Below are 72089 nucleotides of genomic sequence, written 5' to 3'. Positions count from 1 at the left end.
TGTATGTTTTCTTTTTGATAATATGGCGTAATTCTGGAATTATGGAACTGCAGAATATAAATGTCATAATTTAAAGAATCAATCGATACATAATTTTTTTGTATTTACAACTAGTGTTTCTGTGGACAGATGAACAGTGAACGATAAATCAAACAAAACCAATTTTTTTCGTAGTTATAAGATTTGCAAGTAGGGACTTAATTACCTACTCGCATCATTATAAACCAAATATTTTATTTCAAATAAAAATTAAAAACGTCTCTATCCATATAACAATTCTTTTTTAAAACTTTCTTCACGAAAGTAGGTACCATAATGTTGGAACAAAAGGCGAATGAAAAAGTCCAAATAAACACGTCGATTTTACACTTTTACAATAATCGGAAACGGACCGTATAAACATAATAACAGATCAACGAAATGGAAAACGGACGAGTTAGTTCATAAATGGTACAAATTGGAAATGCATATATCTACCAGAAAATCTAGTATTTGTCAAATATTAATTTGTGAGCACATTGTGCATTTTGCTAACAACATATGTAAATGCGCTTGAAACTAAGGTTCCCAGAAAAGAAGTTGAATTCGAACATTGTCCTTGCACATAATATGTAGGTACCTACTTAACACTAAACTTAATATCCACGCTTTAGAAAGGACAAACTTAAATGAATCCTATTAATGGTGCAGCTTTTTGTAGCGGTCCACACAGAAATAATGTGTCTTTCATTTCGAGTTAATTGAATCTTACTTAGAGATTCCTTTGTAAGCCCCCCTGATTGCATATCCTTGTAATAATATATCCTCTGCCCCCGTACTGGCTGTAGGTAGGGTAGTCCTCACACCTTCCCGGGGAGGCGATTCCAGCGCCCTCCCAACGACGGGAAATCAGTGAAATAGCGCTAAAGCGGGCTTTAATTAAATGTCTGGACTCCTATGTGTTCTGTAAATCTATACGGGAGGGGTGGCTCATTGCCCATTGACGGAGGCAGGCTTTTCCGGCTTGAAAGATGAAATTAAAGTACGAACTGGACGTATTATTTTCTAATGTAATTTTTTAATGTCAAAACTTATTCATTATGTTACCGCGGGATTATGCAGCAACAATTTAAATGCAAATATTTGAAATACGGACAAATTTAAAGAGCCATGAGTACTCGAGTGCAATTGCATCTTCTGTAAAGGAGTGAGTTTTTACAACCTGTTCCAAATGTAAACATAGCTTAAGCAATCAAAATTTATATTAAAAAAGGCATCGTAAAATTGAAAACTATCTGGCAAAATAGGGCTGGCTTCAAAGTAGTAATTATTGTGATACCGTGCAATTTCGTGGCGATGTTGAAAGTTGATCTCCGTGGAGTGAAGGATTTGATTTGATTTGGCGGAAGTCCCATAAATAATCCTTTCTCGAGAGAGTCGGGAGCCTTGCCCTCTTCTAACTCTGTGAAATTCTAATCCGGACGCTGGAGTCTTCCGATTTCTAATATTCAAGATGAAGTCTCCAGTTCGAAAATTAATGTCAAAATTAACGAGCGGATTCATCGATCTATTTGTATTATATTATCTTTAGGTTAACAAAGAACGCCATGTTGCTTTGTTTCGAAGTGACAGTTTGTAGGTTGGCAGGTTTCGCAACCGCAGTGACTCAAAAATCCAGGGCTGGCAATGCTGGAAGTGCCACACACCGAAATCATTTATATAATATATGTTAAAGGATCCACACACCTTGTTACAAATTCTTTATGTATCACAAAGGTACTGATTGAACTAATTATTTGAGGAATTTAGGGGCGACTTTTGAATCTGGGGGTGACTTTGATCGTCGCGGATATCTGCAATAATTATCGCTAACACTTATTATTTGATGTACTAGTTCGTGAAAGAGGATAAACCACCACACAACTCTTTTTGTTGCATATTCATTGCTTCAATTACATTAATTCATTATCTTCAAGACACTCTTATGTTATTCTTAGAACCAGTTGTTCCGCAGAATATGAAAAATTCATTAAATTTCAAAGATAATTTTCATGTTATGTGAATGTTCTATTCACGTTAAAGTGTTATATCATTATAAGGCAATTGCTTTCAAGAACTGAAATAATAACAGAACTGGAATAGAACTTTCACAGAACTTGAAAATTAAATTCTAAATTTGATGATTTGTTCAAATTCTGTGAAACCCTCCGTAGTCTTTATATGACTCGACTCAAGTATTTGCTATTTGGCTATTAAATGTATGAAAGGTTGCATCAATGTGTAATAAAGGTTACATCACACGCAATAATAAAGATGAATTCATGAAAATAACGTAATTTTGGGAATATTGGCAATTTTTAATTTAAAACAGGTCGCTAATAACTTTACTAATAATACGGTTGGTTGTGTATTTTCAATAGAAATCCTTTGAAAGCGTAAAAATAGTATATTTTACAGCACGCCCCTGGTAAAGTTCTGCAATAATACAGAAGAATGAAATCTGTGCACATGAAAGCTTGTATTGGAGTGCAGGAATTCTTAATATATCTACCAAAGACTTCCAATTATACAAACTTCTGCCGGTGCTATGAAGGTGTAGGTACTAGGTACGGGTGTCATATAGCTACCGGGGTACGGTATTAGTGACGGTAGGCACTGGCAGTATTCAGTAGGTAGAGGCAGTAGCCAGTAGGCAGTAGGCAGTATAAGCACTAAAGCACTAAGCAGGCAGAGACAGAGGGTACGTGACACCCCGTCTCACTCCACCGGAGGACTGAAGGCTCGCATTAACACGGAGATCGTTTTACAGTGCACTTCAACGTTTAAGGAAACTATTTCATTGAAATATAATAGAATGAAGAATTTTCAGAAAATGTTTCAGATTACAATGTAAATAAAAACTCTCTCTCATAAAAAACTCAGTTTCATAAGAAAAACTCAGTTTCATAAAAAAAACTGTTTCATAAAATAAAATACTACGACGACCTCCGTCGTTAAGTGGTTACGATCCTGGGCTCCGAATCCACAAGTAAATTTGGTTTGATTATTTTGTGATACTTTTTCTTCGCGTAGCAAATAACATTTCAGTATCTCAGTATCGCTTGACTAACATTCAAATATCGGAATGTTGCTTGCAATATAGTCGTGTATGGGACCAGATCTGAACAACTTGATAATTCGCCACCTTCCTCTTCTCCATCTCTTTTGCATCCCTACTGCCTCACAACATACCGTGATTGGGGATGCTTTTGTCTCACTGGCTCCAGATGGAACAGTTGGGACTCTTGACGCTAAGCATTAAAAAAAGAAAAAAAATCTAAGTAAATAAATGACAAAACCCAGTAACATTAACATTTGTGAATATTTTTCTTCAAAACAGTATGTTTGGGGTATCCGTATATCACAGAAGTTTATAACTTAATAAATGTTTATTTTCTGGCTCCCCCTTCTATCAGAGGTTGGCTATCATTGGGACAATCTTAACCCTGCAGGCCACAGCTCGGAACAAATCTGAGGAACTGCACTCGCACCAGTCCCCAGTAGATTTCGAAGTAATGAAGAGAAGCGTCTTTCGGCCTTTTAGGTGAATACTGTACAAGAGTCCCAACTGCTCTCAACCGTCTGGAGTCAGTGCAACTATGGCATTCTCAAATGGAGTATGTTTTGAGGCTGAAGGAAGTGGAAAGGAAAAGGACGGTGGGGAAGTACCTGGCTATTCAGATATGGTCGTCAAACACAGCTAATGCCATTTCAATCAACGTTTCAATTCATAATGGTTGTCTTTCACCAGGGCGATAATTGAAGTATCTTCTACTATGAAATGTGTCGCAAATATATTATTTTGGAATTAATTAACTGTCAAATAAAATTGCGCACCCTGGGATTTGCACTTAAACCTCCGGATTGCTAGTCAAGAGCTTTACCCCTCAACAACGGAGGCCTTCGTATTCTTCCCAAGGATTTTCAATTTGATAATCTAATAATACAACCAACACTTTGGTGTTGTCTACTATGTAATGATCTGACCTTTCTACTTCAAACTTTTCCTTAAGGCTTTGGTTATATATATATCCGGGGTAGGAAGGTCCTCCCTGCCGTCTTTTCTTTATTACACACCCCTTCAAGTGTGTACATCCTAGTTTGTCTACGTGACGTACGACCTTGAACGTACTCATTTCACGTGACGGTTCAGTATAAAAAGGCTTCACCGAACGTTGTGTTGGGTTTTTGTTTCTCGGTTTAGAAACCTAGTTATTTATGTTTTGTGTGGTATCCCTTGGTTCTTTTGAGATAGAGTGAGTTGAATCCATTACCGCTGTTTTTCAAAACCATTTCATAAACCTTATCTTCTAAGTCGCCTGCTCACCCCCCCCTAGCTACTCGATTCTACCTATCGTAGGGTAATGTGAATTAATAAAGTGTTAGATTTTATATATGTGATATACATACGATAAATTTATGGTGTTAGTTGTCGGCGCCATCCATGTATATATTTTGGGAGGGGAAGGAGAGGAAAGGAAATGAATTTTTTTTCAAGTTAAGATTGGCTCCTCCGCTTACCAAACAAAACTGATGGATGATAATTTGAGCAAGGCGATCGATATCTGCGTGTCTGGATATCACAACCGGCCGGGTCTCCCCTTGTTCCAAATCGGCAACCTTCACGCCAGAATAAAGAAAACCAGGTCTCTTCACCAATTTCAGAATTGCCCCAATCTCAAACACCTCCAGGATAAACTACTTTACTGAGTGTAGAAGGGGAAAACCATAACATCCCTTTATCACGAATCTAGTCGCGAAAGTGTGACACGTAAGGTCCTAAGTTACGAGCCACCTCTAGAAAACATTGTAACTCCCACGTCGTCGGGGATTTACATCCCTTTCTAGGTCAATACATATATAACACACGACGATCTTGTCGACATTTTGCCCGCTTATTAACGATAGGTTGTGTGCCTACCCATTCAGCCAATTATCATGTGAGATATATGTAAGGTCTACTCGATATGCCAAATTTGGGATGAGGACTGTCTGTATTTTAATATTTGGTTCCAGTATTTATTTTATGAGGTTACTAGCATCCTCGTGTATTAGGTATGGGTAACTCCTACTGAATACCTATCCTCTCAGGTAAGGTATAAACGGATAATTGGTTTGATGTTTTGCATTTAATTTAAAGAGGCTGCCTACCTCTCGAAAGATACCTGTTGAGAAAAGTTGTTCGGTTGGTAGTTTTATTTCGGAGATTACCATCTCCCTCTTTCGACTTTAGATTTGTTTTCGTGCATCCCAATTCGTAACTTAGAAAGTCAAACAATAGATGAAAAGTATTAAATTAGAAAAGTCAAATAACAGAAGAAAAGTTTTCATTTTGTTCCGTCTGGTTGCATCCGAACGCTTTCAATTTGGGACGGCATACGCTAGCAAAACTTCCCCTTTGACTGACTGTACTCCGCGCCTCTCGGCCTATATATGAAAAGTCATTGGCCTGTCTCTCACTCACAGCTGATTGACAATCCGTCTAGGGTATTCCTTTTAATGATAACATTATTTGGGCGGCAGGTGTCGTAAACTTAGTTGTATCCGTCTTTTAAAGGGGGTCCTCTGGAATTTAATAAATAATATAAAAAACTCACCCAGTTAGGCACCTCTCATTCTCAGCGTGAAGCTTACCTGGTTACACTATATAGCTAAATCACTTTAATTTTCGACCTCCTCCCTACGCTTATAAAAGGGTAATTAAATATTCCTGTAAATAAAATTGTACCTCCCTAATCTGTTAGGATTCGAACCCACAGTTAATAATCTATTTGATTCTCTGGGTTTCGGTCTCCGTGGATAGAATGCCATCTCGCCAAATCAATAACTTAGCCCGATTAAACACTTCCTGCCTTTAAGTACATTCACTCTATTTTAAAACGCAATCAATATTTTTATTATTTTCATGTTTTTAAGACAAGCAATCTAGTCCGAACTGTATACGAAATCACGTTTAAATCAACACAACTTTATAACACAATCGCGATTGCACAACACCTGGCGCCCCTGAGGTGGGTTTTTACAAAACGGCGCTCTACAAATTATCCAATTATTATTATTGTCATTATTATTAATTGTTTTCCCACTGAGTCGAATCACTTTCACTTCACACAAACACCGGATCAATAATCTTTCACTTTAATTCAATATTCCGCAATACTATTAACACCAACTGAATCCACTAATTCACTGCAATTTCACACAACACTTCTCATTTGTATAGATTTCATGGAGTTGTCAACGCACTCAAGTTCCAAACCTGACTGTCCTCCGGTCTCTCCTTTCCCGTGGGAATCTGTTTACTCAAGGCCTGTCTGTCAATAAATCTTCCGTCGTTGTTTAAACAAAAAATTTTTAGAGCACGTTATTTTATTATTTATCGTTTATTTTTGTGGATGTCCAAAACATCACAACTATTTATAGATAGCACAATCTAAAACGCAAGGTTTGATATTGTGATACTGCACAAGTGTTCCATTTACCTGGATCCAGCGAAACCATGAATGTTGACCTGCAGGAAGCGTACGGAGGGGGACTTGTAATTTAGAATTTACCTAAATTTAAGGCATTTCTGCATCAAAGAAGTGCAAGAAAAGAACTAGTGTAGATTAAATGTTTCAATAAAATAAATGGTTTTAAAATAGTTCATTCGTTCCCGCATGGAATAAAATGATCCAGTTAAAAAAGTGAGCGCATATGAACTTCCTGATAAAACATAAGTCATTCAGAATACACTGAGAACACGTGTTATTTTCCTAATGGATATCACGAAGGAATGCTACAGTATAAGTATGTCAGTATCAATATCAGTATTTGTATGAACACGTGTTCCGCCGTCCTCGTAAAACAGTTAATTTTGACTGATACTTTAGGAACTCCTTCAATTCATTCGTCAACAGGAATACAAATAATTTGTCCATATTTTTAATAAATTAACAGTATTCCATGTGAGTTATTTTTTTTCCGTTCGTGCAGTGTTAAGTTAAGCTGTTTTTATACTAGGCAAATCTAGTAATCTATCCTTTCAATCTACTATAGCTACATAATACAATAAATATACATTTGTACTCGTACTCGCATAAAAGAAATGTTATATTTTAGCCGATGGTTACATAAATTAATTATTTATCTTATCACCAAGTGTTGGCCCACAGAAATAATCACAATCAATATTCAAATAAACGCGAAGTAAGGAAGATTGACAATTTGATTTTGACATTCAAATAAAAATAAATATTATCCACGCAGTTTTACATGTGATTTGCTTATCTATAAATAACCTACATAATTAAAATGAAGCATTTAGTAATCTTCCATTTAGATAACTTGATAAATGGAGTAAATTTATTGCAAATCGATCAGATAATATGCAATGATAAAAAGATATCTGGATCAAATTTATCGCAATGAAAATAGCCGATAAAATGTAATTTTCGGAATTCACATGCATTTTGTCAGAATTTGAAGCCAGTGACGAATGTAATATGATTAATTTCATGAATAAATTGAGTTTATGTAACAAGCCGTGTGCAATGTGAATGTTTGATTGAAAACATTGGAAAATAAAAGCACCTTTTTTTTCTTACGGTATTTAAAGATTTTTAAAATAAATTTTCATTTTCGGTGAATTCATAACAATTAACCTTTAAGAAATACTAGCACAGACCCGTGAAAAATCACGGAATATTATAATTTTGTGATGCTGAAAATATTTATAAAATATATATTTACCTAAGGACCATGCTTTTCAAAAAGAAGAAATTAAAATTTCAAATGTTAGTAAACTTGAAAATCTTTTCAGTGACGTTATAAAAATACTAAACAAGTTATATTCATACTAATTGAAAAAAAATGTAGCACCGCTTATGAAAAGGATAGCCATTCAAAGAATATGTATGTAAGAAGGTAATAGCTATATTAAGAATTACTTCGTTCAGTGAAACTACGTTCGTTGTCGCAGTAACGTATTTTCAATCTATTTTTATACAAAAGAAATTCACATATCGGATAATTTATTATTGATAGAAAAAATTGTATCTACTTTATCGCTTGTCTGAAAATAAAATAAAATTTTCAATTTTGAATATTAATTTTACGCACTACGCAGGAATACAATTTCAAATAGCGCACCCGTTCACCGACAACCGAAATTAGCAAGATTAAGCATTATTTTAGTTACATACAGTTTTTTACGGTTGGCTAACATCAATAAGATTTTAAAATGAAATGTGAAATCTATTCTCACCCTGTCTCGCAATATCTATGTTCAATGTTATTGAAATTTGCACGCAACGTAAACAGGACACTATCAGCTATAAGCTATCTAGGTGTAATGTACATTGTAGAGTACAGTAAAGGAAATGTGCCTAATTCAATGCCCCTTCCAGTAATAGCGTCTTCATCCCTCCAGCCCAGCTCAGGGGCTTAGCTCCGGCCCTTATCAGCACCGAGCAGCCACCGGCCGCGGGGGCAGATCCGCATTGGGCTAGGACTATCTATATCCGGCCCAATGCTATTGGCCTATACCAAGTAGCTGGGATCTCGCATAATAGCGTTACATCTCAAAGAATGGCATCGGGCAATGCAGAATAGTATTTGATCTTGCAGAGCAGGATCGGGTCAAACAGAAATGTAATAGATAATACAAAATGACATCAGGTAATTGTAAAAACTTTGGCGTTTGAAAATCTGGTGAAAATCTTCAGAATAGCTTTTGTTCTAATACAAAAATTCTGGGGCGACAGTAACCATATTCGACGACCTCAGATGTTAGCAATCCGGAAGCAGCGTGTTCAATCCCGGCGTGCGCAATTATTTTGATTGATTTGTGTTATTTCACAATTTAATCATTTCAAAAAGAATAACATATATTTGCGTCGCGTTCCAGAGTGGAAGAGACTCTCAGTATCGACCACCATTCAGAATTTAAACGTTGCTTCAAATTGTTTTAGCTTTGTTTGTTCCACATTGTTTGGTCAACCAGATCTGAATAGCTAGGTACTTCCCCATCTCCTTGCCCTCCCCACTGCTTTTGACCTCACAATATTCCTCAGTTGGGAATGCCATAGTCTCACTGGCCCCAGGAGGTTGGGAGCAATTGCGACTCTTGTGCAGTATTCACTTTTTTTTTTTTTTAATTTAAATTTTATTAATGACTATTAAAATAGATAGGTACCTAGTGTAGTATGTTCACAGTCCCCCTCACTAAGGATTCCTAAGGGTTCCAAAGCGGTCTGAAGGTTGTTGTTGTTGTGTTAGTATCATGATGTCCTCATCTTCATGTTTGTTGATTTCCACATCTTAGTGTGTGCAGACCTCATTATCACCTTTGCTTATTTTCCTTATATTTTTGTTGCTTGATGTAATTTCCTCATTTTAATATTTGATTACTTCGTTATCTTCGAGTTTGTTGAGTGTAGCTTGTATTGGTGTTACTTGGTGTAATTTCCTCATTTTCATGTGTTTTTATTTCCTTCTGAAGGTCGTGTTGGTGTTACTCGGTGTGATTTCTTCATTTTAATGTTAGTTTACTTCCTTATCTTCATGTATGTTGACTGTAATTTGTGTTGGTGTTATTTTCTCATTTTCATGTTTGATTATTTCCTTATCTTCATGTTTGTTGACTGTAAGTTGTGTTGGTGTTACTTGCTGTGATTTTCTCATCATCAATTTTACTTATCCACATTTTGACGTTGTTTTTAAACTTATTTATCTCCACGAAACTTCTAATTTCATTTGGAAGAGTTCATCAGGCAAATCAAAAGCATTCAAATCTTATAAGATAAATAAAAATAAAATAATATATAATAAATAATACATTAACATAAAAATATAGCAATATGATTTTCAAAACTAAATCAGATTTTATAAAATAGCATTTGATCTTACAGAATGACTTTGTAGCAAACAGAATAGCGTTAGATCTTACAGAATGACATCAGGTTATAAATAAAGCGTAAAATCTTATACGCTGTGGTCGAGCAGCATGATATAAAAGCAATGAATCAAACATGTAATATGAATAAAATAAGCGATTTTTCGGATATGTAATTCCAATCAATAAAGAAGGTAATAATACTAATGAATAACGAAATATTAAACAAAAAAAGACGCAGAAAATAATAAAGTAACAGTCTCAACTGGGAATCAAACCGAGGATCTCTGTTTTCCCAGGTCAACGCCTCTAACCACTCGGCTATTGGGACCTTATAATTAAACATCACTTTTATTGATCTCATATTTCAAATTAAGAATTAACAATATATTCATGCAACTAATTTTTCCGTACTTTTGGCAGCTATCTTTTTGAATGATTGCGAAGATAAGAGAGAGAATCTGTGTTAGATTCTCAGTTGAGACCGTTACATTTTTAAAATTCTGTGTCTTGTTCTGTTTCATATTGCGTTTAGATTTACCTATTTTAAGTATCGTCTCCTTTTTTAAAATTGAAATTACTAATATTGAAAATTGCTATTTTATTAAGAACTCTTCAAATTATTCGGAATCCCATTAAAAACGGGATTGCAGGCCCTTAACGAATGAATCGATAGGTTTCCTAATAAATTTGCATTAAAATATCTCAGTATTATCACGATGCCGTAATGGGTGTTCATAAAAATCCTAATATTTCCGCATTTCGTCAATGAATATTAATTATCAAGGCCAATGTGAGTGCATGAATACGTGTTCTGATATGTTAGAAATTTATTAAAAGTTTATAAGGAAACCTCCTGCAATCCTGTTTTTGATCGGATTACCAACAATTTGAAGATATTTAATAAATTAGCAAAACTCATTTATCTCGGTCTATAACTTTCGAAAGCTAATAAAAGAAAAGTTATTCCAATAAAAAAATGACCAATCAACATCGCCATCATCAACTTTTCCATTCTTAACTAACCACGTCCGTGGTAGGTTTTTGTTTTATATCAATTAATTTTAATTAAGCGCTTTTCATACTGCCTACCTTGATTAATAATGCAGCTGTCTACTCATTACTTACCTAATCATGTTTAAGCTTTAAGCTTTCCCTGCTATAAAGTAAAGTATTTTGAAGTAGGTAAGTTTTGTATTTGTAAACCTTGCAATACAATATGCGCGGGTACGTTTTACCTTCTCAACATAAGTTGTATCGCGCGATCGTTAACAGTGCGGTAAATTCGTGAAGAGTCTTAAAATACCAAGAAATATTTATTACCTCCCGTTCCCCGATATTATAACTCGGAAATAAATAAGCTATGAAAAACAAACATTATTACATAATGTATTGGCCCCGAGCTGGGAGGGTGTACCGTACACTCGCCCAAAGTAAACCGATCCGCAAAGAAAATAGCGTCATCAGTTTAATGCATCCCCCTCCCACTTATTCTCAATTCTGACCAACCTGCGTTGTTGGCAAGGAGCTGGCAAATTACAGACGAAGAGTAAAAGTTCCAAAAAATTGCATTTAAACCAATTTAGTAATAATATAAGGTCAAAATTGTTTGGTAATAATTTTTAAAAGGTTTTTCAATGTTTACTTTAAATTGAATTATACAGGTATAGTATTTTGCCGTAATTTAAATGCACAACTTAAAATATTTCCATAATACTAACCAATTGTTTTTTAATAGTAACTGAATTTTAAAAATAACCCAAGAACAGAACTTAATAAGAGCACAGCATAGGATATGATTAAATATACAAGGTGGGGCAAAAGCAAATAATGTTAGTGTTCCACAATTTTTGAAAATGGCGTCAAATGTCATTGTGTTTTAACACTTTTGTTGTAGACAGATAAAGAATTAGTTAACAACAAGCAATTGAGCAATACACACACGAAGAACGTGAAATTATTGTTACTGCTTATTTAACCAATTTCCTGTCTGTTTTTTTTTTTAACGCAGAGTAAATTTCGTCGTCTTTTTCCTCGTCATTCTGTATCATGTGCGCGAACAATTAAGCGTTTTTCTGAGCGTCTCGCGTAATCCTTTAAATACTCTCGGTGTAAACAGAGCCTCATTTTTTTTCCTTTTTTAAATAATGGCAGCCAATTTAGATTTTGTCATTAATTTTTCTCCACCTTGCATATATTTATATTTAATGTTAATCAAAAATTAATTAGAATTTAATAAAGGCAATTTTAAAATTGATTTACACTAATTTTGAAAACAATGTAATGGAGTTCTACGAATTCACAAAAACAATTAATAAACATTAATTTTTATAATAATATGATTTAATTCCTTCGAAAGGCCTATTATAACAATTAGCGCACCTTGGTTTCCCTTGTCCCTTTTACAGAGCGTATTTCCTTCCCGGAAGCCTGTCCCCCCGGGGCGCTAGGGGTTGGGGGTGGGGGGTGACATCCCACCTCCCACCTCCCCGGCCTCGCGACCCACCTTCCCCTGCAAACAATGTTTCCGACATGTTGTATATACAAAGTACAACAAGACTTTAGTTTACATAATAAACATCCATCCGGTATCCATTATTAACTGATGGACTTTTCTGCCGGACTGTCTGGTGTGACTTGCCTCCCCCTCCCCCATTGCAAACAGACAATGTTTTAGCTGATTAAGCTCTTCCGTGTAAAAATGAACTATATGTTCTCATAATGGAATTTAATATATATTTAATACTGTTCAATAATACATAAGAGTGCATTGAAATATTTCGAGATAAAATATTCCATAAATGTTCCTCAAACTTGTTCCCGCGGGTTTTCTACAAACAGATTAATTATCCCTAATTTATTTTATAGAATTTATAAAACGTTAAAAAAAATGATGTCAACTACCTGGAACTAGTGGAACTATCACATCTTCAATTTGAAGAATGGCCCGCCATGTCTCATTGGGATGAGCAGATATGATTTTAGATTTTCAAGCCCAAAATTATTATATTGAATTATTTTTGGGTTATTAGGTCTTGTTGTGTTTCCCCCTTCTTTAGTCAACGTTTTGGATGGCGGAGTCAGTCATCATGGCACATAAAGAAGGAAGAAATTCAACACGGCATAATAACCCAAAAATAAATCACGATAGTACAGGAGCATTACAATACATTAACATTTGTCACTGGAAAATTTATTCAGTGTAGTGGATGACTTTAAGAAAATTTCATAAAAAATATTTACGCCATTATTATTATTTCAGTAACTAACCAGTTCTAATTTATTATTTTTTATTGGAACAAACTGAAACTTTAACTTTTGAATGTTAAACCCGTCAATGTAATATATCATTGAAGAAGAAGATTACACTAACAAATCTAAACGAAACATAAAACAGTACAAGACACAGAATATAAAAAAAGATAACGGTCTCAACTGGAAATCGAACTCTAGGTTACACTATCTAGGTACTATAGAGGATACTATCTAGGTTACAAAACAATTCCTTAGAACTTTGTGATCAGTCAAAAAATATAGTTCTCAAAAATCAGTTGCAAGATAATATTGTCAATTCTGAATTTGAAATATGAGATCGCCAAATATGTTGTATAATAATTAGGTCCGAATTGTAGACTGGATAAAAACTTTGTCCTGGTAAGATAGAAATCCTGGGTTTGATTCCCAGTTGAGACCGTTATATTTTTTCTGTACCTTGTTCTTATTCATGGTTTGCTTAGATTTGTTAGAATAATATTGTCCTTCAATAATTTAACTGAATTATATTAAGTTTGGTGATTATCTTATTACGATTGTGTTGCAGATGTTGTTGTCAAAACTGCCCTGTTATTTTACTTGTTATGTTTTAGAAAATTTTGTGTGATTTTTTTTTTTAAGTTAATCTTCTGGGATGAAGTTCTTCCACAACAGTGAAATTTAAATTCCAACAGCTGGTGGCTTTTTGCGCTAGAGAAGCTACGATTTAAAAGGACGTAAAAAAAGCTTTTTTTAATGATTTTTTCCACCCGGTTTCCGAAGGTGAAGTACCGAGTTAAAAAAATTTCATCATTCGTTTACTAGATCAATCAAATTAAAATGCTTTATTTTTTTATTACACTTTATCGAAATTTGATTTTGATTACTAAAATAAAGAAAGCGTGCAATTAGTAATCTCATAGTTCATTTAGAACGAAGTAAGAATTTAAATATGATAACAAATCTCTTCACATTAAAAAAAATACTAAAAACAAGCACTTGAATTTCTATTAGGCATGTGTAAATACGTAATAATTATATATCCCTTGGGAAAGGATAAAATGAAGAGTAAAACAAATATATTGTGTCGGTTTTCGATAAGTTTTTCAAAAGAGAAGAGATTGTACCTACCTCCTTAAAAAAATAATGTTAACCCATCAAAAATATTCAAATCAATATTAACATCTTCTAATGAATTCATAAGAACAATGAAAACGTTCAATTTCCAGAACGAACTCCGGTGTTTATCTAAGATGATCTAATGAGAACCTATTCGATTACCCATGTTGTTCTAAAAGCATGCAATTCGGGTTCAAGCAAGGGTCACCAGGAGAGAAAAGAGAATATTCCCTAATTCCTAAAATATCAGAAGGCGCCACGATCAGGAGAGTAAAGAGCAGAGAGCAGGAAGCAGGATAGCAGAAGAGGAAGAAGGTAGAAGGGGACAAAGCCCTGCCGACCATTATCACGCTCCGCTTGAGTCGGGAGGATAAAACGCTGTGGATCCGAATCCCCTTTTGTTTTTATAGCGAATCGACAGATACGGATCGCCCGAAGGCACCCGTATTAAATTCTATCTATTTTTCAGTAAAAGGCGGATGATAATGGATCTCCCGGCCCACGCGACTTCAGGGCATTGAACCGATTTTTTTTCGTTCCGGTAAAAGAACGGTTTGATTTAGGTTCTCGTATGGACTGAGCAAAATCACTGTTTCGTATTCCTGGATAGTTATATAAGTATTTGTAATAGACGAATAGATGGGGTTTAGGTAATGTTATATATTTTACGGCAATGCTCAAAATAGATGAAAATTTTGACATCTTTAATTTTTCACTAACTACACAGAGAAACACGAGTATTGCTATCTTTACTTATTAAGAATTTCTTCAAATTATTGGTAACCGGATAGTTAAATTATTAAAAACCGGATTGCATACAGTATTATTGATAATGTGTAATGACTAAATTCGTAGTGATAATTAATTCGTATTTTAGGCAAAGTTTATCAGGAAACCTATCAATTCATTGGTTAAGAGCCTGCAATCCCATTTTTGACCAGATTACATAATAATTTGAGGAGATTCTTAATTAATTAGCAATATTAATTGTTTTTCGTATAACATCACATGGAGAAACATGTACTTAAAATAAAATTTATATGTATATATATATACCTGCATTAATTGTTTTTGCTTTTATTAGTAGTTTGATGGTGATTTATTTTTATATTCAAGAAGGAAAAAAATACGGTAAAAATATTAATTCTACAGGATGTCCGGAGGTAAAGTGCACAAACTCCTCGAAATAATTCGATATGATTGCAGAGGTAAAAAAGAAAAATTAGTTTTATTTCCCATACCAAAATATTTTTACCCTAGAATAATGTTATTTTTTCGTACAAACAATTCAATATCTTTATCAGCAAACTTCCTTAAAACCTTTGAATTTCGACAAAAGTAATTTAACTTTTTTACTTGTACTATCATATAGAATCACCTCTCGAAGTTGGTGCACCTAACCCTTTTGGATACCTTGTATAATTTAGTAGAATTTACTCATTTCTTTTAACATGTAAAGTTAATTCTTTTTTATAAAATGTAGTTTTTGTCACTACATTAATGGTATATTTTTATATTGTTAGATTTAACCTTATTCCTAATTACGCCCTTAATTAGTATTTTTGTTTAACAAATCTTTAATTATACCGAAGAAGAAGTAGCGAATTGGGCCGGTATTTTTAAAACCCGTTTGAGGAACAGAACGCAAACCGGTTTGCCAGCCCCTGCCGTAACACGACACCTACCGTCCAATTAGTTTAATGGGAGTAATTTGTATTAAATGATCACTTCAACGATCAAGAGTATCTCCGTCCCATTGATATGTTTTTAATCATCGTTTCACATTTTAGACTCCCCTCCTCTACTGTTCTGTTTGTTCTTAGAGGCACTCGAACTATATGGCCTTTGATATTTTGTGAAAGCAAGAGAATTAAGTAAACATATATAAATAAGTACTTACAACATTTTAATCTAAAAAAACCTTAGTTTTGAAGTAGAAAAACAAGCGTGATAATTATCTGATAGTATTATTATTCTAATGCCTGTGCACATTCGGATTTTTGTAAACGAAAGTGGCGCCCTCTGTTATTGAAGTCAAAGAATCTAACGAATTAACTTTTGATGTTCTATCAGAATGTACATAGTCCGGAAACTAGTTAAAATTATTTCTCAAACAATACTGACTGTATTAATGAAATTATTCCGTCCTTTTTTAAAATCTTATTCTCTTTGTTGTTTATTTTTTTAGACCGTGAATAATTTTTAAAATGCTTTTAAAATGTGATTAATGAAATGATTTTCATTCGCTTTTTCTTGAATTGAGTTTGATATTAATTAGAGATTGACGGCTTCACTATTCGGATCAAAAGAAATAACCAGTTAGTTAATTTCCAGGTGAGCGCTTCAGTTAATTTGGTACAATTTACTTATTTATTAAATTAATTACCATTGGCATGCAGAGTTTTTTTTACAAATTTAGCAATTTTCCTAAAGAAAAAAGCTATTTTATGGCATGTTTATGATTAAACAGATTAACTTTTATCAGCGAAAGAAGTTGCAATTATAGAATTAACAATTTTTCGTTATAAAATACAACCTTTTTCATAAAACTCAAAAAGCGGTCGCATTCCTCTGACAACTAAGAAAATAAGAAGGATGGGCTGGACTGAAGATTTTAAATGTTTTTTGTTTTCTATAATTAATTTTATTTTAAATCTTACCATTTGAGACTACCGTCGTTCGTTTTTCAGTTTAAAATATTTTTAGAAATAGGGAATTGAATTTTGGCTTAGTAACCACATTAAGCCACATGGGGAAAATGAGTACCTATTTGCTAATTTACTAAGAATTTCTTCAAATTAATCGTAATCTGGTTAAAAACGGGATTACAGGCCCTTAAAGAATTAATTGATAGGTTTCCTGTTAAACTTTTAGTAAAAGTGGACTTATCACATTTTCGCTTTTCATCATTATGTAGTGTCAAGGCAAATGCAGGTGTATGAACACGTGTTCCGATGTTTTAGGAATTGAATTAATAAAAACCAGGAAACGGTCTGCAATCCTGTTTCTAACCGACTTACGAATAATTTGAAAGATTTTTAATAAATCGGCAATATACATTTTACTCCGTACGACAACAAATTCCATAAGTAAGAATTTATATTAATCTCTCAATTGTAACTATTATATTTCACGAACTGTTACTTTTTATTCCAAATAATAAGAAATAAACCGCGCACGTTTATACCGAAAAAAGTTCCGTTTAAATGTAATTACAGCGGATGACAACTATTGCGCAATAGCCGCAGTCGCTCAAGCATCGCGGGAATTTGTCATGTCCGAGGCAAATACAGCGGCAACCAACCAAACTGTGCGTTATGACCACCGCCACCGATGCGATACGTTTGTTGCTCGTTCATGAAAGATTGGCGGCACGTCTTTAACAAAATTAACAAAAACTTCCTTGATCTCCGTGACCTCTGACCGTGGAGAACGTACATTATCGTTAATATCTGAAAGCATTCCGCGTAGGTACCCATGTCGATGGAAGATGCCAATAAGAATGGTACCTACCCATAAGTACACTTCATACCATATTGTCTTGAACTGTTTAATGTACAATGCGGAGCGAGTATTAGTAAACCTTGAAACGAACAATATTTTTTCATGCTGTTAAACAAAACTCAGGAGAAACTGAAGATGGTGATATCAGAATAATTGAAACAATTTCGCCATTATGTCACTTCTCGTAATTCTTGTAAACATGGAAACCTTCATGTAGATCCTGATTTCCTCTATCCCTAAAGTTTAAATATACCAATATTTATGAGCCTCATTTAATAAGCCCTGTTTCAGACATTTCGGACGGTGCCTCTTTTATTGCGGTATAAAAACGTATAGTTGCGGACAAAGCTGGAAAAGATTTTTAACAAAGTGCGTAGCTTGTAACTAAATGACAAGATGCTTCCCAATCTCCCTATTCCTAACTTCCTTTAGCCTGGGGTCTAGCACGATCAAATTGATAACTTAACAATATCGTATCGATAGTTTTATCTTCAGAAGATATTATATCGATATATCTAGCATGGTTGCGCTGTTGGTAGCCGAACCGATATTGACACGATATAAATAAGAATTCCTTATACGATGGCAACACTAGCGGATCTATACCCAAACGCAAACGACCACGTAACAATAAAAATACTGATACATTAAGAACTGACTTTAATGCTCATTTGGCAGTCCGCATGTACTTTTTGGGACCAATAATAATTAGTTATCGAGGTCTTTAGTCATAATCAATGATATTTGAAATTATTTTCATGAGAGATGGAACGGAATCAATTGCTCGCGTATATGATTTCTATCAACTCTAAGAGTTTCGTTAGTTCACCATCGTTCATTAATACGCCAGTTATTTTGCATACCAAACGACATTATTCAAAAAGTTGTGTATATTGACAAATAACCGAAGTTTATCCAACACCTTGAGGCCGCGTTAAAAGTGGCGGCTTTTATCTACTGCTAAATACTGGAATCATATGCTGATATGACGGATTTACTTTAGAAAATAAAAGTTTTTTCCGATGCGATAGTTTGAAAATTAAGAGGATTTCAATACTTTAGTAATATTCTCTTTTCAGTAAGGTACCGTTTATTAATTGCAATAATTCTTGTGAGTCAATGTTTCGGTAACACAGGTTTTTATTAAACAATGCCTTTCTCCATGGGATAACGAGCACACATCGCGGCAAAGGATTTTTCTAGGAAATAAAGCCGCCATTGTTCCTTCTGCGAGAATTCCAGTCGATTCCGATGGATACCCGCTGCAAAAACGATAAACATATTAATATAATAATAGGGTTGAATTTAAGTAGTTACTCGTTATTTAAAAAAGAGCACGATCAATCATTCGTAAATAAATTTTGCACTTACTATGTGCATATTAGCACGGAGATTGTTGGTAAAGTTTAACGATATCTTCTTCTTAACTCGATTCACATGTTATTGTCGATTTGCGGATAAAAACGGAAAATGTTTCTTGTCAACATTATTTAAAAAAAAAATCTTGAATGGGGGCCTTATATATTGAATGAAGTTGTCTGCTTTTTCAACTCCAGTCTCTTCTGTATTGGTTAAACAGGTTTAATGTTCACAAAACCTTTGCAAATAAGATAATTGCAGTTAATAATATCGGAGTTGGTCAGTTTCCCGCATTGATGTACCTAATATTGAAACATGTAGCTTAAATTTTTTGTATAAAATGGAGAAATCGTCCTATGATTATCGTGATTTATTTTTAGGGTCGGAAACGATGGCAAAAATATCCCAGTTCTATGATTTTTATTTATTTATTGTTTTTGTGTTTAATTCGTAGAACTCCATTTAATTTTTTTTTATAAATTTAATTTATATTAAATTTGATAATATTATTATTAAGTTCTGCAAGTGCAGTTCTATGATGTCCAAATATTACAAATTCATTAATACAGTAGAAATAATGTAGGTTTCTACCGTATTTTTTTTAAACTTACAAATAGCACGAACTCAAGGATTAAGGTAACAAAGCTCCTGAAGTATTTCCCGTTCCGATTAAGGGTGCATTTAAAAAAGGAGAAAATCTTATAAGCCGTTTAGTGTTCCAGTCCTTAAAGTCCCCGAAGGAAATGCCTAACAACCTTCCACTCTCTCTCACTTCTGAAAAAGGATAACAAGCTGTTGTTCAAAATGACGGAAACAGGACTTAGGTATAAGTAAAGCATAATGCCCTTAGTAACCTTTTTTCCGTCAGGGATGGGAACATTGATGAGTCCAAATAAATGCCGATCCTCCTCCCGCCCTTCAAACCTCCCCCCTCCCCCACCCCAAGCCTACAGCCCCCTACCGTATCTCCTCCACACTGAATAAGAAAACCCTTATCTTTTTATACCTGTTCAGAAAAAATACCCTTGGTAAAAAAGAGAGTTTTCATAAATTTCCAATGTGCCTACTCGAATTTTAATATATTTTTTAAACATTATTTATTATTAATAAAATTACTCAGAAATAAATAAAAGTGTTATTTTTTAGCCATTAAAATGATTACCATTTATACAAGAATATATTAAGTTAGCGACAAGGAATTTTATGAAATGCTGCTCTAGGTTTAGTTTAAGAAATAGCCAATAACTTGTTTGTTAATGATTTTATTTCGATTTATGTATAAAACATAAATTATTCCCAATCTTTAGTTTTAGTAATTGTCACCAGTAAAATTGTTATGAAGAAACTAACAGAAACTCAAGAAGGAAATAAATAAAAGAGATTCATGCAAAACGTATAAATTAATAAACTTCGGTTAAATCAATATTGATTGAAAATATATGATAGTATAGCCTTCTTGTACATACATTTAGTGCAGATGTAGATCCGCCACATCTGTCTATCTATTGCTAACTTCGTTTAATATAGGTACAAGCGAGTGTTTGACACGCTCAGTCCTGGTATTATTACATTAAGGAATTTATGATGATTTTTTTCGATTAAATCTGAATGTATTTTAAAAAGGGTCCTGGGCCTCGATTCTCAACGAAGTCATTCCACACGAACAACGAGTGGTTCAACCCACTCGTTCAAGTTCGATTGCTAGCGTCCTGGATTGGAGAATCGATACCCAGATCGAGGAGTTATATTTGACTTGAACTAAAGAAGTACCTATACAAAATTTTCAATGTTTAAATATTCCTAAGGCATATGATAACTAAGTATTTCTTTTGTTTCGGGTATATTCTCCATATCTATGTATCTAGAATTTGCTGAGCCATGAGATTGAATATTTCACGGTTTGAAATGTTACGAGTGTATATTCTTTATTTCAATATATTGTAATTTTTTGCCAACGCTTACCAAATTGAACGAGTCTGTTTTTACCATTCTTGATACCCTATTTATATTGCCAGCATGTTGCTGAGATGCGAAATTTCTGCTTATGCGGCATCCAGTGAACTGATGTACCCACATCAACTGTATAAGATAAACAATTGATGAAATTCATAAAAAATACATGTACATTTGTATTTATATCTACGGGTATAATAACAACATTTGATATCGATGTGTGTAGTTAGATGATCAGTTGTATGCGTGGGGCGATATGTAGATGTGTTGTATCTGTAGAGGGTGAGACGGTGTGAGGGTGGGCGGTGGGTGTGTGTGTGACAGGTCGGGGAGGTCGTGTGGGTGTAAAAGTTTAGAGCAAGGGGGGAGGTCAGGGGTCGGCACGGTGGGGAGGGGACTTTAACCGTTAACTGATTAATTATGTGTTTATTATTTTGTTGCAGGTACACTGGATAAATGGGCACCGGATGCAACCAACCAACCTGAGAGAATGGTTTGTGGAAAAGCCGAAGTTTTTCGATAATGATTAGGGTAAATCCTTAAAAATACATATTTTAACTATCTTCTGAAAACAGGGTAAATTGGTAACAACGAGAATCTTAATAAACCTACTAACCTTTAGAAATTACTTTCATTTGTTTTGGAAATATATCAGAGAAGTAACCGCTTTCCATTTCTTTCTATCACTTTATTTAGATGTTAGCAATAATAAAACGATAAATAAATAGTTATGATGAAATATAATATTGTCTTCTATGACAATAATAACATCCAATATTCTGAAAGGTTATATCGCGTATTGCGCAGTTCAAAAACCCAGTCGTTGGCTGTTCGTTGTTGGGCGGGACCGCCTCTTCCCGGGTGTCCACAAGGTCCAGTCAATGCCTTCTTTACCGGCCGATTCGCACGGCAGCTGGAGTAGTTTTCCTGTTGGCCGACAAAGTGCACCCCTGGCGGCATAAGAATGAACCAAACGACTGTAGCGCCAATATTTAAATATGCAGCTAACAGAATGTAATCCTCAAAACTCGTAAATGTGTATTTTTTGTTACACTAAATTCGCACTTGAGGCAACGAGGAAAATAATTTTCCTCAGGGCCTTTGTGATTTTTGGGTATGCTGTTTGGAGGTTCTTTTTAAGTGAAGGTTTAAGAAGAAGTCCTGGGAAGGAAAATGTTATGAGGGGTGGGAATTTGGGGGTCAGGGTGTCTAGGAGTGACTTATGACTTCATCCCTCCTACTGCGGTGCTTGGCGACCTCAACCGGCCTATCCCGATCCAGCGCGGACTTGGATGAACCTCTCCCCTGCTGAGTCACCAAATGTATTACTAACTTTCACCACCCATACGAATAACGTCACGACAACATATAACGTTTGGGGTTATGTTTGACTGAAACATTAAAATGTGATTAAAGTTCCATACAATAGTATTTGGCATTGATAGTAGGTAAAATTCCAAACACATTAGTCATCTATAAAGTATCTTGAAAATAAAATGTATTGTTAAGAAAATTTCTATCAAATATATTTTCATAAAAGTAATAATTTTAGTATGAAATTGTTATAGTTCAGTAATAAAGGCCCAGTTACCCGTTCCTAGGGTAAAAATAAAATACGCGCAATACGCGAATTCGCTGTCAGAATACAAAATCCTAAGGGTGTACACCGGCACAGGCGACTGGCGAGGGATGGCGGCGTTCTTCCGGGCGGGGGCGCGGGCGCAGTCGCCCGGTGCGGTGTACGGGCCCGCTGTAGGAACCAAAAGTTGCCATACGAAAGGAAAGAGGGGCTTACTGGAAATCCCGCCATTCTTTGCGAGGCTTTTTGATCTATTCCGCGATTGCACCGTTTCTCAGCTGCTGAATTATGGGTGTTAGTGAAAATTACCAACACTTGATAACACCATTGAAAAACACATCACTTTTCAACAAGCCACTCTTTAACTTTCTTCTTCTTATTTTTCTTCTAGAACCGGTTCCTATCGGAGGTTGGCTATCAACTATAACTTCACTCAGGGTCTTGCGACTCAGGACAACTTAGCGGAAATTCACCCGTGTCGGTCAATTAGATTTCGAAGTAACGAGTTTCGAAGGTAAGTTTTATTATCAAAATAAGTTCAGGAAAGAGTGTTTATTAAAATAAATCATATCGTAGTTAAATACTTTATTCGATGAAAATTCAAACTTTTAGATTCAAAGGTAAAAGTCGTTGAATGGGGTAATTTTGTGAAAATTGGAATCAATACATTTGACATTTTTTGTTATTTTAAAAACAACAACTTGTTATACACTATGGCAACGCTGAATCCAATGATTTTAGAACATACTTCATTGAATTCTAATGTAATTAAATCTGATAGTGTGAAGCTCGGTATTGACGGAAAACTTTTAGAATGGTTTTCTAGCTATCTAACTGATAGAGTTTTACTTGTAAAAATCAATTTGTTCATTTCCAATCAATTTATAGCTACCAGTGGTGTACCACAGGGGTCTCATTTAGGCCCAATATTATTTTTACTGTTCATAAATGATATTGTAAATATATTTGATGAAGATATTAATGCGTTACTTTTCGCAGATGATTTAAAAATATTTAAAATAATCAAAAGCGCTAAAGATTGTATCTGTCTACAAAATAATTTGAACAGGTTAATTAATTGGTGTTCTCTTAACAAACTTCATCTGAACATAAATAAGTGTTATTCAATAATATTTTACAGAATAAATCAACCAATTATTCATTCATATAAACTCAATAACTCAATCCTTACCTCTGTCGAAGAAATTAATGACCTGGGGATAACTTTCAACTCTAAATTAAACTTTATATCGCATATAAATAATATTAATAATAAAGGAATGAAAATGCTAGGCTTCATTCTTCGAAATTCCAGAGGTTTCAAGAATATTTCAACATTAAAAATTTTGTATACATCCCTGGTTCGTAGTCAAGTCGAATATAACTCCTCGATCTGGTCCCCCCACTACAAATTACATTCAGATTCAATCGAAAAAATTCAACATAAATTCCTAAGACACATTAATTTTAAACTCGGTATTCCCATTGAAAATATAAACAATAATTACTTGATGAAAAATCTAAATTTATTAAAACTCTCAGATCGAAGAATTATATCCGACTTAATATTTATGTTCAAAATTGTAAATGGTAGTATAGACAGTCCTGATTTAATTAACCTCATTGAATTTCATATACCCACGAGAGCTACTCGTTCTAAAATTTTGTTGAAATGCAACAATATCAGGACTGAGTATTCCAAACACTCGCTTGTACCTAGGTTGCATGAAGTTAGTAATAGATACGCAGATGTGGCAGATCTATTTAACTGCACGCAAGGTAGGTACAAGAGGGCTATGCTATCAAATCTTTTCAATCAATATTAATTTAATCTAATTCTACCTTATTTGCACTATAGAAACTTATGTACTTGTATCTCTTGTTTACTTACTTACTTACTCTCTAATGTCATTTCACATTCAAATGCCACATATATTTGTAATTCTTTTTTTAAAATATTTCTACGATTTTAACTGTGACATGTTATCATTGTTTATGGTATATTTATACCGTTGATATTAAATAAATAAATTATGCCCGACTGCTGAATTTGATAGTTTGAGATTTGCGACATAATTCACAAAATAACCCTTTTGCATTTCGGAAGGTGTCACTAATTACCCGTGAATATATTTCACAATGTGAAAGTGTGCCCTTTGAATCGCTTTTTAAAATGTATTTGCTTTTACCCAAAGTGTTATTTAAGAAATTTGAACAATTGCAGCGTCCACCATTTTTAAATATATCTATTTGAAACTCACTTTTGTTTTCGGTATTGAATGAATGCAAATCTTCTATTCGGAAATTAAACCACTTTTCGATATCTGATCGAGCTGTAACTCGGCAAATAGACTCGTTTTTGATGATAATGCGTTCTCTCAACTTTTGGTGGCGTTTGCGTACATACAAGCGGACTTATAAACATCTCTCTGAAATCGGATGACACTACAGCAGTTAATACACGAAATAAGTGTTGATCCTACCCGATCGGCATTTGGTAAAGTTGATATTGATTGGGTAGGAAAATTCAATATTCAGTCAAACCAAAATCATAGAATTTCAAACGCAACGATGCGCGATGTCGCTATTAAGTAAAAAAATTTTTAAGCCGAATAAAAAAATATTTTCCGAACTTTCGTGCTATTTGATTTAATACAACTTTACGTAAACGGTTAATAACATTTAAAACTTGACGATATCTGTTAAATTCTTAATAAATAGAAGATTATTAGTGAAAAAGCAAAAAATATTTTGAATATCAGTATTTACCATTATTAAAATTATGTGCATCCATTTACAAACCAATGGTACGTCTTGGAAGCCATTAATGATCTCTTAAGAAAAAGTTAAATCTCATTTTTACTTTAACATATTGTGTGTCGAAAAGTTCACTGTAATTAATAATAATAATAACAAGTGTTTCTTTATCTTTTTTTGTAACAAATAGATATAATGATATCCTCACTGGGATCTTCCGTGCTGAGGATTTTATTTACATATTATGTATAATTTAATTATAAGAAAATTAATATTACAACAAAGTTACATATGAATTTAATTATGAACATATATCATGTAGTAAATTTTTTTTTTTTAATAATTTTCAAATAAGTAAGATAGTGTTTTTTGCATAGTTCAGTTGACTCTGTTTTAGTCTGTGTTTGATATCAGTATATTTTCTATTTCAGATCTCCCTATATTAAGTATCCAGCTTTTTATTTGAGATTTAAATGTTATAATGTTGAGGTTTTTGAGTGAGAGTGGTATTTTACTGAAGAGTTTAATACTATGATAAAAGAAGCTTTTTTGCCCAAAAGTTGTATTAGTAGTTATTTGTTGGATAAGTTTTTGACCTTGAGATCTAGTGTTTCTATTGTAGGTGTTTGTTGTTATTTCTTGGGATTTGTACTTATGAATGTAAATGAGTATAGTTTTAGAATATAGTTGTTTAATTGATATGATGTTAAGATTGGAGAAGATTTCGTCAGTGCTAGTTCTTACAGGAACTTTCAGTATAATTTTCATGATGGCTTTTTGAGTTTTAATTAGTGGATTTAGTATATTTTTATTTGCACTGCCCCATCCGATAATAACGTATTATAAATAAAAAATATCAAAATGCCGCTGCATTGAAATGATTTGCATTTATTAATCTGCCGAAATTTTCATGCGAAATTAAACTGCGCCGCAAGCATTTAAACTTTAAAAAAACCGTTCTAATTAGCGGAAACAGTTCGGGTAATTTCAGTTCAGGTTCCTTGTCTCACGAATGTTAATAAAGTTCCATAACGAATTTGGCCTTAGTAGGTAGCTAATTGGTACCAACACCTCTTTAATGTGTCAGAAGTACCAGTGGCTATAATTTACACCGGCTATAAGCGTATTAATTAGGTGCAAAATGCATCTCTCATATTATTATTTATTAGCATAAAGGTAGGTGTGTTCACATAAATTTTTTGCACGTTTGATCAAAATTATATGAATGAAGTAACCCACGTGTTTCTCAACTATTTCTTATCACAAACCACTGTCTTCAATAGTCATTTCATATCAATAGTTCTTACGACAGATTTATTATTTTTATTTTAAGCCCATTCTACTAACCTTAAAGAAACCTGCATATTATACAGACTTTATAACAATAATGTAATCAATGTTTGAAATTAAAATATTCCATTTCATAAATATTAAAACATATTTTAAATAAAAAGTTTAAGATGGTATATTCTAAAAATGGTAGTTTCTTATACGAAATCTTCAAAACGAAGAAATATTTAACACATTTAATTATCTATGCCATTACATGAACTATTTTGTGTCTGTTTCTATTTTACGCTTAAATTTGCATGGTTTTCAAGCACACAAATACACTGTTGTTTATCAATTGTATTAAATTTTCACCACGATTGTTAGTAAGGTAGTTAATCTAAATCGATTAAATTAATACAAGATTAGTTAGTGCAATAATAAGTGTATAGTGCGAAACATAATAAACAGCGTATGAACTATATAAGCTGGTATAATACAAGTCATCGTAGAGAGTTCTGTTGTATGGAAGTAGTTACAGAGCAATGTGTAGTAAGTTTGTTAACTAATTACCATATGCATTCTACTTTGCCCAGAATACTAATGGAGGAAAAAAATACCAAGTCAGTGGACATCTTCAATTTATCTTTAAACGAATATAGAATATAGTTAATTAAGCAATTCAGTTTTGGACAATAAATAATTTATATTTCTTAATATTCATATGTAAAAGCCCCAAAAAAGGGCGTTAATTAATAAATATATTAATAAAAATATACACGAACAGTTTGTTGTAAATTAAATAAATAAATGTGACACGTGCATTAAAAATCATCAAAAATTTTAGTATTAGAACATCGAATACGGTAATCAGTTTATATTATAACGTACATTCATATGAAAAATATTATTAGACTGATGAAAAACATAAAAAAATAATAATAACCAATGAAATAGACGAATGGAACGACCCTCTTCGAATAGCTACATTTTCGAATATGGTGACGATTTTTTCCTTCTTTCTCCTTTTTTGCGTAGCTATTTCGTTTTTTGTGATGTCCACCCTCTCCCACGCTCTTATTTATGTACAGCCCCCTCCCTTACCCCCCTCAGGCCCGACCCTACACTTGCCTAGCGGAGCTGTACCCACAGCGGCCTATCTATACACGCGCTACATTCGACTCAACTATTTTATTCTATCGACGAGCGAAATTTTATAGGAATGTTTTACGGCCGCCCATATGTAAGTTACGTGGAAAGGGCTTATGAATAAATATGCTTCATATTCGCAGTCAATGCTATATTTCTATTGTATCCATGATGAGAATTTGTATCCAAAAACAAAACCATAAATTGCCTTTATTTTTTTATGATTTATGATTGAATTGATTTGGAACAGTAAATGTACGAAATATTTCGGCGATGTAATCAAATATTATGTTTATGCATTTGGAAGAACGAGAATTTACATATTTTATTTATATTATACATTTATTGAATAAGGTTGATTTATTGAATAAGGTTTTTTGACCGGTCAGTGGTTGAGTGGGCATAGCGCTTGGGTCTCACCCGAGCGTCGCGTGTTCGATTCCTCGGCTGGCTAAGTCCTCCATCACAACACAAGCAACATTTTCGGCTTTCTGTGGTGGTAGTAGGAGATTTTCAAACATTGTTGGGTTATTCGTAACCTGGGAATGTTTGTCTTTCTTTTTTAAAAAAAAAAAAGGTAATTTCAATGGAATAGCAGAATAATAAACTACACACTTAGAATTTTATCTATTACTCAAATCTTTCTTCTTGGTAGAAATAGTTAGTTTTATGATCCCACAAAAAAGTATTATTTAGAAAAAAAATATAAGTCGTAGAAGTTTTTTCTGTAAATATTTTTGACAATGTTTAACCACTTGTATATTACAACATAATAATGTGATGTCAAGACTCAAGGGTAAACCTTTTACAATTCCTCTTGCACGTGTGAGTGTTCCCACTCTCCCGATCCTCCCACCACCTCTCAATTTGTATTTCTCCGTGTGGCAAGTAAGTAGATCTGAAAGTAGCAACACAACTCCCCCTTTTCTGTGGAAATATCGCTTCCCTCCCTCGCCGCAACTCCCCAGTGGCGCTCGCATCGCTCAACTTCCAAATCGGAATTCAAATCCTCCCCCCTCCGCCGCTCCAGCCGCTCTAGCCGGTAGGTAGTAGGGTACGGATGACGTCACATCCTGAGAAAATTGCTAGGGGAAAACCCTGCGGCGGACTCCCCGGTGACCGATTTACAATAAATTTCAAATTGAGAATATGTTTGCGATTTTCATCCCGCGGCGCCGACTAGCGACTTGTGGCGAAACTTTGCTCAGGACTCGACAAGCTCAGGGCTTTCCAAATAATACAATCGGTATTTAAATATTGTGATTTAAATAAATAATTCAATTATATTACTTTATTGGTTTTCAGATCTTTGGAGGTTATTGGAATTTATTTGGAACAACATGTCGCAGCTGCTTATGTCCCCAGAGAGCTGACCAGAAAACTCCTTGAAATTAAGTACAATTATTGGCACCTCCCTCAGAAAACGATGGATATGTTGTAAGTAGGCGATGGGTTATTTCCATAAGATGTGGAATACCTGTTTTTGAGGTCGTCTGATTTAATTCACTATTACATTTTTATGTTTGATTCGAGTGTGAGATATTTTAAGCATTATAATAACCAAATATTAATGCATTATTTTTTAGAGTAAAATAGTGTCCGTATTTATGAGTTTAATTTACTTTCCTCGATTAGTATGTAGGAATGTGTGCTTCTACTTTATGTAGATTAATATATATTTTTGTTAGGTTAGATGCTAGCACCATTAGCTTTATTACACATATTTTTAGGTCGGCAGTTCACTTCAATTCGAATCAACAATATTAGTAGGTACCTACAACAATAAATGTACCATGTAATTTATTTTGTTTTGAGGTAGGTGAGACCGGTAGTAAGATAAAGAAAGATACGTAATCTTAAACATATGTTGTTTTAGATGTATCGTACGAGATTTTTTGAATTTAGAAAAGTTTGAAGAAATACAAAAGAACATTGAGAATGTATCTACATTATTAATTTATTTATTCATGTTCTCTATAAAACGGTTATGCCCCAATACATTACGGAAAAGATCACAAATTTGAGGTATATATGTAGGAATACATGGTTAAAGGGGGTGGTTTTATTATTTTGTGATATATGTCAAAAGATAGTTGCTGAACTGTCCATAAGTGACGTTGAAAATATCGATGGTCAATGCAGAATCGTTAAGCACTTGTGTCGCTCTGTTGATTGGCGCGTTCTGATTTAAGTCCTCGCTTTTGGAGTATTCGAAGTGCATTTGATCTCCCACGAGTATACTAGTTAGGCACATATAAGTTAAACTTTTTTTAATATAAGTGGATTGAGTATGGTTACCAAGATTAGTAAAAAAAAAACACTTGCCTAAATTATGTTTCTAAGGTGTTGAAATCGAGCATTCCTGTTAAAAACAATGATAGAAATAGGAATGGATAGTACATACATTCTCTCATATATAGATAACGCATTAACATCTTTTGTACTTGGGTCGCTTCTACGATTCGTTCTTAGGTTCAACAGCTCGGCTTCTAACGAACTGCCGGCCTCTGTGTTTCCTCCCTCCTACAACTTGGAACTCTTCAAGACCCATGTTCACTCTTTCCTCTCCACAAAAAGACCCTCCACACAGCATCCCCAAAGATGACATAGGCCCTGAGGGAAATTATTTTCTTCACGGCCTCCTGTGTGGAGTTAATATAAAAATATATATTTTTTTAGGATATGATTTTGCAGCAATATTCAAGGATACTGAGAACAAGGGTTTCATATGTTCTTCGTATTGCGATTTCGTTAGTAAATGATCTCGCATCACGAAGAAAAAAATCCAAGAATTATTTTGGCGCGGGAGACAAATTTAAGATATGTGGAATTAGAAAGAGAGATTTGCTTCGAAAATTACGCCAAGCTCTCGAATCTAATTTTTGCGTTTTCATATATCTTTATTAATAGGGGAACAGGAATGTATCTTTGAATCTTATAAGTTTATCAGTTCCGACCATTTGACAATACGTAGTCAGCTATATTGTCTCCTCCTTCAAAAGTAATATCATAAAGTTCAAAGATTGTTATATAATATGAAATGAGAAGCCCTGGCCGCCCCACGCGTCATATACCTCTGGATGTTTAAGACGTAAGAATAATGTTCGGCAATGTAATTTATTTCTTTTTCGCCTTTGCTCCGTATGGGGATTTACAATTTGATTTTTTCCGCTTTGATGTATTTTTCACAGGTTAAGCTCTTTTCACCCCGGGCGAGTTTGTACGAAACAATGATTGGCGTTTAACGGAATATGGGAGGAGTGAAAGAAGGATTATTATTTTTAACGAGTAAGTTACTACCTACGTATGTTATATATTTTAATGGTTAAGCCCACGAATGTGTATGTTTGAAATAAGAATGTGCATGGAAAGTAAATAACCATTTTTACATTAGTAGCGAGCCCGCTTTTTCTATTTTAATAATTTTGTGATACCTATACCATAACAGCTCTGTACCGTTTATGTTACTCCTCTAGAATCATCTTTATATTTGTGTTACCTATACCATAAAAGCTCTGTACTGTTTATGTTACTCCTCTAGAATCATCTCTATATTTGTGTTACCTATACCACACCAGCTATGTACTGTTTATGTTACTCCTCTAGAATCATCTCTATGTTTTTGTTACCTGTACCATACCAGCTCTGTACTGTTTATGTTACTTCTCTAGAAAGATCTGTATATTTGTGTTACCTATACCATAAAAGCTCTGTACTGTTCATGTTACTCCTCTAGAATCATCTTTATATTTGTGTTACCTATTCCATACCAGCTCTGTATTGCTTATGTTACTCCTCTAGAATCATCTCTATATTTGTGTTACCTGTACCATACCAGCTCTGTACTGTTTATGTTACTCCTCCAGAAAAATCTGTATATTTGTGTTACCTGTACCAAACCAGCTCTGTTTTAATTTTAACTGTTTATGTTATTCCTCTAGAATCATCAGTATATTTGTTTACTCTCATTAACTGTAATTTTAATAAACAAGTTTGTTTCTTCGATGTAACTGTAGTTTAAAAAATGTAGAGTAAATGTGAACTTTACATGGCCAAGATCACCCTTAATAAATAGGTGAAAACCAATTTAAATAATTTTAAAATGGTTGTTTTTGAAATTGCGCCTGTAAAACAATCTAAAATTTCACAAGAATATTTTGTAATAACGTGAAACCGCACAAGAGTCTTAAATGCTCCCAACTGTCAAGTGAGACTATGGCATCCCCAATTGGGGTATATTTTGAGGCTGAAAGCAATGGGGAGTTGGAGGAGATGGCTTAGCTATGATGTCATCACAAACAAACTAATCATTTTAAAGTACTTAAATCAATAAATTTACAACTTTATTTTCCGATTCTTTTGTTACATGGAAATTAAAATAAGAAATAAAGTACTGAAGTGCAGTTCAAAAAGTTCACTTCATTTTTCCGATTAATTAGTTTAAGTGTGGATAATCGAGTTAGGACCACACCGCACGAATTATAAACCTTACAAATAAAGCAATTTAAAATACGCAGAAATCTGGGACTCAATCCAAAGCCATTAGTTAAATTCGGCTTGGGTTATTGTTCGGGATCATTCCACGCTTCAATGGCAGAAAACAGTGAACTTTTTTATTAAGATTACAGCCGGGAATAGATTGGTTTCTACTCAAAAACTTGAGCTTCTTTTACACTTTTAATCGCATCATTAATTTAATAAAATGACAACAACACTTTCCCAAATTCTTGGCATTCAAAGTGCGAGGCTGCATAACAACAAGTAACGGAGATATAATAGATCTCTATCGTTGGTTAATGTAAAGGCGATAACCAGCAAGAAAACAAAACAACTTCAATGCTTCATTGATTTTTGAAACATCGAACATTAAATTAATAATGGCCTGATGTAATAAATTATTGATAACAACTATTGGGTAAGATGTTTTTACATCATAGATAACAAATTTATAGTTAGACATTGAGCAATTTAAACAATTATACAATCTGTGGTTCAATTCATCGCAAGAACTCTAAGATACATTTCGTAAATGTAGTGGAATAAGAAAACTTTAATATTTAAACATGTTTTTTTTTGTTTTCCGTCTAACAAAACAATCCACATGACAACAACCATAGAATGAGGAATGACACAATAAGTTCCTCGTATGCGTTTTTGTGACCCAAATATTTACCTTATCAAGGCTTAAATTTCCAATACAAACTGTATATGAAATTTAAATGCGATGGAGAACTACGATTTCAGCCGATTGTAAGTGAGACGGAGCGCTGGGCTATTGGGCTAAATGTAACATTTATTTCCATTCAAATTTTTTGAGGAACTTCTAGTGTTATTTCTTACTTTGTGACAACAACCAATGAATTGAATTGTTAAATGATTTGCCACCCTCTGAGTTTTTCTCTCTCGTACAAATATGTCTCTTCAAGACAGATTCACTCCTTACTTTCCTCAAGAATGACCTAGACGCAGCATCGCCATAGATGACGTCTTGAGGGAAATTATTTCCTTGGGCCCTCCTATGTGGAGGTAATGTTAAAAATCCGACAGCACATAATATCATGTTATGCGTAAAAATATATTGATATCCCAGCGCTACGCCTAGGCAATTCGTCTTTAAATTTGTGTGTACATTCGGTTTCTGATACCAACCTCTGAAGAAAGTTTGAAAACAATATTATAATTGATATAGGCGTTTCTTCCCGAGTTTTCTACTTTCGTAAGTAGTCAGGTATTGAAGAACCGAAATAAATTCAAAAACATTTTGGATGCAAAGTCTAATGTTCACAGAACTATTAGTACCTATTAATAATTGCTGTGCTACTGAGATCGCTTACCATCGTCAGACGTAGAAGAAACTACATTTTTTATGGTTGAATTGTACAAGTGATTTAACTGACAAAATAATATTAAGAATGTCCGATTTCTTATTTCTTAACATTAGAATAATAGCACAACAGAAAACATTATTATATTTTATATCCAATGATATTTGAGAGCGAACGTTTTTTGCTATCACATAACGACCCGTATTTATTTTGTGCAATAAATTTTATTACATTTTCCTTTGGCCCCCTTTTCCTTTTCCGCATAGATTATTATTTATTGTATCTTTTTTTATTTCGCCTCCATATTTCAAATCTTTATATTTTACTTCCGATATTCATCGAATGGAACGATACAAGTTTCTAGGAGACACAGAAAATGTTTTATTATTCATTTTGCTAATTCAGTCTCACTTTCGTACAAGGGAATTAGACTGCACTAATAATAATATTGTGTAGTAAAATAATAACTTTGTTTGTAATCAGGAAATTTTCTTAATTTATCTGACAGACCTGTACAAATTAAACTAATCAAAAAAAAAATTGTGTGTTCCAAATCCGTTGCGTGGTTCGAAGAACTAAGCGCACAAACAAACAGACATGGGTAGCGACTTTATTTTTTACTATTTAGAGATTATAATGGAACATTGAGAAACAAACACATAATGCGTATATTATAATTACAGTAATTATAGTAAGGTTTCAAGTCACAATTCTGTTATAAATAGATTACACACCATTGGTAACTCTTATGCTATGTTAGCTGATGTTTTTTTAATATGCCTCTCACTATTTTAACAGTGCATATTTTAATGAAGTCACTGCAAAACTGTTTTTATTTCTTCTTAATTTCTTTCACTGTCTTTGTGCTAGTGTATACTTTTTTTTTCTTTTATATAGTTTACTTATATAATCATACATTTTTATTTTCTTTCTTCTTTCTATATTGTACCATGACTGTTAGTATGTAAATGGCACCTGTGAAGTTAATTCAAAACATATACATCGAAAGAGATAATAGAGAATTTTACTAGATTAAGTGAAAAAAATAATACTATTGTATTGCTCTTTAGTTTGATAAATAGTTATTTGAAACTTCTAAGAAAATTTGAAATATTTCATTAAACTTTTAAATGTAAATATTTCAGGATGACATCAGGAAAATCTGGAGAGGTCGATAAATCGTCCACATAATCACATTATTAAATGTACAGTCGACTTAAAAAAGTAAGTGGTTAATATCATGTAAGATTTGTTTATCTCATATTTTTAATTCTTAAATTGATTACTTTTTCTTATTATGGCTGATGTTCAAGCGTGTTTGTGTTAGGTTAGGTTATGATAAAATGGCCTCGAAACTTTATCTATTAAATTATTTATTAAGTAAGACACTTACCAAGTTAATTAATTAGTAACCAGGTACGGAAATAAGTGCTGATACGCACATTTATATATATAAACAGGTATTAGAGAAAAAATTGGGTATGGGAATGAAATGTTTTTTGCATGCATATGTATTTGAATTTCGATTTTGTTTTCGTAAGTGAATAAATGCAAATCTTAACAGTTAATATACGATGTAAATGTCAGTCCTAATCTATAACGCTAACTTCTTTTTAATTTATTAGATATTCAGAATATATCGAGAACACGAGTTCTTTTCGTAATAGATATTATGATGGAATGCTACAATATAAGTACGTCAGTTTTAATATCAGTATTTGTAGGAACACGTGTTCCTCGTGTCACAGATATTTTGTTACGAATGTTATAGGAATTCGTTATAGACCCGCAGTCCTATTTCTAACAGGAAAGCGAACATTTTGACCAGATTTTCAATTAAATAACATTATTTCATATCAATAAGTGTTACCGGTCCAAGAGATGGCGCAATTAGGTCAAAAATTGAAAACAGATATATTATTGTAAAATTACGTTTTTTGCGGGTTGATTTTTTTAGAATTTTCTTTGTAAAAATCCTAAGAGTCTTAAATAAATCATGTTCACTAACCCTCTCCCGCCGTCAGTGTAATAACAATATCACATTTCACACAAGGCCCAATTTGTTACCTATAATTTTCCTTTCCAAATTTCATACCTTTTATCATTAATTTCAGATGCCCGCTGTGCACTCCAGCGCGTCTCCCGGCACGCCGGCTGCAGGGCGGTGGGCGGGCCGCCCTCCCGCTTCCGCTTCCGCCCAACTGACGGGGGTGGGAGGTGGGAGGGAGCATCCACATCCACCCCTGCCAATAAATAATCACCATAAAACACTACATCTTTATATCCCACTTCTGGTGTGGTGCGTAACAAAGCAGTACGTCAGTGTTTTATTATTATATCACATTTTTTGGCGCTCGTTTTCTTTGAGGGGAGAAAATATTATTGAAGGCTGCATCCGTTTATGGCTTTATTTCGCACAATTTCTCCGAGACAAAGAAGTGAGCTTTTTGTTCCATTGGACTAAATGAATGACATGTCTACATCGCTCTTACGAGAATGTTGATACATTAAACGTGCAGGACTTAAAATAATTCAAATCAATTTTTTGTTAATACCGTGCATTGTTTTATATCTTTTAATTTCCGATAGCTTTTTCATATCAGGGTTTGTATTTTATTTTCTGTATTTTGTTAACTTTTATGCACTGATACAATTATTTTTATTGTAATTTATCAAAAAAAAAGTACTACGCTGTACCCAGAGTGCGTTTAAAATAAAATAAATAAATAATTTATCGTAGTTCAAAGAATTTTACCGGCAAATGAGAGACAATGAAAAGGCTACCATTTTTGTCATTATGAAATGATTCGGAAAAAACTAAAATATCTTAATACTTGTCCTATATTAATTATTATCCAAGTATTATTACTATTACTAAAGGTAGTCAATATAAAATCGGTTCTCTAGCGACCAAATGTTTTCGAAATGTCGTACAAAAACAAAAACACTACGTCGGGGCCACAACGTTTTTTTGTTTTTCCATCGGCTACGTAAAAAAAAACATTATGGTCCTGCCCTAATTTTTCATGTTTGCACAAACGCTTGGTTCAATGTTGGTGGTAAAATCGTCGCTGGAGAAGCGGCATAGCAAAACAAAACATTGGTCGGTATGTTTAGCAATTATTTAATAAATTCTTACGTGTTGGAAAACTGGAAGGTTGTCAATTTATCTTTTCTTTCTCTATTTAAACAAAATATGAATAATACCTCGGGATATTGAAGGTTGTATCTAACCAAACTGTGCTATATCTAATCTAATGATCGTCCGAATATTTATGTCTTAATAATAAATGTCGTAAGTAGGAGCTTTACGTGCAGGTCACAACGACATGCACGTAAAGTGAGATAGTGATACATAAGAAAAATAAATTATTATAAATATAATATTATTATCTATTTGTAATAAGCATTTACTCTGTGGCTCATCATAATTTACAATAAAAAATATTATAAATTTGTTTCAGACCACTTTAATTTCAATTACACTCTACCGGTTTGGGAAGCACCAAAGATATTATAAGAACGAGATATGCTATGTTGGCCGCCGGACCGTAGGCGGAGTACTACCTAATTAGAGTACTTTGAATACTATCGGGACGTGTACGCACAGAAATCTGTTCTATGTATTAGTGCCAACTGAAACGATACGTCCTTAGCGTAAGCGAAGGTGTGCAGTAGTATTGGCGAACAAAACCGGCGACACTGGGCAAAACAATTCCACACAGTATGAACTGCTCATAGCACATCTCGTTCTTCTAATATCTTTGGGAAGCACCCTTCATTCATCGGGAGAATATTAAAACATTAGTTTAGAGTAGAGTAGAGTGTAATTAAAATTAAAGTGGTCTAAAACAAATTTATATTTTTTTTATTGTAAAATATTATTATCATTTCACTCTTCCCAAACACATTTTTTTACAAATCTGATTTGATAATTTCCTAAGCCACGTTATTTCAACATGAATTAAAACCAACACTTTCGTCGATGTTACACATCTCTTGATGGAAAATGTTCTTAGTTATTGAAGACAATATTAGCGATTCCCAAACGAAAATTTGAAACAGAAAAATCAGAAAACGATTCGGTCACATCTAGGACTCGAACCAAGGACGCTTGCCTTGCCGGGGCACCGCTCTACCAACTGAGCAAATAGGACCTTATCTTCTTCGGTCATATTTAACTGCATCATACTCCGGTATGCTACAGTGAGCGTATTTTTTTGTATAAAATGTTCTTGTTTAAAACCACATCATTTGATTTATACACGTCGACCGATTTCGGTACTGTAATTTAAATAATATAATGTTTATTGTCATGATGAAGGTTGAAATTAGCCGGAACCGGTCGACGTGTATAAATTAAAGAAAGTGGTTTTTAAAAAATAACTTTTTTATTTGTATAATTTATTTATTTGTTTGTGTTATTTTTTAATCTAGATGTATGCATTTTTTTCATAAATCTATTAGGAAAAATACATAATATAAAAATAAATATACAGTTTAAGAAATTTAGTAACATTGATTTATGAAATATACAGCTTAAGAAATACAGTGACATTAATTTATGAAATAAACAGTTTAATACAGTAACATTGATTTATGAAATATACAGTTTAATACAGTAACGTTGATTTATGAAATATACAGTTTTAGAAATGTATGTACATTGGTTTAAGAGCAACTAAAATATTCTTGGTAAGTACCTTCTTATACAAATATTTTTTCTTTATATATATAGCGTAAATCTTTCGAAAAGTGCCAAGGCGTCTTGTAGGTTATTATAAAGTTTTTGTCCTTTATAAAACATCCTGTTTCGTGTGCTCGTGCCTAAGTTTAGTTTTGGGAAACCTGAAATCTAATTAATATTCCCTATAACAAGGACCATATATTTTAACGCGCTCAATGCCTGCTTACTTTTAGTTTAGTCTAGCGAAAAGTCACGGGATAGTTTGAATTCTTGATTCTTGACTAATCAGTTCCAATTTTTGAAATAATAAAATATTTAGATTGGTCAATAGTTGAGTTGGCATCGCGTTAGTTTCCCATCCAGGCGTAGTGTGTTCAGTGTTTCCGTCCTCCATCACAACACAAGCAACATTTTCCGCTTACTGTTTTAGTAGTAGGAGATTTTTGAATATTGTCAGGTTATTCGTAACCCGGGAATGCTTATCTCTCTTTGAAAAAGAAATATATATATAAACTTTTTTTGAATATTTTTTTTATATAGGTACTATGTTCTTTATTGCTTGTCTATCTCCAATTCGAAAATGACACATACATATTCGTAGTGAAATTATGAACCAGGTTTCACGCAGGTCTAAACAATGCTCGCACAGACAATTGAAATAAGTATTTTTGATACGTAAGTACTTTATTGTTTGTCTGAATTCTTCACCAAATCAATACCAATTTTTTAAAATGACATTTAGATTCACAGTAAATTTGAGTTCTTTGAACCAGATTTCATGCAGCACTAACGCACTGCACAGACCGAACTGAAATTAGTATGCTAGATTATACCTACTACCTAATTTTAAATATAATAGTGAACTAATAAATCTGTAATCTAAATGGAGTAGGTAGGTACTCGTAGAAAAAATTATTAAATTATTTTCCATTTTGCCTGCAAGATTCCGCGTGGCATATTCGTTATCAGTCGTGACGAGTTTTGAATTTTATGTGTCCATTTTATTTATCTCCACACGTAGGAATTCCTAATTTTTTTTACAAGGATGACGTCAGATTAGATTTGACATGGCAATTTCGATTTACATTGGAAATATAAGAAAAACTTACATAATTTAGTACCAATGGATAAAAATACCAATACAAAAATTTCCCGATGATAATTTAAATGCATTGAAACGTTATTTTTTCGAATAGCAGGTAAATAAAAAAAATTACATTTTTGGCTTCCAATAAATTAAAATCATCACCCGCATAGCTTAATATGCCCGCCCACATGGTGTCTGGAAACTAATAGTATAAGTGGGAAAATGGTGATGTACATCAGATATACAGGGTTTTCCAATAAGAGGTGTTATTTTGATATTCAAAGATCAATGGTTTCGTTGCTTGTATGGCACGTAGCGCCGTCTTGTTGAAACTAAACGTTGTCCAGATCAATACCATTCAATTCCATTAAAAAATCATTAATCATCTCTCGATAGTGCAATCCATTCACCGTAACTGTTGCTCCAGCCTTATTTTCGAAAAAGTAAGGTCCAATGACTCCGCCGGACCATAAACCGCACCAAACAGTCATATGTTGAGGATAATAATAACAACAATACTCTTTTGACAGTACAAACATATTTTGATCTACTCCTGTCAAAATTAGACATTTAAACTAATTACAGTGAATTATTACACATAAATATTATCGAATATTAACAAGCAGCACTTATTTACTAACATAGCAGTATTTAGCATTGGAAGAACTTGTATACTGTGTCAACAAAAGCAAAAATAAATCATCGACTCCCAACAGTGATAAGCAGTGAATAGTGAATTTTTAAACGTTTCACAATGGATGTGCAAAATTTCATCTCCAAAGCAGAAATAGCTGTCAATGCCTTAAATAAAGTACTTTTTGATCCGGCCAACAAATTTAACAAGGATCAAATCTCTAAAATTTCCCCAATTGCATGTGAAATTTTAAGTGCCATAAGTACCATGTCTTCAGCTGTAGCATCCAAAACTGCTAATTTAGAAGGTGAACTGCGTGCATACAAGGATATTAGAGCAAATCCTTCGCAAAACAACTTTAATATTTGCGAGGCAATTTCGGAAATGAATGAACAACAAGTGCGATCTAAAAATATTATTGTTTGCAATGTGCCCGAAAGCATTAAAGCGACAGAAGCTGGCAGGATCTCGGATGACCAGGCAGCTGTCACCAGTATAATCGGTGTAATCGACAATTCAGCAAATGAAAATATTTCTAAATTTTATAGGGTTGGATAATTATTAAATGACAAGCCTAGACCAATAAAAATAGAACTACAAAATTCAACACAATCCAGAAATATTCTAAGCAAACGAAGTCTTCTCAAGAACAATGTTAGAATTTACCCCGACTCAACACCGGCGCAACAAAAATTTCTGAGCGATCTGAGGGTTCAGCTGGAAAAAAGGAAAGAAAATGGTGAAGATGTCACCATAAAATACATTAACTCCACCCCCCGAATCGTGCCAAATCGACCAAAAAACTAGGAAGTTACAAAAATATTCAAGAAATCCCACCTAACCGAACCAGAACCATAAAAATCTATTATCAAAACATCCGCGGACTGCGATCAAAACTCGATGACCTACAAGCAGCTCTACCTTCTCATCATCATGACATCATTATACTTACGGAAACCTGGCTAAACTCGGAAATCAAATCGACTGAACTCGGTCTTACTAACTACAAAGTATTTCGTTGCGACAGAAACGTCAGATCAAGTTCCAAGTCAAGAGGTGGAGGAGTTTTAATTGCAATAAAACAGAAGTTGTCAGCAAGAAAATTAACCACGAAACACAATAACATCGAACATATTTTTGTGCAAATAACGACTCCTCTCGAGAAAATTATATTTGGAACGGCCTATCTACCACCACTTTCTGACCCTCAGTCATATAGAAACCACTGTCAAGACATCGAAACAATTTCATCAAAATATCCTCACTCGAAAATTGTTATTCTTGGGGATTATAACTTACCAAACTTAATATGGAAAGCAAATAACTGTGGTCTCATCATAAACGAAAGTGAAAACGATCGTGCACGTGAAATTTTGGACATGGTAAACTTTCTAAACTTTCATCAACATAATTTTATATATAACAGTAGCAATCGCTTATTAGACTTAGCTTTATCAAACTATCCTAAAATGTCTGTTGAACTCTCAAATGATCCACTTCTACCTATAGATAATCATCATCCTCCCCTATACATTAAATTAAATATGACATGTGATAATGAAAAGAAACTTTCACAAAGCGTCCTAAACTTTAAACGAGCCAACATCAACTCAATTAACTCCCATTTCTCAAATACAGACTGGTCTTTTTTATCCGATGAAAGCGTTGATGAATCGTTAGATAAACTTTATTTATATTTTTCTAATACTATTGAATCCTATGTACATTTTTACACACCAAGAAGCTATACCTACCCGGTTTGGTTTTCATCAGAGCTTACAGCCTCTCTTCAGCAAAAAAAGAGTCAACACAAAAAATTCAAACAAAGTAAATCCATAAATGATTATATAATCTTTAGCGAAACTAGGAAAAAATGTAAAGATCTTTCCAAACAATGTTACAAAATGTACATAACCTCTGTCGAGGACACTGTCTTTAAATCCAAAAACCTTTGGAAATTTCTTAAAAAAATGAACAATGAAAACACAGACTACCCGCCAATAATGCATATGAATGGAATCAGTGCAAACAATACACAGGATATTGTAAACCTTTTTTCGGACTTCTTCAAAAATGTATATGATGAAGACACTCCAGATGATAAAATACCCGAATACAAATTTAATATGACCACAAACTTAACAAACTGCCAAATCACACAAAAGTGTTGCGAACAAAAATTACTTTCCTTAGACACTGACAAATCCGCTGGCCCAGACAACATTCCACCAATATTCCTCAAAACATGCTCTAATACATTATCTAAACCACTTACATTACTATTTAACCGTCTCTTGTCGCTTGGACATTTTCCAGACCGCTGGAAATCTAGCTTCATTACACCGATCTACAAAAAAGGAGATGATACTGACATAGCTAATTATCGCCCCATTTGTATACAGTCAGTACTGCCAAAGCTTTTTGAATCATTGGTCCTTGATGAAATCTATCCCAAATTAATAAAATTAATTAATCAAAAACAGCACGGTTTTATCAAAGGAAGATCCACCGCAACTAACTTAACGGTATTTCAAAACTTCATTATACAATCATTTGCAGAAAATAAACAAGTCGACTGTATATATACAGACTTTTCGAAGGCATTCGACAAAGTATCCCATAAACTACTAATCCAAAAACTGTTTGCTCTAGGAATAAGGGATAACATGCTAAAATGGTTTAGTAGCTATTTGTCAAATCGTAAACTGTTCGTTAAAATAAAATCTTGGATGTCGAAAGCTTTCCGGGCTACCAGTGGCCTACCGCAAGGTAGTCACCTTGGCCCGGTTTTGTTCCTCATTTTCATCAATGATACAACCAATTGCTTCAACGATGTCGAGGTATTGCTCTTTGCAGATGACGTCAAACTATACAAGAAAATAACTGATATAAATCATTGCCATATACTACAGTCAAATATTAGTAAGTTTAGAGATTGGTGCGTTCAAAATAATTTATTTTTAAATGTAGTAAAGTGCAAAACCTTGACTTTCTTCAGAAACAAAAATCCTGTTTTATTCGAATATTCCATCAATAACATAGCTTTAGAAAGAGTCACGGAAATGAGAGATCTTGGAATTATTTTGGACGAAAAACTAAGTTTCACCAATCATATCCATCAAATTGTGAACAAAGGTATGAAAACACTAGGCTTCGTATTAAGAACAACTAAAAACTTTAATTCTTTGCAAGCCATTAAACTATTATACGTATCTCTAGTAAGAAGTCTAATTGAATATAACTCAGTAGTTTGGTCTCCATCTTATACAATTCACATTAACAACATTGAGCGAATACAAAAAAATTTTCTACGTTTTATAAATTTTAAATTAAATATCCCTGTCGAAGACTTAAAATACAATTTCTTATTAAATACTCTAAAAATACATACATTAGAAGATAGACGTAAAATAAACGATTTAACGTTCTTATTCAAAATACTTAACTCTAAATTCGACTGTTGTGAACTCCTGCAACTTATAAACATACATACACCCACAGTAACAACACGACAAAATACAATATTCTACAGCAGCACACATAAGCGTAACTACATTGCCCACTCTCCGATACAACGACTTCACACCATGGGAAATCATTACTTGGGTGATGTTGACATATTCAATACCAACTTGGCAAGTTTTGTGGATCATTTAAAACATTTATTTCAACAATACTCCTAAACACATCATGTAAACCAACAAATAGCTGTAATTTTCTGTTTTTGTTTCTTGTGTTTGTATAACTTGTTACATAGCTTTTATCAAATGTAATTTTATTCTTATTTTTTATGTTTGAAAGTATTTGTCAAATTAAAATTATACTACCAACCATGTAAAAGCCCTCTGGGCGTTAAATAAATGAATAAATAAATAAATAAATAAAGAGGCTTTTCAATAATAACTCTTGGGTTTTCCGAGTTGACGAAGCCACCGAGGTGGAAATGGGCCTCATTACTCAAGATAATTTGCATTTGATTCACTTAAGTGAATTTTAATAATTTCAATGCGTTGTTAAAGCGTGTATCGTTCCATTTTTTATTAATGGCGTAGTTTTTACTTGTCAAATGTCAAAAAATGACAGCTTCAAAAGTGACATCTACCGAAATAGCGGGCTATACCAAATAACACCTTTTATTGGAAAACCCTGTATTACAACATTTTTTTTGGCAACTAAAAGGTTAGGCTTGCAACGCATTTTAAAAGATAATAAACAGCTGATCTTTACAAGTGGTGATCGATTTTAAAAAAACCATTTAAATTTTAAAAAACTTACTTTGGACTGGATTTTATCGAAAATTAAAACTCATATAAACAAATAAAATTTATTAAAAAATCGACTCGAAATTTTATTTACATATAGATATTTAGTTTCTTGCTTTCACCACTACATCATCATGTACCTAGTGCCATTTTACAAAGCGGTCAGTTAAGGAGAAAATAAAGGAATACAAAGCCGTGATTCAAAGTAACTTTAAATTATGTTCACTTGAATGTGCAACTAATCTAAGCAGTTTCCCCCTCTGCAAGACTTTTCCAGATTCTTGCACGCCTCCCGACTTTTCTTCTCAAATTTTTACAAAACAGCATCAGTAAACCGTTTATTGTCAATAAATGAGTGAGAGATACGTTAGTATAAAGTGATTGGAAATGATTTTAGCTATCGTATTGTGCTGTAGAAATAAAGGCACGTTAAAGACGCTACTGAAAGATTGGGTTTTCCCCCCACGATTTAATCTTTTGATCATCTAATCTAATTTTTTTGCTTGGCATCACAGAAAATCCAAATTGTGATAATAATTCAAGTCATTATTGTCTACTACGTATCTCGATAGCCAGGCTTTCATTTGATAATAGGAAATATGAATATAATTTTACCATTTAAAGCCACAAGTACAGGTGCCGTGTTAGTAAGTCAAGATGTTCACTAGTTTGACCTTACGATTTATTAATCGGATTATTAGTCAGACCAGAAGTGACCCAACGGAGGATTTTTTTCAAGAACCTCTAACCCACTGGCGTTTATCTACGGTTTGAAGACTTGTCAAACAAAAAAAATATCAAAGGATTTTCAATAATTTAAATCAATAACACGCGAAGAAAAATGAGTATGGCGGATTTATCGAAATCCTGTTAATTACGTGATTTCAATCCATTTCATAATAAAATATTAGTCCTTTCAGTATATATCGGAACACGTACTCGTGCAGCTGTGCTTTTCTTGATAAATATAATGACGCAATGTGCCAATATCTGAATTTTTAAGAACACGTGTTTCGACATTCTAATAATATAGTCGTGTTTTACCTGTCAATTCATTTGCTAAAGGCTTGCAGTCCCGTTTTAATCAGTATGTTTTCTCTGTGCACAGTAGGTAAATTATTGATAAAATTCCATGATAGAAAAATAATTTAAAATGGTTAGGACATTTTGTGAACTCGTGGCATGGAATAACAGTAAAAATAACAACACAGCAAAGTTATATTTATTTGTTCGCACGTGCCATTATGACATTGTCTTGAACATAGACAATGCATTGTTTTTCACTTGATGTAATTAACCGCGTTATGAGAACTGGCTTCCGGGCTTCATTTTAAATAATAATCCATCACAAAGCCGTTGGATTAGAAGAGATTCGTCGCGGGCGCAATCGTTACAGACTCCACAGATGTTATTATTATTATTTGGTATAATTGTAGATGAATTCCAAGTATCAAATAGAGCGAGTATTTAATACAAAAAACTAGTACGTTTATTGGGAAGGTGGTGGATAAAAGATACAAATAATTCATTGACGTTGAGATGATATTGCTAAAGACGGGCGTCAATCGAAACGTGTGTACAATAAATACTATACTTTTCGATTATAGCATTCTGTCATTACTGTGGTGGTAGAAGGAGATTTAAAAATATTGTCGGGTTATTTGTAACCCAGGAATATTTCACTCTTTTTAAAAAAAAAATATTAAAATATGGCAACACCGTGGTGTAACGAGCCATAATAAACTTGATTGTTCGAAAAGAAATATTTTTATATCAGGTGCGTTTCAACCTTTGGGGAACGAATATTGGGCGAATTGCATCTAGATTCTGACATCATATTGTCTTTCGACATTTTGTGAGATCACTTCAACTAACCAAGGTGGATTAATGTTTATTTCAAAAGAATCAAAATAATTTGTTGAACAATATTTTTAATAAAGTCCAAAAAACAAAACAATATACTACATCATAATATAGAGATTTATTTACCACCCACTTAAATACTGAAATTTAATCCTATTATACAAGATTTTTTAATGTGCGTCATTCCAGTAGGTGTAATGCCAGTAGGTGTAATTCCAGTAGGTATAATTCCATTGGGTGCAATTTAAGTAGGTGTAATTCTAGTAGGTGTAATTCTAGTATGTGTAATTCCAGTAGGTGTAATTCCAGTAGGTGTAATTCAAATAGATTTAATTCTCTAAAAAGTATGTCATGTGTTATTCCGTCCTTGTGTAATTCTGACTGTAAGTTCCCATAGATGTGGTATGTCAGTATACTTCCGAGCTTCTGTTGAAATCGAACTCACAAGCTCTCCACTCTCATGCAAACGTGAAGATCATTTACAGGTCAACGGTTAACTTTAATGTCATCAATAGCAAGATATTTAATCATAGAATCATCTTTCTTTTCTTTATTTAATACATGTTTTTGTCGAAACTTTCCAAGCTGTGATAGTAGGGGTAAACTAAGTAATGATTGCCCGCTTAAGGAAATTTTGATTTTAATGGTTGTACATAGGTTTGGTCCTAACCACCGTATTCGAAAAAAATTGCATAATATTTAATTAATTAACTACCAAATCCTTCAATCGGAAATACACAATTACTAAATAACATTTTTTTAAATGAACATACAAATATAGCTAAATGTACAGTAATTGCCCGCTTGTTAAAAGTGATTCCCACAATAATGACAGTGATTACCCAACTTAGAGATTTGAGATTCAATAATAATCATTAATAAAACACCCTAACGATTGAACAAACTTAATTATTTTTTTATTGTCAATAATTATTGTTAAAACATTAAGATAATGCAATAAAAAATGCCTGCAAAATTGAAATTTAACATTAAACACGATCCAAATTGAACGTCTGGATTTAATTGAAAAATTTACATTTTAGTGAGAAGAGGAAAATCTAAGTGAAAGTAGGCGATTAATAGTTGCGGGCAATCATAGTCTAGTTTACCCTATCCCGTTTTTAGTCACATATTTATTTCTGCTTTTGACTCAAAACTCTTAGTGATCAACGTCCTTTTTTTTGTATTTCTTTGGTATTCACTATGTAACAATTTCAAGACATTTTTTGTTTTTATGAAAATAATGAAATTTTCGTGTATTTAATGAAATTTTCATTTAATGAAATTTTCGTGTCGAAACCGGTCGCTAATTTTATAAAAAATCTTATACGTAACAAATGTACATTGTGAATGATCAAAGTCTTAATAAAAATACATGTTTCATAAATATTTCAGGTATAATATCAGGGTAACTATATCACTTCCTGTAAAAAAATTCACATATGTACTTCGTACATCCCACCTGACAATATACATCTTATAAATATTACTTCTCACATAAACAAAGTATCACAGATTATGACGGATAACAATAATGACAGTTTCATTATAGTGGGAGACTACAACCTACCTCACTTACTTTGGTTACCAATAAATGACAACTGTGATTATATGTACACTGAACCCATCAATTCATTAAATCCCGCCCATTTTAACTTTATAGAATTTTTATCATTTAATAATCTGCAACAATATAACTCTCAGAGTAATAATATAAATAATCGCATTCTTGATTTAGCTCTAAGTAACATACAACTGAAAATTACTCACAATAACATTTCATTAGTACCAGAAGATATTTATCATAAAACACTGCTAATTTCAATTCCTATTAAAAATAAAAATAAAAACCTGAAAACTAACACAAAGCAAGTATTACAATTTAGAAAAGCAGATTATTCAATGATAAACACAAAACTAAACGAAATTGATTGGGATCATAATCTAAACCATCTGAATACTCAATCCGCAACTGACGTCTTCTACAACATATTGAACAATATTAAAATAAATTACATACCAACTAATATGCACAATATTGTTTGTATTCTTATGGTTACCAATGTATTGATAATCTTTTATTTTATATAAGTTTTTTTTCCCCTTTATTTTTGTTATTTTTGTTGTATTATTTTGTTCTATTATTTTATACAATTCTTTTATTTTATATAATTATAACTTCACATTTCTCATAAATTTAATTATTTCTTCTAATGCTGTCTTACGTAAAGTCACAAGGAGGAAATCCGTAATTGGTTTTATTTTGGCTATTTTACTTATGTACAATCTGTAAAAATATAAACTGTTGATTTCCCAAAAATGAATAAATAAATAAATAAATAATTAATTATAACAAAATACAAGGTTTTCCAATAAGAGGTGTTATTTTGATATTCAAAGAAAAATGCCATTTTTTAATATAAATGATCGAATGTTTATTTAATTATAAAGAGGAATGTATGCCGTTAATACTGAAAAATAACATCAGTCAAATGACCACCACGACCACGCCTACAGGACCATATCCTTTTCATGAAATTTTCCATAACCAAATCGCAAAGTGGCTGCCTTATGTCCTTGATAGCCTCACGAATTCCATATTTGAGGTCTTGAATCGACGCTAGGCTGTTGGCGTAGACCTTCTCTTTCACGTGGCCCCAAAGAAAGAAGTCACAAGGTGTTAAATCACAATATCTCGGTGGCCAATTGTGATCACCTCTTCGAGAGATAACACGGTCCGGAAACTTTTCCCGTAAAAGATCAATGGTTTCGTTGCTTGCGTGGCACGTAGTACCATCTTGTTGAAAGTAAACGTTGTCCAGATCAATACCATCCAATTCCCGCCATAAAAAATCATTAATTCCTTAATTAATATTCAAAATAACACCTCTTATTGGAAAACCCTATGGACGATAAAGTACTGGAATTATCTTAAATGGAATCTTAAAGTTCTGATTCCATTTGACACTTCTTATAATATACGTTAAAGCAGGTAATCTCAATGACTCAAGTTATTGGACCGAGGAGAGGTGCTAAAAGAAATCTAGGAATGTAAAAAATTGCAACTCACGATTTATGTTAAATCAAATCACAATCGGTGTGTTTTTTTTTCAAAATGAATTATATACATTAGGCAGTCGGGAGATTCAAATTGATTTGGTTATGTAGAAATGGTTTTTATCAAAGTTAACGGAATACCTTTTTATTAATAATATGACTGTTACTTGAGAATATGCAGGCATTGGATTTTTATTTTTTATTCGATTTATAAACGAGTCGGTAACAATTTTACACATTGCGACAGTTACTGTTCTGGAAATGCTAATCATGTAATATCAATTTTAATTCTAGTACATCGGCGATTTAGTCTTATTCGCGCTAATCTGTACAGTTAGGGGCGTCGCCACTGTGGAGATTGAGGTTACCCGAAATAAATGTTAGTTTTCTTTTAACTGCCTGCACAGATTTTATAATTTTTTTTACTAAAAAAATAGTAATTTTGGTTGTGTGTCTTTGTCTGTGACTCCGGTTCAATGAACTCTGGAACATGGATTTACTTCAAATTTATTCTAAAATTAGTATTTCTTTCATTTAAATTTTTGAAAGATGAAGGTTACTAACAACTTTCATTCGAAAGATAAATTTCTGATCATCTCTAAAATTATAAATCTTTGTTTTTGAATATATTCAGCTTCACAGTACAAAATTACAACATTCCGTGATTATGACGGGTCTGCGCTTGTTATTTATAAAAACACTTGTTCTGGTTATGATAAACTTATAATTAAATACGTTTTTGAGATGTTTCTAACAAACTTCTGATTAAAAATATATCTTATAATATCAATACGATTATTTCAACAACTGAACAAACATGATTATGAAACATATAACGAACTTTTAACTATTTCTAATAAAAATATTAAATCTATCTCTTGAATGAATATTTCTTTGTTTGTCTCGTACGTGTTCCTATACCATTCATTCGATTTCGCTAAAAATTTCAAAGTTTGTTCTAATTAGTGCGAGGAGTGTTTAGACGTAATTTGAATGCAAGAGGTCGGGGACCGAAAAATACTTACGAAAGTCTTAGAAAGACGCATTATTTCTGCACTGGAATGAGATACGGAGTAGATTTAAAGTCGACATAATTTATTTTTTAACAATAACAATGTGGATTTTACGATACTACGTGAAGTGAATGTGATTAAAAACGAGATGGCAGGCCATAAGGAATGAATTAAAAAGTTTCCTGAAAAACACGTATTCATGAAAATCCTAATATTTTCTCATTATATATTACAAGGAAAATGCACGTGCATGAACACGTGTTCCTATATATTTGGAATTTACTAACAATTTATAAGGCAACGGCCAGCAATCCCGTTTTTGACCGGAATACAAACAATTATGAGAGATTCGCAATAATACTAATTTTTCTCCGTGAATAACCTAAAAACTTTACACCAAACCATGTGTAAGTCCCCTAGCTACGCCGGTACACGTCAGCTGATTCAGTATAAAACTTGAAAGCGTATGAATGCACGACTGTTTAAATTGGATCGAATGTCAGTTTCCTTTCACGCAATGGCCGGTTCACGAATGCAATCGGTCATCCTCAAATAGCTTTGGTACCGGATTTATTCAAATTACTCCGCTCGATTAGTTTATTTTTGTCGTCGAACCGAGATTCGATCCGTTTAATGAAAGTTGAATTAAAACGAGGCACAGAATTGCTGCAGTTCGAGCGAGTAATCTGCATAAATTCTTTACAATTTTTGTATTGTGATTCAACATTTAATATACAAGTTTGGTTGATTTTGTTAGTTATAGTTATTATAATAACGCTTGCTGGAAAGGCACTTTGAATTTGAATTATTTATAGGAAATAGTTAATGGTCCATAAATCCATTAGTAACAATTAGTTGATCTGATCGTGTTTAAATATTGCTTGCTTTACTAGGCAAAAGGAATACACCAAAGGTAGAATGAAAAAATAAGCAGCGGATAATTTATTTTTATTTTTTAACAGTAAACAATTTTTATAAGACAAGGTTTTCTATGCATAGCATAAAGGATAACAAATTATTATGCAGTAATTGTTGATTGAAGTACTAGTACATTTTGAATTATTTGTCGGGTTGGGAATAAGCCGACGTAGCTCAGTGGTCTAGAGCACCTGACCGGACATCAGAAGGTGCGGGTTCAATTCCCGTCAGCGGCATTTATTTTTAGTCGGGAGATATTTTCAATTTGTATGGATATTTCAGGCGACTAATTATTGCTTAATTGATAAAAATTGTGATTTCTTTCTGGTTTATATTTATGTATCGTCGTTTGATTAAAAATAATTTTGTGAAAAAATACTATTAGGTTCAATATAAACACATACATTTGTATTACACGACTTTATTTTACAACGAGTATTCTGAATTAGTTATTTATAAAGGAAAGTAACTATTTTAAAGAATGGCTAACATCATTAAAATAAGTGAACTATATAATTCATTCTTGACTTTATTCACTTTTTTTATTTTAAATCTATGTTTCCATTCTTTCAACAAGTAAAGTAATTTATTTTAATTAAGGGAAACCAACAGTTAACACTAAAGTTGGTTTGTACAAGTGTAATGTACTTAACTGAGAAACTAATTGAGGTATTCACATAGCACTCTCTTTAGGGTGAATTGCCTAATACAAAAAAAAAAGATTTCCTCGTTATACTAATACAGTTTACACTAAGGTTGGTTTGTACAAGTGTAATGTACTTAACTGAGAAACTAATTTAGATGTCCTCGTTATACTAATACAGTTTACGCTAAGGTTGGTTTATACAAGTGTAATGTACTTAACTGAGAAACTAATTTAGATGTCCTCGTTATACTAATACAGTTTACACTAAGGTTGGTTGGTACAAGTGTAATTTACGTAGTCGAAAAGCATGTAAAAAACTATCTACAAAAACTTATATTACGAATAAAGAAAAAACTTTTTTCAGTAGTGTGCACAAGTTTTTAATACGTGTAGGCAGTAGTAAAAACATTGCCTATAAACAAAACGAATTGATTTAGGGTCGAAATGACCTAAGCCATTTCAAATATCAAAATATCCAACATTTTTTCCAATATTTTTCAATAAAAATTTTATCCAATAAAATTTCCATATTTTTTTGACCGCACAAAATATGAAAATGATTTCGTTACTATCCAAAGTTGTACTACTTAATAAAGGTGCCAACAGATGACACTTATTGCTGTATTCTTAGTTTGCACAGAAAGGCGCGGCCTTTTTCGACACTTACACAAACAAATCGTCCCTTAAATGAGCATCGTGCACACATGTACATGTTTATGTCGAGTGAAGACAATATTTGAAAAAGATGTGCGTAATTTTGCATTCTTATAGTTCCTGCCTTTGATACCGTATAGTAGCACATGGTAGCGCGGTGGGTGCAGTATTTTTCAAAGTGTATCTTACAACAATTTTAAAAATTCTAATTTTATGCGAGTAAGGTAGGATAGGCAATGTTTATGCGTCTATATGGACGGCTCATCCTGCCCATGTGCCTTCAAATGCCCTTCCTTCATCAGAAGACTATTAAAACCTTTATATTATCTTGATGAAGTAAGAGCACTTCTGAAGCCGATAAAGAAATGCGTTAAAATAAAGTGATTGAAAACAAATTTATGTGTTCATATCGTAATTATGGTAAGTAAACGCTTTTTTAGAAATAGGGATAATAGTATTCCATCAGTGTCTTCTGCAAACATATCTGACAGTTATTTTTATTACCTGCTTAACAATGGTTTTTTCTAATTTTCTTATGATAAAATATGTTTCTAATAGCAACTGACGTGTATATTAAAATAACAATTATTGTAATAGCTGATAAAAATCCGATTTCTGTCAAGAAAAAAAAAAAAATAGTCACGGTTCGTTTGGTTTTAGATTCGAATTAATTTAATTTAAAATTCGTAGGTGGGTACCTATCACGTACCGGACGATTCCTATCGGAGATGCATCTTCAACGTTCGTGATTTTGTTTCCAACTGAAATCATTCAGCAATCAGTTATAGGCCTAATGGCCGACAACCTCATTCCAAGGATCTGTTAAGGATAAACGTAAAGTACGTTTACTATACAATATGGTATTGGAATGTCTTTCTTGAAAGAATTGAGTTTTTATACGAACATAACCATTTATTCATATTGATATTGCGTATGAGTCAATTGGTATCAAAACTGGTCAACTCCACTTTAGGTGAATTTTCAGGAAACACCAAAACAAGTGCTGGATTTGACTATTTTTCATACAACAGCAGCTTTTTAAACCGGTTTCTCTTACAAAATATGCGGATATGACTGCTTTTGAAAAATAAGAACTGTTCTTTTGTTAATAATGAACACAGTTCAATACTTAGTTTATTTTTTTTAAATTTTGGATCTGACCAGTTTTGATACCAAACAACTCGTAGAGTCACGTGGGGTAACCGTGCGCAATTTTTACATTGGGATTTTTGTATTAAAAAGCTTTAGGTATTTTACTCAATGTTTTTGTTTATTAATATGATCGATTATTAAGGCATCTCAAACAACCAAAAAAACCTCATATGGTTCATAAATCAAACAGTTATATAAAAAAGTTTACATGCATGTCGATTGCGTACACTTACCCCGTGTGCGGGGTAAGTATACGCATACCGTAGGGTAAGTGTTCGCACCGCAAAGAGTTACCCCCCATTGCAATTATCACACTCAAATTGCCCCTTATCGTAGTCTGTGCAGTTCTCATGCCACCATGCTTTACACACAATACATTCTATCCAATTTTCTGTGGGTGGATCTCGATATTTCTCCTTGCATTGTGGGCAAAAATAGTCCTTAGAAGCATGTTTTTGTGCGCTCTGTTATGCACGCTGGAATCTCCCGCCTTACGCTTTGCTTTGATTCTTTGTGGTGTGACTTTCTTGAAAAGAGGTGGTCGTCCGATTTCCATGGTTTTAAATATTGTTTTTCGGACGATTTTTGCATCTGCATCTGTCTACTTCTGCTGAAGTTTCTTTTTATAGGGACTTGAGATAATTATTTCAGACTTGCAAGCATTTTTCAGTTTGCATAAAACCGCCGAACTTGAACAACGTTAAACCCAATAGCTCTCGTAATACTTGTGGGAGTAGTCTGTCTTGAAAGCTAAAACAAGGTTACGTTTTAGAAATCCATACACCCAATTCTTTTTTCAGCCGTTTTTGTAATATTGTCAAATCTTTTATCGATCTTGTTGATTTCAGCATACTCGTAAACAATTTTTCTCATTGTCTGCGTAGTGAGGCCGTAGAACATTTCGTAAGTTTTTTTTACAATAATCAACGATTTCGGCCTGAAAATAAATTAATAATTATTAGATCAATAGTTTCACAAAAAAATGATATCTGCACGATAAATTGAATATCTATTTATCTAAAAATCTACCTCTTTATCTGGTGTAAATGTCGGACGATATCTCCCCATTGAAGTTGCTATTCATTTTAGTTTTAGGCGTTTACGCAGAGTGGCTTCACTGATCCCAACAATATCTGCAGCAGCCCGCTGACTTTTCCCTCTTTCATAAGCCTTTTTGCAGTTTCTTTTTGCTCTTGAGTGCAAACTGACCTCTCCGGGTGCTTTCTCACGTACACACGTGGCATATTTCACTGTAAAAAAAATAATGAGAGTTGAAATATTATGCTATAATATCAATTTTATCTATCGGGGTAAGTGTTCGCACTCGTCCAACTGCGAACGCTTACCCCAGTACACTTACCCCATCACACCAAAATTAAATAAACTTAAAAAATCAGATTAGTGGTTATCTTTATTAGAATTATCACTTTGCACCCGTCTAACTAACAATATTTCACTAAAAATTATCATAGACCACGTCGCTCTGACACAGCTGGTTACACAATAGCACACATCGGTAACAGAGATGAAAAATTTAAGAAAAGCACGAAAAAAAGTAATTTACCTACCAGTTTGTATTGACAAATCAGCATCCACTGTACACATGTCCTGCTTCGGCGCGATCCAGAAGGCTACTGAATTAAGGAACGCGCGGGCGCTTAACAGGCACAATCTTGTCGGAAACATCACTGCGAACACTTACACTCCGCGTACGGTTACCCCACGTGACTCTATGTGCGGACGCAAACAAATAATTCGTCTTAATATTTTAAAGCACAACTTGCAAAACTTTTATAACATAATTAAATTAACGCCATCTATGGACGCATATAATATAAGTTACGTTACGTATATCCTTAACGCTCGTTATTCTGATTCCCACAAAAGCAAAGAAAAGTATACATAATAATCAAGGTGAAAACATAATTTATAAAAAATAATCGGCAGTCATTTTTTATCAATAAGAAGTCCATATCATTATATTGATATTGAGCTCGTATAAAATGTTGCCATTATATCGCGAAACCCAAAATAATGGTGAGACGTTTGCGTAATTACGATCTACAGGCGATTGTAGATACAGAATCCAGTTAGAATTATACTCAAATAACATTGTTTACATCACTATATATATAACCTCTACATGTTTCATGAACAATGTCCACCGCATATAGCAAGAGCAAGTATATACTTGCTCCTGATGAGGTGAACATTGTTCATGAAACATGTAGAGGTCATATATATATACATATATATATATATATAAATATTAAAGTGATGTAAACAAAGTTATTTGTGTATTATTCTAATAAATAATGACATCACAAAGTGATAAACTTTCAGAAAAAAATTATCGAAAAATTAGAATCCAGTTCTTTATTTATGTGTTTATCTTCAGATACATGATCGTACAGATATTCTGCAATTACGACACCCTTTATTCTTATTTGCGGGTGTTACAATATCATAAATTCGTAATATATAAATTAACACAATCCAGATACTGTGTCCTTTCTCAGTGACTAAAATTCACTGGTTTTCCTTACGCGGATACCTACCTACACTAAGCATGGATTAAAGAAAAAATTAATGCCGAGTTCCCACCTCATCTATTCTATGATCTATTACAATTATTGAAATAGTACATCAATTCAATTTTAATTTTTACGTACGAATTGTATTTGTATTTAATTCGTAGAACTTTAACGAATATATAAATATTTTTTTAAATTTAATTTAAAATCAATTTATTAATAAAGTTATATTATATAAATTTTAGTTATATATATTATTTTGACCCTGTTTTGGCGTTCAAAGCCATTTTCAAACTGTTGCTAGGCCACGTTGAGACGACTGATTTAAATGGCTCTGTTTACTATGTGGGGAATTTTGAATGTAGGGAAAACAGTTTTCGAAGTACCCCACAGAATAGAGAATCTATTGTCACAATTACTTTCTCAATAAATCAATAAATGATTTTAGACATAAGGGGGTAAATAGAATCATATAAATGAGTATTCTCAACGTGGTCTACAGTTCAAAAATGGTTTTAAACGTCGAAGTAGCTGTCACAATAATAATAAAATACTATAATACTTGCAGAACTTAATTATTAAATTGAATTTAAAAAAGTTAATTATTTTTGTATTCTTTATCGCATAGATAACCTAGTCTCCGTGAACTATTTCATAGATTCTGTGATGAATGAAACATAGAATGGACTAGGTGGGAACCGAGCTTACAATTGAAAGTTAAATTTAACAGAACCTGTCTAGGAACTAGGAAGGTGGGGAATGGGGAGGTGATGGAGGTGAGAGGAACAGCTGGGAGGGCCGAGATTGGCCACAGTTCACGGCTGTCTAGCCTCTCACGGAAGCATTCATCCCGAAATGCACTAAAAATTAAACAAGAGGAAGAATGGGCTACTGCGATACAGATATAAAGTTTTTTTTTTAATTTCCATTTTAAATGTACGGGAGTAAAGGAGATATGCAAATTACAATGATATAACCAAAATTTTATTGGAGAAGAAAAATAATGTTGTTACTTAATTTACTTAAATCCATAAAGCTTTCTGAATAGAGTGGCGGTATAGGTAAAAGATTTGCATTTTATATTAAAGGTGCTTTTTTCTTATTAGCCACAATTATTATTATTTACTCTCCAATTTAGTGTTAATAATTTTGCGGGTTTCAAAAGGCAAATATTTTCAGACCTATTAACTCTATAACGTCCTACAAGTACACCGCATACTCATTTTTAGTTTCATTTTGTTTTTAACACACATATCAAAGACTGTGTGCATGTACGAATATACTTGATTTATATATATTATTATTTTTTGTTGTTGTTATAAAAATAAATTCCTTCTGTTGACACTGTATTATGTAGTATTAGGCAATTCACCCTAAAGAGAGTGCTACGTGCTGTTAAAGTTAAGGGAGATGGTTATAATTTTATGGGAAATCTATACGGGAATAGGAAATCTCAAATATTGAAGTCATTCAAGTCTATGAACTTGTATAGAACTGAGAAAATGCGAGAATTGTTGAGAGAAAGTAAATAAGGAATACTAAGGGGAGATTGGTGGGTGATTTTTATAAGTAAACGATAAATGCCTTTGAAAGATGAATGATTTTTACAATTAAAGAAAACGTGATCAAGAGTCTCATTTTCCATGCCGCACTGGCAGAGTGGACTATCTAGGACCCGGATTTTAAACAAATGGGATGCAATGGAGCAATGACCAATTCTCATTCTCGAGATACAGGATATAAATCTTTTGGATTTTTTCTTGCCGTGGAACCAAGGTTTACTTGGAATATGATTTTGTATTCCAGCATAAAAAGCACCAGTTCGGGTTTTCGTATGAGTCCAATTTTCTTCCCAGGAGCGAATCATGTTGGATTTAAGAATTGGGATGACGTCAGAGATAGGAATTCTAAAATCTAAAGGATTAGAGCCAGAAATCGTTCCAAGTTTAGCTAGGGAATCGGCTTTCTCGTTACCCCCAATTCCTAAATGGCCAGGAACCCAAACCAATATTGTCTCGATATTTAATTAATTTAAAGATTTAAGGGTGTTTCTGATATTATAAATAATATAGTCTTCTGGTTTATGAATATTTGAGGAAATTTTCAACACTGCGCTTAGTGAGTCAGTGCACAGTAAGGCTCGTCGAATATTGAAAAGCTGGATTTGACTCAAAGCTTGTTCAATTGCGAAGCATTCTGCAGTAAATATAGAAATTTCTTTAGGCAATTTATAAGACAAATCTAAATCGAATTCGGGAATGTGTACCGCAGCTCAACAATCTTTGTTATCAGACTTAGAACCATCTGTGTAAATGAGTGAAAATTCTGGAAACTTAGAAGATGTAATGTTTTTAAATTTTTCCTCAACATTTTGATTAGATGAGGTTAAAATATCAGTTCGGAATTCTGAAGTTATAACGTTGGGGATATAATTGATAGAATCAAATGGGGTGGAGAAAATAGGAAGGATAGGATCTTTTTGTAGATTTTGGAGGGAAGAAGACAGAGATTTGAATGAAAGAAAACTTTTTAGAAGGAGAGGAAGTCGATTTTTATTGTGAAACCGTATGCAGGTAACTGTTGCTAGAATCACAATACGCAAATCGAAGGATAGAATTTTCTTTAAAAGAATTATACATTAATATGTTGGTTAGTTCAAAACGCGTTCAATCATTATTGTACGTAAATTTTTTTATGTCTTGTTTTTTTTTTCCACTACAAAAATTCTACTACAAAAGTGCTTAAAAAAACCCAAATTAGTGAATATTGTATCTATCTTTTTAAAATACATAATGAATATATCTATTTTTACATTCTAGCTCCATTTGCCCCAGTCTCCCCGGTGTTCGGCATTCAAATGCCACCCAGCGCGGAGGTGATTGGGAATGATACACGTGACCTCAGAGATGTCCCCTCCTCCCTCTCCCTTTGCCACGCTCAGCCTCCCGCATGGACCGAATACTATTTACTACGGATTCTTGAGGTAATTGTCCATTCATAAGAAGAAACAAGAATGTTCTCTCCGAATGGGCTCTCCGCTGTTAAAAATACCGCTAAATAATGTTATATCTACGCTGACATTTGTAACACCAAAATCTCCTGTTTGCATTGCGAGTGCAACAACTTGCCAGTGAAATATTGACCAAAAAAATTAAATAGGGCATCCATCTATAAAGGCAATAGGGACGTCTGAAGGGACCCTCTACACTTCTAACAAATCTCACTTGTTCTATACATTGCAAGCCAACAAGGGAATTTGGTTAATATCTTGTACTCACCAGATTTCATTTCAGAGGGCGCAACCTGTGCTGTTAAAATAAGAAAATTACAGTTTTCTATTGTAAAAAACTGAACACTTAGGATCTGTCCTAAGAAATTTCAGAACGAATCTGTTAAATTAAATAGCTGTTGAATGCATTGCATAGGTCTTCTTAAAATTGTGCAGGTTCTCAGATAGCTTTGCGTAATAACAACATAGACTACCATTTATTTATTTATTCATGCCCTATTTGGTCTTTTACATTTTATTACATTACATGCATGGCAGGTAAATTTAAAATGTTCACATAATAGTAATTATATAACACATGCACATGTGTAAATGTAAAATAATATACAGTGCACGTAATAGCAATAAGAAACAAGTGCAGTAACAAATATCAAATATTTCAAAATATTCATGGCATTCAATTTTGATAACATAATTCCATTAAAACCAGAAATTGTTATATTTAATTATTGAAGATTAAAATATTAACAACGCATTTGGGAATCGATCCCAGGACCTTTTCCCTGACAGGGTAATGCTCAATGATCGAAGCATCTTTCATCGCAATACCCGCAGAAAAGGACAGATGACCTATCTTATGCGCTTTTGCATATGTCTAAAGATTACAAATCGTTCATTAAGATTGAGGAATGGTTTTGAAGAATTTTATTTCAGGTATTTTGGGGCTCCAGAGCAGAGTTAGCTGCCAAACTCAACACCAGCGATTTATACAGGGTCAGCAGTCGTGTACTATTAGAGTATCTGTGGGCCCTATAAAGTACGCACAACTTCTGAGATGCTTACTTGAATCTGGCTTCAACGGAACCCCCTTGCTTACATCTGGGTCCAACACGACTCTTCATTTCAAGTCTTTAAAAGTATATGAATAATCGGCACTGCATTAAATGTTGAAGCTAATAAAAGCTCATCAGTTGATTCGAGCCTTTCATTAAAATACCGACCCTCCCGCAAGTTGTCAGATAAACAACTTCTCACAAATCACTCAAACAGTATTCATCCATTCTCGATGCTGAACTCGGTAGCAAGCCGGAGCAACCAATCTAAATATCTTTTCTATGATGTAAAAAACATGAAAAGATATCAATCATTCTCAAGATGGAGGTGTGAATAAAAAAGGCTAACTTAATTCGATTATAAATAAGCATGATTAAAGAAGAACGCATAGCAATTTGTCCAAATTATTTAAAATTATTTTTGAATTAACTTCACAATGGTATTCAAATTACAGCCGAAATATTTAGAATTCACGGTTAGTTTGATACAGTAGGAGTAATTGATAATACGAGTAAGGCGGATGAAGCATTAAAGCCTCGACACACATTAAGAAGTATGGGAACTTGGGAGAATTTAGTTTTACCATAACATATTTTTTGTGGCTTATTTTATGTTATTAAAATTAATTAAGCTGGGACCGTTGTCGTAAAATCCTAATAGTTACCTAACTTGGTAAATCCTAGTAGCTACCTAACTAAGTAAATGTTAGTAGCTACCTAAATTCGTAAATTTTAGTAGCTACCTTACTTGGCAAATCCTAGTAGCTACCAAACTTCATAAATCCTAGTAGCTACCTAACTTAGTAAATCTTAGTAGCTACCTAACTTAGTAAATCCTAGTAGCTACCTAACTTGATAAATCCTAGTAGCTATCTAAATTGGTAAATCTTAGTGGCTACCTTATTTGGTAGACCTGCAATTATTTTTTTAATGATATTTGAATGATTTGTATAGTGCCGTTTTTTTATTTATTTATTTAATAACAACGGTATAAATGTACCATAAAAATGACTTTTTACATAAGTATGAGTAGACATACATTTTATTGGTCATCGATGTGCAAATATTTTATATTAACAGACTAACAGAATACACAATATTTTTTAACAACTTATGGTTAACGGATTGAATCCACTGCCTCGTCAATTAATAATACAAAACTACATGAACAATAGATTTTATCAATGATTGTGATGTTGCGTTGAAATATACATATTATTTATTTAATATGTATTATGTACAGGCAGACCATTCTTACCTGGCAGGTCTCTTGAGATTAACACTGTTTTTTGTTTTAACCTTGCACAGGAAGCTGACTTGGTATCGCGGAGAGACTTTCAAGGAGAGTGGACGCATAAGAAAGGGGAAAAACAAGTAAAAGAACAAAAATATACGGATACTATCAATCGAGTAAAATTTATGAAACGCGTTTGTAGTCCTTTACACCAGTGCTCCGCAACCGGTGTGCCGTGGCACACTGGTGTGCCGTGAGCCGGACACAGGTGTGCCGCGGTCAAATTCAATGTATTTGAAATTTTACAATATTTCATTATGTATTTAATACACAATGACAAAATATTTTTCATTGTCTGCAGATGCTGTTAAAAGACGTATTCACAATATATTAGAAACACTGATTAGAAAACTGTTATTGGCTGAAAAATTTGCGCTTCAGATCAACAAAACAACCGATATTAAAAATAAAGCACAGTTGATAGCTACTGTACTTTTCGTCGACGAGGACTTTATTAAAGAACATTTTTTTTTATTTTGTAAGGAGGTTCCAGGGCGAACTATCGGTGAAGATTTTTTTCAAGTAACCGATGATTTCTTCAAAATATATAATATTAAATGGAGCAATTGCATTGCTGTTTGCACGGATGGCGCTGCGGCAATGACGGGTAGTAAAAAGGGTTTTGTCTCTTGTGTAAAACAAAAAAATCCAACGTTACAATTTACACACTGCTGCATACATCGCGAAGCATTGATGGTCAAAAATTTACCAGAGGAACTTTTGAACACGATGAATGAATGCATTAAAATCGTAAACATAATTAAATCAAGAGCCCTAAACTCGCGAATCTTTGGAATACTCTGCGCAGAAATGGGAGCCGAATATGAATCCTTATTGTTTTATACTGAAATTCGTTCGCTATCCCGAGGCAAAGTTTTGGCTAGATTGTTTGAGCTTCGTCACGAGGTGTGTCAGTTTCTTTTAAATCAAAATATGCCCAAACTGTTTCAGCACCTCAGAAATCAGAAATTTGGTCAATATTTTTATTCCATTAATACGGAACAATACGATTGGATTCGAAATCCTTTTGCAACCAATGCAATAAATTCTACGGAAACACTGCCTTTGCAAATTCGAGTGGAATTTACAGATTGAAATAATGACATGACATTAAAACTTGACTTCTCCGAAGATCAATTAAATGTTTTCTGGATTTACGTTAAAAAAGAATATCCTTTCATTTCCGTCAAAGCATTCTGAACACTACTTCCATTTTCAACGACATATTTATGTGAGCAAAGTTTTTTAACGGTTTTATTAAAATGATAAGCGGTCATGCTTAAAAGGTCTTGACCAAGAACTTCGGGTTACGCTGTCAAAAATCGAGCCGAATATAAAACTTTTGTGTTCATTGAAACAAGCGCAGGTTAATTTAACAATGAATCGCTCATTAATTTATTATTATTTTATAATAATAATCAAGATTGCGTAAAAATAAATATCTTATAATAGTATGTATGAATGTATACTTTTCAAATAAAAAAACAAAAATTATTGTAAATTTTGTGTAACAATTTAATATCTATATATTTTAGCTTTTGGTGTGCCGCGGAATTCTAGGAAGAAATTTGGTGTGTCGTAGGTGAGAAAAGGTTGCGGAGCATTGCTTTACACCGCTATTGAAGGGATCAATAAAAATATTAAACTCAGAACACCTTCCATTGAAATACCGACAGAATATATATGTATATTGAATATATATATAAAATTCCAACCGGTTTCAAAGATTCCAGATGAATTTATTAAAATGATCGCTCGTTTTACAAAGGGCAGTGGAACAAAGGTGGCTATCAAAATCAGTCTGTAAAGAAATGAAAATAAGTAAAGTAAAAAAAAAAAAAAAGTCGTTCGGTACACTAGTAATATTAATTATAGGTATACTATCATAACACTAAAATTTAAGCATTAACTTGAGTGATTTTGTTTGGTTGATATTTGTCAACAGCATTCAAGCTGATTTAATCTGAAATTCATAGGTAAATACACTGTCAATGTAAGATTTGAAATGCTTTTAGAATTCAACATGCCAGCATACGTAATAAACATGCTTTTTAGTCAAAATTTATTATATATATGTATATACATTTTTAATTTATTTGATTTCAGGAACGAAGGAGGATCGGCGAGGCTTTTCAAAACTTATTTTGGTTTGTAACAACCGTGGAACAACGAAGTGACAGTATTTCAAAGCAGATCACATTGTGTTCAATCAATCCTTTTATAAATTGAACATATTTATACGCGTTGCTTTGAAAAAATATCAATAGTTTTACATGATCAATGATCAATTACCACGTTATTAACGTGATCATGACAATGGGCAATCACAAAGGCTTTCTTGACAAGGGTTCTTCCCTATATATCTATTGGTGCATAATATTATACCTACGTCTTAATTATTATACCTAATTTAAATAATATATGTTTTTTTTTCAAACTAGGAATTCGTACCCGCTAAACTGCTCCTCGTACTTTGAAGCAGGAGATTAGTTCAACATATTATAAAACAACAATAACGTAAAAATAATCGTCAAAATAGCAGCACAATAATAACTTTTATAGCAAATCTAGGTTAAATAGATTAACCGGGTTAAGTTATTTTTTTATCATCGCTTTTAATGACTTTATATCATTTTAAATGGTGTATTGAATTGTCATTGTGTTGAGTTATCATGAAAACCACTAATAGATAAGAATAGCAATTAAATAATTATAAAAATATCTGCAGATATCACAATCAAGGAGACCACCATATTTGACATAGGACAGCATGGGAACGAGAAAAATAACATCTCAATAAATAAGGTCACTTCCCAAAATTTTGACTTTCATATACAGGATTTTCCAATAAGAGATGTTATTTTGAATAGCCCGCTATTTCGGTAGATGTTACTTTTGAAGCTGTCATTTTTTAACATTTGACAAGTAGAAACTACGCCATTAATAAAAATGGAACGACACACGCTTCAACCACGCAATGAAATTATAAAAAATCACTTGAGTGAATCAAATGCAAATCATCTTGAGTGATGAGGCCCATTTCCACCTCGTTGGCTTCGTCAACAAGCAAAATTGTCGCATCTGGGGCTCGGAAAACCCAAGAGTTATTGTTGAAAAACCTCTTTATCCTCAACGTGTGACTGTTTGGTGCGGTTTATGGTCCGGCGGAGTAATTGGACCTTACTTTTTCGAAAATGAGGCTGGAGAAACAGTTACGGTGAATGGATTGCGCTATCGAGAGATGATTAATGATTTTTTATGGCCGGAATTGGATGGTATTGATTTAGACAACGTTTATTTTCAACAAGACGGCGCTACGTGCCACCCAAGCAACGAAACCATTGATCTTTTACGATTGAATATCAAAATAACACCTCTTATTGGAAAACCCTGTATTTTATAAAACAAAGCAATCTTTTTTAATTCGTATATAATAACTACTTCCATTTCATCAGATGATGAACCATGCACGTAATGTTACCGTGATTTGTATATTTGTCTTAACTTTTCCTCTTCGCTTCTATTGGTTGGGACAAAATAGACTAATCTCCAGGAATCAAACGCTTTATTTCACCATATCTTATCGACAATGACGTGCATTATTTTTCAATATATTTTTCCAAAATTATCTACATAGAATCCCTGCGCAGTGTACCTGACCTAGGTAATGTAATTGGACCCAGATATTCATTTTAAATTTAATAAAATCGTGCACTATGCTTTTTAAATAAATTTTCAATAATATTTTTCTTTTCATTATATTCGTGTATAAATGAAACTGCAAAATATTTATTCAAAACTTATTCCAATTTCTTCGGAATTATCATAAAACAAAATGAAAATAAATAAAAAATTCAAAAAGTATTTAGTAGGGTCAAAATTATTACAAGCCACAAAATAAAAATAATGCATTAAACGAATTGACAATGCTTGCTACACCCGGCTTAAGTTATTAAAAATGCATAACAATAATTTTTAATAACATAATCATTTTTATAATTTTATACTTAATTTTATTGTTTCCCTGTTTTACTGCATTTCATGTAATATGGCAGACTGGGATTGCATTATCCTCCCAGTCCTGCTGGATTAAAACTTAAATAAATAAAAATAATAATGCATAATGCACTTTAGGATCAAAATCTAAACGATTAAAAAAAAAGACATATTGTGACTTGCCGATTCATTGCAAAACGATTGTTATCACAAAAGCTGTTATTTAATTAAAAAACCAGAACTCACACTTGTAAAAATCGAAATCAATAAAAATGACAACTGTCACATAATATTGAGTAATGGAGTCAGTATTTGGAATAAGGAACCCCATAAAGTGGTAATAAAATTTTAAATAATAAAATACTAAATAAATTAACATGAATCCCATAAAGCGTCAATATTAAAACACCACATCAAAATAAACTCATTACATTTCAAAATATAGATTTTACAAATTTATCATTAAAAGTTTGTGCTGTTTGAGAGTTAATATTTTTCCTAAAATTTGTATAAACCATATGGACTTTAAACCTGTATAACTTGTACACGACATGTCAAACACTTTCGATAAGTAATAATAATTTGTGGTGATACTGATGAATAAAAGAGATAATTTGTTTTCATTTTCAATTATTAAACAGTGGTTGGATGATAATCTACTCACCTTAAACATAACTAAAACGAAATATATAACGTTTAGTCTTAATATTCCGAGTCAGCCTTCAATCAATCATACACTAAAAATACATTCTTGTAGAGATAACTCTAGTTGTCTGTGCAATCCACTAGAACGAGTAGATTCCATTAAATATTTGGGTGTAATAATTGACAATAAACTACGATGGGAAGATCACGTAATAAATGTTACAAACCGTATACGGAAACTGGCATATATCTTCAGGTCACTACAAAATATTCTTAATAAAAATACACTAAAAACGGTATACTTTTCTTTATGCCAATCAATTATATTTTACGGTATAGTAGTCTGGGGAGGATGCTCTAACACGATATTAGATCCATTAATTAAAGCTCAAAAATTTATAATGCGGACTATTTACAAAGTACACTATATTCACCCCACGAAGGACTTATTTAACGACTTCAAAGTACTCAACATAAAATTCTTATACGTCAAAAACATATCCTTCTACTATAAATTCAAACATACGAAAAAAAAAATTTTTTGAATCGACCCATAATACAAGATATTCCAACAAATCCAATTATACTATTCCCCCAATAAAAACCTCAATGGCACAAAGACAATTTAACTTGCTTGCTCCAAAAATATTCAATAATTTAACGTTAGAAATAAAATCAATAGCCAAATACGACAGTTTCAGGAAAGCGCTCGGGGATTTTTTGATGTGTGATTGTTATAGTGTTAGTAGCCTATTCCAAGTACTCAGATTGAGATGTATATATTGTTTATATGCGTGAGGATGCGTCATATGGGTGTATGTATACATGTGTTGTTATATGTATATAGGTATGTCTGCTGCTATATACACATGTGTGCTTGCATGCACACATATTAAAAATTATATTTATAATTATGTACATTTTTACAATCTAATGCTAATTTACTTCTTTCTCCTTTCTAATTTCTATCTTCTGCTTTTTATTACAATTTTTCCAAAATTTTAGCTTAATCTATAGTTACTAATTTCATATGTTTACACTAGATTTCATATTTCATACAAAGTAATTACACTCAATTGGTCACCATGAAACAGGCAGCCGCCTAGTATGGTGATTCATTATATCTACTTTATGTAAATTTCTAAATAATGTAACATGTATTAAATACATAAAACAATAAATAAATTGAAGTAATTATATTCAGCGATCGTTAACAACTCAATAATTTAAAATTTAAAAAATTATTGCAATGCTCATATCGGACGTTTTGTTTGAGTTATGGGTTACATGACGTATTATAATTCTTACAATGCATATATCGGACGTTTTATTTGAGTTAGAGGTTACATGTATATGTTTAGATTCTTAGGAAAGATACGTATTATAAGTCTTGCAATGCCTATATCGGACGTTTTATTTGAGTTAGAGGTAACATGTATATGTTTAGATTCTTAGGAAAGGTACGTATTATAAGTCTTGCAATGCCTATATCAGACGTTTTATTGGAGTTACGGTTTACATGCATAAATTTAGAATCTTAGGAAAGGTACCTATTATAATTCTTGCAATAGGTACCTATATCGGACGTTTTATTTGAGTTACAGGTACCATGCATATATTTAGATTCTTAGGAAAGAATTTAATATGTATTTGAGAAAGAAAAAATAAATATTCAGTGCCATGTTTAATAAAGAGATCCCAACCCTCCTCTTCCCCATATCCTTTCCCCCATTTCCTTCAGGCTGTTTTACTTCATCTCTGTTTTACTTTATCTCTCCCACCTCTCAGTCCCACCGTCACTAGAAGGAGTCATGTCAGTCATATTGTTGAGAGTCATCATCGCATGAAAAATAATTCATCACAGAATGCAACAGAAGATAAAACCAATTTAGATTCTTCTCGTCCAATATCAATACCAAAACTTCACGAGCTGATGATGATGGCATTACTTCCGTATAAAAATAAATTATAGTTTGATTCTTGGAAAAAAATGAAATACACAAACTTGCAGTCAATTCCACATAAGTCTAAAATATTCCACATAATTAATTGATACTTTTTTCAAGTACCTATTATCCAATTATCCGCTGTATTACAACATCGTCACAATTTTGCAAAGTTTAAAGATCACACCATATTTCTTATCTCGCCCATAAAAATACAAAATATTGATTCCATCGTTAAAAAAAATTATTAGCATAGAATCCGGTATTTGGGTTAAACACTTGAGATAGCGAGATTACATGTATTTTTATGCGTAAGCATGAAAATGTAATAGGTACTCATAATTAGGTTATAATATAATAATAATACTAATATTTAGATGGTAACTACGTATCTTGTCCTACGTCACACGCAGACACCGCTGTGGCGCCTCTACGGGGAAGGCAGAGATTTCAACTCACCGAACGGAGGACGGAACATCAAACAATAATATGCAAAAGCGCACGGAGAAAAAACAGTATTGTTAATTTATTAAAATCTTGTTAAAAACGGGATTGTAGGCCGTTTCATAATAATCTTTTAGAACGTTCATAATATATAGGGACACGTATTCATGCAACTGCGTTTGTCCTGATAATAAACAACGATAAAATGCGAAAGTACCTATTAGAATTTTTATGAACACGTGTTCCGACGTCAAAATAACACATTCGTGTTTTACTGGAAGTTTATTAAGAAATCTATCATTTCATTCTTTTCAGACCTTCAATCCCATTTTTAACCGGGTTACCAAAAATGTAAGAGATTCTTAATAAATCAGTAATATTTTATATCGGTAAGTTTTCTCCGTGCGCCGACGAAGTAGGTGCTTGTGCATGCATAGTATAAAATAATAGTATATAGTAATTTAAGCAACTGCTTTTTTAGCTCGTGCCATCAGTGTACGAATATTAGGTGATTTGTCATACATTTTTAATTTAATTTTATGCACTCCAACCGTCTTACTAATAAAATTATTCTTACACGCCGGCTTAACTTTGGTGTGGCAAAGCCGGTCTTGAGTTTGGTTTAAGACCGTTTTAACCAAAGATATTAGAAGAACGAGATATGCTATGTTGGCCGCCGGACCGTAGCCGGAGTACTACCTAATTAGGGTACTTTGAACGGTATCGGGACGTGTACGCACAGAAATCAGTTCTATGTATTAGTGCGGATACCTTAGCGCAAGCGAAGGTGTACAGTAGTATTGGTGAACAAAACCGGCGACACTCGGCAAAACAATTCCACTCAGTACAAACTGCGCGTAGCACATCTCGTTCTTCTAATATCTTTGGTTTTAACCAAACAAACGCCATATTATTATTTTTTTAATGATAAATTAATGTTTATAAGACAAGGTTTTTATGAATAGCACAAAGGAGTTATCATTAAAAAATAATAACATTTCACAAGTCATAATATTTCACCAATAAATGTAGATATAATATATATCGACGCCATCTAGTGGGAAATTCAGCACTAACAAAGCCTTTCCTACAAAAATAAATTTGGTTGTTTACAGGTGAAAAAAATTTATAAGCAGTTATTGTGGATTGAAGTACTTGTACATATTTTATTATTTTGCGGATTCTTCATTGTTTTTTTCTTCGTTCGAGTCTTTGGCAACATTTTTCTGATTTACGAAAAAATTTTAAATTACGTATTAATTAAAAAGGTAATATGTACAAATTTTAAATTAATTTCTCTGTTATGTAGGTATAAGTTACATATTATAGAAAACAGAAACTGATATCTTAGAAAACCTCGTTGAACCATAGAGCTACATTTAGAGGTGCTACTGCGTACTAATATCTGGTCGAAACTTGTTTCACTATTAGAACGCGATAAGCGGTGCGCATAGACCGAATTCGCTAGTTTTAGTTAGAGCGTTAGGAGAGTTGGAGGTAAAAAAGCGGAACCTATTTTTTCATTTGATGTCTCATCTAAATATAATAAATCAGTGCGTTGAACCGAAAAATATCACTATGCAGGTATTATGATATTTTATTGCCTAAAGAATAATTTTAATCCAGTTATATTTTTGGATTTAACAATAAAGACCAGGTCTGCATAAAGTACTACTACCTTCAGCATTTCTATATACCCCAATGGGTGATGTCATAGGCCCACTGGTAATAAAAAAGTGAAAATAAAAGTGGATAATATGAAAACACATTTAAATATAATTGAATTGAAGGACCATCATTGAACACTCTAAAACAGACCGAGTGTGTAGTATCAGCAGGTTAATAATAATATTGTGGAGTACCTTCGTTACGACACATAATCAAATAATGCAGAATTAAAAAAAAACAACTTCGTCCTACAACTTCGGACATTTCCCATACATTCTGTTGGCAGTGTGCCATACTAACGCCTCCTAGCGACACGAGTTGTGAGACTTGGTTTATTTTCATAAATTTTAATGAAGTTTGTGCATGATTATGCTATGCTACACTAGCGCCTCTAGCGGCCAAATTGGCCAGCAAGTAAATACTGCAAATAATTAGAGCAGTTGGATGTATTAATTTTAGGGTATTTTATATATTCTAAAGCTTGCTCTAGATGTCAACAACAATTTATGATTTAGTCACGCGTAACATTAAGATACCTACTTATGTACATGTAAAGTTGTATAGATGATTTGGTAGGTACCTGTAGATATGGACAAGTGTTTGTTAGTCACTGGCGCCATGCCTGAAAAATGATATAGATTATCTTAAGTGAGAAATTTATGAAATTCAATAAAAAATAAAATTAATTGTCTACTTTATCGGAACGCCTACAAAGTAAAGATTAGGGATTCAGAAATTAATTCAAATTGAATACATTACTTCTTATCTTTTAGTAGTTCGTTTCTCTCCGTAATCAAATAACCTGCGTTAGATTTTAACATGATTCAGTCAAACATTTCATATTAAAACGTTGTGCAAGGTTTGCAAATACTTTGTGAGTTTATGTTCTGTGTTGTGCAATAGTTACAATCCTTGAAGTGTTGACGTTTCTCTACATTATATTGAATAAGGTAGGACTTCATTGATATAAAATTGATTTAATTACGTATTTTCTGTTTTTTAAGCTGTAGGTGACTCTGTTTTTTTGAAGATTTTGTGTGTATTGGTGTTTTTTTTACATTAGCTCCACACAGGAAGCTGCTAAGAATAAAATCTCTCAAGGCGTGTGTTACTTGGGGATGCTGTGTGGAGAGTATTTTTATGGAAAGATATAAGTAGAAGTTTTGGGAAGAATCTATGTATGAGGGGTGCGTAGAAATTGGAGTTCAATAATAATAATAATATTTGGATGATTTATATAGCGCCGTTTTTGTGCAAAATTACCTCAAAAGTGCTGTACAAATATACAATAAACATCTACAATGATCTACTAACTATTTATGGAGATAATATACAGTGCCACACTTACCTGGTAGTAAGTAATATATCCAGGAGTGAGGGACGTATGAATCCATCCCTCCCACTGTAGTGCAAGGCGATGGGTCGTGAGAGTCCGGCTGGAGAGCTCAGAAGGCCTCCCTTAACCAGTCTTTTTCGATCCGGCCAGTGACGCAGTAGGTGGGCAAACGAATCTGCTGCCAAACCTAGACAAACCTTACCCCATCAACCCGGGCACCCCTGTTAAGTCACCAAACGTAGCTAACAACTTGGGGTGACCTATAGCAGGGGTGTTGGTTATCCAATAAATGGTCGAGGTTAATAATTTACATTTGAGTTAAGCAAACATAAGAGTAATCACAAACATAAAGTAATTGTTCATACAAGCACAAAATGTTTCAAAATTAAAGAAAAAAATAAGTATTAGATGTGTTACCAGATGGGTAATTTGACAGTATATTGTAACAATATTTGAACCATAACTAATCATTAATCATTATTCAAAAGAAGAACCAAAGTAGATAATAAACACAGATAGGGTGACATTCAGTT

At 33.1% G+C, this 72089-nt stretch overlaps 1 long non-coding RNA gene across 1 annotated transcript; it reads left to right on the top strand.

The window, feature by feature from the left end:
• Positions 1-29179: 29179 nt before the first annotated feature.
• Positions 29180-59085, top strand: LOC149421298 (uncharacterized). Its single transcript, XR_016302616.1, has 5 exons — positions 29180-29270; positions 31025-31121; positions 34804-34882; positions 35773-35972; positions 58985-59085. It is a non-coding gene; the product is annotated as an uncharacterized LOC149421298 (long non-coding RNA).
• The last annotated feature ends 13004 nt before the right edge of the window (positions 59086-72089 follow it).

Source organism: Hesperophylax consimilis, chromosome 9 (genome assembly GCF_061612785.1).
Source record: "Hesperophylax consimilis isolate HC1 chromosome 9, BYU_Hcon_1.0, whole genome shotgun sequence".
NCBI classification, from domain to species: Eukaryota; Metazoa; Arthropoda; class Insecta; order Trichoptera; family Limnephilidae; genus Hesperophylax; species Hesperophylax consimilis.
The sequence above is the reverse complement of the archived record's forward strand: the minus strand, read 5'-3'. Positions and strand labels throughout refer to the sequence as shown.